The following is a 72,089-nucleotide window of genomic DNA, read 5'->3' as shown; positions in this document are numbered from 1 at the left end:
GCATCAAAAAATGAAGAGGTGTCAGGAGAACAGCTCAGCAATGAAGACAAACACAACAGCATGGTCAGATAATAATCCAGGCACAACTGGAGATGTTTTCCATTTGTGAGAGATGGGATGGGGTACTAGGAATCTGGTTCCCAACACTGTCCAAGTATTTCCAGAGAGACAAAACTCAAAAATTGAATGGAAACATCAAGCAAACCAGGGACCACTCTGTATAGATCCAAAACCTTTCCAGGCATCTCTTACAGGAGTAATTAGCACCCTACACTTTCTGTCACTTAAACATACATTGCTTTGAAATCAAGGAAAAAGCTTTCTAAGATGTTTTATTGCTCACCCAGAAGCTCTGAGCTCACGGCCAAGCATGGCTTCATAGCACAAGGTATAAGGAAAGTTAGAACAGGTATCTGAAAAGTCATTCCTTTACTACCTTAAAAAAAAATAACAAACAATTTTCTCACCCCACTAATGACACCAGAGTTTCCCAATTGATGTTTTCTGTAAAAAAATATTTTCCTTTTCTTTTCCTCATGCTTAGGCGTGTTGGAGGCTGCCATTTCTACAATTCACCCATTCTCAGCTCATCTCACCTCCAGATCCAGTGCTCTTTTTCCTAAGGTTGGGAGCGGAGAGGGATCTGTGCATAACTATCAGCAAAGTCAACAGCTTAGCTCAAAGAGCTATGAAACCCAAAATGTCCTCTTCCTCTCCATCAGAAGGGGAAAAAGAGAATAAACATCTATTTATGGTCTTCAATTCAAAGGTCAGTGAAAATAATCTCATTTGCTTCCATTTGTTTTGAAGGAGATCCACAGATCTTTATTTTTAGGTATGAAAGGATCTATTGCTGGCTGCTTAAAATACACCATGACTGACTTCTCATCCACACGACAACACTCCTCCCTCCTCTCTGTTGCTCTTTGACCATCAAAGGGCCTTTCTAAGTTTTGTTCAGCTCACTCTCATTTTCCCCAGCACACACTAAATGCTTTGTTTAGAATCGTTTTCTGGAACATTTCTTTCCCTTCTCTGATGGAAAAGGCTCCAGCCTCCCTTGTCAGAGCCCTCCCCTGTACCCCTGGCCATATTTCTGGGTGCCTCTTGGTAAGCAGACCATCACAAAGTCATGGAATCATTAAGGCTGGAAAAGTCCTCCAATGTCATCAAGTCCAACCTCAACCTTAGCCATGCCCTGCAGTTGTAACACACTTGCCAAACCACAATGTCCAAAACGTTTGCTGTCTTGCTCAAATTGCTGTCACTGACAGGAATCTCCCTGGATTTCTGCTGCACTGGGTTGGATGAAAAGCACCAGGTCAATAGAAGTCCTAACAAACTGGGGCCTGTTTTCTCTTTATTAACTGTTTAAGGAATTTGTTGTGTACTACAGACAACAAACTCTATAAAAATTATATATATTTATATATATAAATTTATATAAAAAACAACCTACTTGTCCATTCAAGCAAATATGTGTAAATAAGGTGCTGCTGTGGGAATTCACCTAAGCCTTTAAATCTAATCCATATTCTGCCTACTCTGGTTATCTTGCCAAATGGAAATTAGATACCCTGGGACATGAGCCCCCAGAGCATCTAAGTAACAACTGAAAGGATTTAAAGACTTGTCACAATTACAGTGGACAATAAATATCCGAGCAGAGTGGCAGATTTCTGTGGGATAGGGAGCAAACACATTGGTACCTACCCATGATTATATACCATATTCTTCTCCTTTTTGGACCGAGATCCTATGTGCACCAAGAATTTCTATGAATTAGACACAATGTTTCAATTAAAACAGCACCAAAAGTGGAAAAAGTTTATCCTAAAGGTCTTTATTCCAACCTGGTGAAAACAGATAAAGCAAATATTTAAAAAAAAATAATACTTAATATAAAATTTATCACTCAGTGCACCAAGGTCTTATGACTGGAATAAAAATATCTCCAGTCATCCATCCAACTGAATTGTGCTGTTTATGCTGTTAGGAGAGACAAGGATTTAGCTTCCATGTTCCTCAGAGCCTGTGGATCAGCCTCATTTTCAACAGTGGCTATCATTCTTAAGGAAAACTTCTTTTCTTGCACTGTCAAGCTAAAGTCAACCCAGCCTTCCAGCACTCCAGTATGTAAAGATGTGTATTTTCTCTCTCATATGCATTCTGTCAGACCACATTCCTACAGCCTGAGAAAACACCACACAAGCTAAATCAAAGATAACCCAAAAATACTTTCATAATGAACTCTTTTAAAAACATTTTACATCCCAGGGATAGCACTTAAATATTTCCTTGGAAATAGAGTGTCAGTTCCTTTTCTTATTAAAGAAGTTCTGAGCACTAACCAGTATTTCCTGGAGTTTTGAATCGTATTTTACTCCTGATGAGAGGATCAGAGATGCAGTTATTAGTGAGCAATTCTTGACAAGTTTCAGGGATCTCAGCACCAAGAAAATGGAGATTAATGGGTCTGCTCTGAAAAGTTCTAGGACAGTTGGATATTACATATCAAAAAAAGGGATCTGTTCTGATTAAATGAGGGCATCTGGTCAGCCTTCCTGTGGGAAATTATTGTTCTAATTTTAATAACAATAAAAGTAATCCAATATATGGAAGGCAGATACTCTAAAGAGCCAGACAGTGAGTGTTGAAGACTGGTAGTCATCTCAAAAGTTCATCACCAGCAAAAGTCACCATTAATGTCGGGGAGCAAGATAAGATCACAGCAACCTCCTGCCTGCAAAAGCCAGTGCAGGTACAGAAAGGGAAGCTCCTTTGCATGAAAACTACTGCCTTGCCTCTTCCCCTTCTTCCTCTTCCTCCCTTCTTTCCCTTGGCAAGGCATTTGTAACCCATCTGGCCAACCCTGTCATGTTTCCCTCAGGGCCCTGAGTCCCTGAGGCCTGTGGGGAAAAAGCTTTCAATCCCTACAAACTTCGAACTTTTCATTATGTCCAGATCCATCTATTTTTAGGTGTATTGCACCCAAAACACAGGGAGCCTGACAAGGTCCCACTGCTGGTGGATATTGGAGCACAGAGGGAGGTGATTGCAATGAGATGTTCAGCCTTCTTCGGTGGTTCTCCAGTGGTGTCAGGCCCTGGATATATGGCAAAAAGACTAAAAATATATTGATTACCATTCACTTCCACAAAACCAGCAGCAGCAGCAAACAGCAGCTCCACAGGGACTGATACTGCAACCATAAGGTCAGTTCTATAGGATGGTGTTACTCCTTTATAACATGGATGGCACTGACTTCCTGCACTTCCTGATCTTGCTGGGAAGTCCTCACCAGGACTAGGAATTTTGTCCATGAATAGATTACACTGTAATTATGTTATTTATATTTATGTCAGAACCCCTTAGAACCAAGGGAGTGTAAGAGAGGATTGACTGTAATTTCCATTTGCATCGTAAATTATTACTGAGTGGCTGGAGTCCAGAAAAAGAGAAGTCATTTGAAAACACGAAAAAGTATAAACAGGAAGGCTAGTCAAGGGGAAGAGATATTCTTTCTAACACACAGACACGACAACAAGGGACAATATGAACCAGAGCCATCTCAGACTGCCTGTGGGTGCCCTGCCAGTACTAAGAGCAAAAATAGGACTCATAACACCAACATCTGACTCTGAAGTCTCAAGGCTGCACAGGCTTCTGCTGGCAGCTGCAAAAAAGAATCATAAATAAGGATAAATATTAGCTAAAGCAGAGGCAAAAACAAAGGGGAATCTCAAGGACACTGAAATATTCCTATGTCTGAGAGAGGCACTACTTATTTTTGAATAAGGACTTTCTGGATTATTGCAGAACTGCAGAATTATCACCACTTACCAGCACCCATTGTGCTCAGAGGTACCTAGACAGAAGAGAGAGGTGATCTCTGGTTCAAAAATAAAAGCATGGGCACAAGCAGATGAACAGATGAGAAAGCATTGTAAGGATCTGCTTCATCTGCAGTCTGTGCCTGCTGCCAGGATCAGCTAAATACCTTTTGAAAAGAAACCACAAGTCCCTTTTTTGAGCTATGCTTTTAATTCAGGTTGTAGGGGAAAAAAATGCATGGGCACTGGGTCTTCCCCACTAAGAAACATGAAAATTCTCAGAAGGCACTTATTGGAAAATCAAAAAAAGGGGAATGGAAACAGGAAAATCTCCACTTAGCCCCATGCATGAATAAGCATAGCAAAGCAGCACAGCAGAACTCTTTAGTTTCATGCTCCAGGGATCCCTTGTCCATTCATCCTACTCCAAATCCCAGTGTCCTGCTCAGGAACCCAGTTAGGTCAGGTCTTTATCACTGCTGGGCCAGTCAAAGTCACCTGCAGAGGACAGGACCTCCAGGTAACAAGAAGAGAGTCTTTGAACATCTGTGGGGTACAAAAATAAGGAAACAAAAGCAATGTCATCTCATCTGTCTGATACAAGTCTAAGAGTTCATAGTGGTGTCTGTGAAGAGGGGAATACTATTTCACAGTACTCAAGTCAACATTACTTGTGGGAAGTTCAATAGCAGGAAGGCCAGATCAAGAAAATGGCAGAAGACAAACAGCTCTGTAACAGGCAATCCTTGCCCTTAGACAATGGTGTAATACCATATCTCCTTATCTTACCAAATATGTCACAAATAAACTTTTTATTTGAAGAAACACAATCCAGTTCAGTGTTCCTTAGTGCTCTGACTGGTTTTTGCATTTGCACAGACCTTTCAGTTAAAAGAATGTTTAATTTCCAGTAAGTTTTCTCAAGTTAATCTTTCCTCAAGGAATCTTTTAAATTTACATTTCCCCAGAGTGCTTTGAAGGCAGATCATCTTAAGCCACATCCTCTGGCAATCTACCAGGATTTTAGTTAAACTAAATGCCCAATACAAATTTATACCCGGTGATGGGAAGGATGAGAGCTTGCACTCAGAACTGCCTAGCTGAGCTGGAGTTGGAATCTTTGTTCTTCTTCAGATAGTGACATTCATCTGCATCTGATATTGTGCACTGGCATTAGAGGACTATCATGATGATCTGAAGACAGAGCTGGGTAATTTTATATTTCGTGTCCTTCCCAGGAGCCTTTAGAGACTCACCAATATAGTAGATACTTTGTGACTAACAAAGACAAAAATCACCGTGCCCCAGGAGCACCCTGAATATGTGATATGAGGTGATAAATGGAGAAGAAACATGGGGAACACACAGGGACTTTGAAGAGAGGAGCTACAAAAGAAACGCGTCTGTAATAAAAAGGGTATCAAACTCAAAGTGATTGTCAGAGGCAGGAAAGACTGAAAAACTTGCTGAATCTCATTTGTAATGTGATCTGAAGGGTGAGATGCCAAGTCCTGTAGGTGCACTTAGGAAATATGGTCCTGCTTTTTATTCACATTCCTTCTCTCTTTTCCCAGATGAAAAGAGACTCCGAAGGTATGACACCAACACCCAAGAAACACAAACAGGCTGAATGAGCTGCACCCCCTTTCCAACCCTAATCTGAAAGAACAGTGAAGAATATGGGCATTAGTGTAACCCATGTCCTTAGAATGTGTAACCATGAATGAACTTGAAACTTTTGTTGTGAAAATAAAGCAAATATACTGCAACGGATCCTCCTCCACTGCCTACACAGGACAAGATGCTTCCTGATCTTCACCTCCTGCTCCTTTCATGAGACACGTCAGTAAAAATTAACTTATGTAATTTCCTCATGTCTTACAGACCTGTGCAAGTCTGTCAGATGGTGTTTCAGTTCAGGTGACTCAGGTTGAACATGGAACAAGAAAAAACCTGCTCAAGACTTCAGACAGCATCGCTTTTGGGAGGACAATATCCTGGGACAAGACAAACCCAAACCATATTTCCCCTCTAAATATGGCAAAATCATGACTTGATCCAGGGTTGTCAGTACAAGAACTTTCATCTATAAGGCAAAATCTGGGCCAATAGACCCAGGTGCCCATGGCTCCAGGTGGGAAATGGTTTGCTGTTGTACTAAAAATTTGGATATGCTGATTTTTACTGTTTTCTTTCCTGAATTGGGATAAAACTCCAAAGATCTCAAGAAGAGTGATCTTTTTGCAGGGGGGAAAACAAGAATTTTCAGGAAATGAAGTATTCCATTTCAACCTAAAGATTTTTTTTTTTTAATTACAGTTTAAACTTGAAAAGAATGTTGTGCAAAGTGGTTTTAAGGTTTAAAGTGGGGGGAAAAAACACTAAAAAATCCTAAAAATTGTTAATTCATAGTAAAGAGCATCTTGAAACTTTTATCTTGAAATTTAGTTGAGTCTGAGTTTTTTCTCAGAAGCTAAACTTTTCTGCAAACATTTGAAGTTTTTTAATCAGCATTTTTCAGAAATAAAGACAGAGATCAGCAAATGTTCTCTAAAGTGTAAAGCTGCCAGACCAAACGTGGAAGAAATATCAAGTGCTTAAATTTATGAATTCCCATGACAGGTGCAGGTGAAATGTTTCAGTACACAGTGAGAATCAGAAAGAAGTGAATAATTACAAAGTTATTTGTCAAAACATAGGAAAACTTTGTTATCCATATTGCATCCTATTCAACTGAGGTGTTTGGGGTTTTTTTCCTGCTTGGAATTTTACTTTGAAAGCTGCTTTTTAAAGGTTCCACCAAGTAGCAGGTCTCCAATGATGATTTTTCTGTATTGCATTTAGTTTCACCACACTGGTCTGTCTCCTGCCCTGGTGTCCTGGGACCCATTTCCCTTTTGGGGAGGAGTGGAAGGGGGAGGAAGAAAAATCACTCCACACTGAAGATGTCAAGTTCCACATGAAGAACTTGCAGAATTTAGGAGCTCTAATTACATCTGTGTGACGTGATCTACTTAAAAGTATGGTCACTCAAGAATTTCACCTTTCTTTTTTTTTTTTAATTAAAGTCTTATTAAATGAAAAGACAAGCTTGACAAGGGCACTGGAAAGTTCTGCTTTGCTTAACAGGCTATGGCAGGCATTCAAATCCAGTGAGAACTGCAGCAATCCCATACAAAACAGCTCTCCTCTGACAGAGTACACTGCAAATTTTGTGAGAGGAAACTGAAGGCAATTCTTGGAACATCCATTAGAGTTCCTCTCAGTCTGCCTGTGGGAGATCTAGAAGAGTGTGAGTTTTCCCAGTCAATTCTCCATATTGGTACCTCATAGTTTACTGCTATTTCCATGTTTAGAAAAAGACCTTTATTCTGCAGAAATCATACCTGCCACATTTAAACCATTAACCATTGTAAAGTTTTGCTGTTTCAGCATTTAGCAGAGAGAATCTCCAAAAATACTTCTGATACTGTAATGAGAATAAGCTCCCTTGATCCTACATCCAACATCATGCAGTAAAATGTTGGTGCAGAACTCTACCTCCCTCGGTAAAGTATGCAGAGGAAAAGTGACCATCACAATCTTCTGCATCTATAAATCTCCCAAAATCAGAGTGTCTGCAAACCTAAGACAGGGATGGAGATGAAAGTTGTGGTACAGGTGGTATGATGATCAGGAAGTTGGGGTGACCCAAGGACAGGAGTGAAAAGGTTTGTAGGAAAAGGGGCTCTCCTGTAGTAAAGCAGCTGATGGTGTTTAACTTCAGCTTGGTTGGGTATAAATAAAAGATATAATGGCCCTACACTTTAGGCCTCCTGGAACCTCCCAGTTTAGGAAGCCCTAGTATAATGTGCATCTGGAGTGCTGTGTCCAGTCCTGGGCTCCTCAGGACAGGAGGGACATGGAGATCCTGGAGTGGGTCCAGCAGAGACTGCAGAGATGATTCAGGGACTGGAGCATCTCCCTGAGGAGGAAAGGCTGAGGGAGCTGGGGCTGTTCAGCCTCCAGAGGAGACACTGAGAGGGGACCTCATCCATGTGTGTCAGTGTCTGCAGGGAGGGGGCAGAGGATGGACCAGGCTGTGCTCGGGGGTGCCCAGCAATGGCACAAGAGGCCACGGGCAGGAACTGACGCCCAGGAAGTTCCAGCTGGACATGAGGAAGAACTTCTTTGCTGTGCAGTGACCGAGCACTGAACAGATTGCCCAGAGAGGGTGTGGGGTCTCCCTCACTGGGGATATTCCAGAGCTGTCTGGACACAATCCTGTGCCATGTGCTCTGGGATGACCTTGCTGGAGCAGAAAGGTGGCACCAGATGCCCCACTGTGGTTACAGGTTCTGAGATTCTGTGAAGCTGCCCAAACCGAGTATCTACGCAGACATACAACTTATTTTGCAAGGAAAGCCAGAAGCTTTTTTTTTGAGTCTTCACCCTCCATCAAAGGAAAAACCAAACAAACAGAACCAAAACCAAACAAACCCTTTCACCCTATCCCTTTATTCCAAACCCATCAACGTGTCCTTATACCAGGAAATTGGGGACTAACTTACACCCAGTTCCATGCCGAGTGTGTAATTTACTAATGGAACTTTGTAAGCTTTTGGGGACCGTCTGACTTCCGTCACTCCTTTTGACCAAGAGCATCCCCGAACCCTGCGTGCTCCCTTTCCCTGCAGGGTGGGCTGTCACCCCTCGGTGACGCTCAGTGAGGCCCTGATGGGCTGTGGGCACCCTCCTCGCAGGGTGACAAAGGGCAGGGGGAGCCGCCCCAGGGAGCGAGTGGGGCCACTCTCATTCTGCCTCCCTTCCCTTCGCCTTCCCCTTCGCCTTCCTTCCCCTTCGCCTTCCCCTTCTTCGCCTTCCCCTTCCCTCCCTTCCTCCCTCTCTTCCTCCATCCCTCTCTCCCTTCCTTCCCTCCTTGCCTCCTTCTCCTCCCTTTCCTCCTCCTTCCCTCTCACCCCTCCCACCTTTCCTCCCTCCCTCCCTCTCTCCCGACACCGGGAGATGGCGCCGGTTCCCCGCAGTTGTGGCGGCCCCGCTCCGGTCTCTGCCGAGGGGTCTCCGTCCCTCGGGAGCCCCGATCCCAGCGCCGGGCTGGGAGCACCAGTGCCAGAAGCACCAGTGCCAGAAGCACCAGTGCCGGGATCTCGCAGGCGTGGGACAGACACGGACACAGCCACAGCCACCCCCGGCTGCGGGATCCCGGGAATACCCGCGAAGGGAAGGCACCAGGAGCACCGGGACCTGCAATCCCACGTGTGCACAGGCAAAAACGCCTCGCGTTTCTGCAGAAATCCTTACGTGCCTTCGGATTTGTTTCCTCACATCCCACCTCGAGCCTGCCGCGTTTGCCCGATCCAGAATCCCCCCACGCTGCTGTAACACTGGCTCTTTCTCCCGCAGCCAAAGCCCTAAATCGGGGATATGCGCCTTCCACCTTCTTAAAACCCATCTGCTGCCTTTCTCCCTTGCACCTTACGGGGTCTGAACCCGCTCCTCCCTCCCCGCGCCGCCTCCCTGCGCCCCCAGCCCTCCCCGACCCCCGAGCCTGCGGTATAAGCTGTGGTATTTACGCCTGGCCAGCCACGCTTCGAGCCCTCAGGCCACCTTGTGCATCTGTCACCCGCTCCTAATCCTGCCCAAGCCGCACAGCCCGCGCTCCAGGCGGCCACAGCTCCGGCATCTGCCTCTCAGCCGAGGGATGCCCCACACCCCGCAGCGGAGAGCAGCTCCGAGCTCAGGACCAGCAGAGACGGGGCCAAAAACACCCGCTGCCTCTCAGCCCGTTTAGGGGAAGACACGCTGCACCATCAGCCTGATCCTCTGGACGTGGTGATGTGTGGATCGAGGTAGATAGGGGGCCCTAAACCAAGGACAACATGGGTGGGTGGACCTGCGGGTCTCCAGCTCCAAAGGACAGGTACCAGGCTTCAGCCTGAAGTAACTCTCCACCTTCCTCTCATAATTTGATCCCCGTTTTTAGCCTTGTCTTTCTGCCTGTATCATGTAAAAGACAAGGAGGGGGGCTGAAAATCCCAAAAGCCAGAAGGCATATTTCAAACAGTGAGGAAAATTAAGGGCTTGGACTTCACTGCTGCTGTAGCCACGGAGGTACTTTCAGCCATAGAATAATCATGGAATCACAGATTGGTTTGGGTTGGAAAGGACCTTAAAGATCATCTTGTTTCAAACCCCTACCATGGGCGGGGACACCTTCTCCTACATAAGGTTGTCAGAGCCCCATCCAACCTGGCCTTCAACACTTCCAGGGATGGGAAAGCCCCAGCCACCGTCACAGCAAAGAATTTCGTCCTAAAATCTACTCTCTGTCGATTTGAAGCCATTACCCCTTGTCCTGTCATTCCAGGAAAAAGTCTCTCCCCATCTACCTTGTGGGCTCCCTTCAGGTCCTGGAAGGCCACAATTAGGTCTCCCCAAAGCTTCTCTTCTCCAGGCTGAACAATCCCAACTCTCTCAGCCTTTCCTCACAGCAGAGCTGCTCCATCCCTCTGATCACCTTGGTGTCCCTCCTCTGGACTCGCTCCAACAGCTCCATGTCCTTGCTGTGCTGGGCCCCCAGAGCTGGAGGCAGCACTGCAGGGGGGGTCCCCCCAGAGTGGAGGAGAGGGGCAGAATATATTTTGGTATATAATAAGATTCAGTAATATCTTAATGACAGTCTTAATACACCCTTCATTTTTTATATGTTTACATAAAATATGAATCTACCCGATTGCCAATTTTTTTCCGAATCATTGCACAGTACACTGGTGCTCTTTAACGCTAACATTTAATGAATTTTATTTGTTGTGGCAATCAGAATGTGCCCAGCTGAGAAGAGATGATGCAGCCAGGAGGTGTGGTACAGTGCCTGAGGAAATCCAAGGTCACAGTGTGGTTGACAGTTAGACTTGATGATTTTAAGGTCTCTTCCAACCTTGATGATTCTATTATTCCAAGTCTGGAGCAGGCTAGCTGGCTAGGGCTTCTGAAAACACAGGCTTTGTGCATCTGGGAGCAAACTGAGCCATCAGCTTGGAAAGATCTCATATGCCTGGATCCCCCTGGGCAGAGCTGAACTGAGCAAGGCACGGCACAAAAACTAAACCCAAAAATAAGCACACACCTCAGGATGGTGTAAAAACCACAACAGCATAACAGGGTCGCTCCAGCCATAGGGGTTGAGGGCTGATTATTTAAAGAAATCAATAAATTTTAAATGCTTCTTCATTCTAATGTGGAGATCTAGGATTTCATGGCAAGATAGGCATTGTGTTCCCTATGGGTTCTGTTCCTTCATACAAGAATTTTCAATCAGTATTGTCTGAGAGTAATAAATAAAATAATCCTAGATTAGTTTCCTATTTGTGCATCAGCGCAACAAACCATACACTTGTAGTAAAAGAGATTGTTTCCATAGGTTCAGGAAGAATATTAAAAAAAGAAGAGTTTAAAGACATCGGGTCGAGGCAAATCTGTTCTCAGCATTCTCATTCCCAACTTGCAGATGTTATATTTGGGTTCTCCTTATTCCTTTCTCTGCTTTTTAATTTAATTCAAGCAGCATTAATCACCCTGTTTCAAAAACATCCCATTAAAAAAAAAAACAAGTGATATTTGTATCATATTTAACCCACTTTTCAAATATTTTGTCAGTGACTCTGGGCTTAATGTAGACTGCAGCAGAACGTTTTCTTGTTAGCACAGAAAGAAATCTGCTTATGATAGGTTAAAACAAAGGAGATAGCTCAGACTAGGCTGACCAACTGCCCTTTTAATCAAATATAAGCTCAGTTTTGGGGATTTTTTTTTTTAATGAATTTGGAGTCAACGAGAAGTATCTCACTGAGAGACTGTCAAGGCTTTGTTTGAGCAGAACTGAATCACAGCACGGAGCAACACCAGCATGATCCAGCACCTGCACAGGCAGAGAGCAGGGATGTTTAGTCTCCTGCTCCCCTCCCCAAAGGCTTTTCCACCAAGAGAATTCCTGTCAAGAGCCAGCCATGCAGCCCATGGTATGGATGCACCACAGGCTCCCAAGAAAACCAACCAAACCAATAGTGTGGGCCAGAGATTCTTAAATATGTGACTTGGAGGAATGTGGTGGGTCAGAGTGATACAGATCCTGCTCCAGTCATCCCATCACCTTTTTTTTTTCCAGAAACTGTGTAGAGAGAAACATGAGTCATAGACTTTTTCAACACTTGGGGAAAACTAGAAGCTGGAGGAGACAGGAGCAGGAGAGTGGCTGTCAAGGATGGGAAGCAGTGGGGAGAGAGTACAAACATATGGGAAACTAGTAAGAAGCTGGAGATTGTTGTGGATCAAATGATGGAATAACGGGAAGGAATTTGGTTGAAATGCAAATGCTCAGTGAAAGGTTGGACTCGATGATCTTGGAGGTCTTTTGTAACCTATGAAAGACAGAGAAGTGAGATCAAAAGGCAAAGAACAATACGGAGGAAGAGAAGGACAGGCATTTTTTAGTCTTTAGCAGAACCATAGAGGCTAAAATTTATTCATAATTGGTACTCAAGCTCTTCCTCCAAAGCTTTTCCATCTACTGGTGTAGCCAAGCTACAAATGAGGGCAGCCGAAAAAAGATGGTGATTATTTCTGGAAGAGAAAGAGAGCTGTTGCTCTTGGATTTAGTACCTCTTCAGTGAGGTTTGAACAGCATTCAGTCCCTCAGTTAAAATAGGTACATCTCACCAAATCTGAAGAAGCTGTTTAATTTTGAGTATTAGGAATGAAAAAAGAAAAAAGGTCTGTGTGAGCACTCATCTCTATTCCAGTACAGTCTGGGTTTGTGTGCTAATGCTGGATGCTGCTAAATTTAACTGGAGGTGGAGTGCTCAGGTACAGCTTGAATCCATGGGACCAGTCAGAGCTCCAAGCACTCAGGAACTCAGCACTCCAAGCCTTCCTTGTCTAGATAGCTTATGAATGGAAGTTGGAATTGTATATTAGATACTCAGAAAACCTTCACTGCAGAAGCTGTTACAGAAAATGCTGACAGAAAAACAACAACAACCTCCAGAAATGTGTGTCTTCCCCCTAAACCTACCACCTCCTTCAAGGAAAAACAAAGCTTGAGGGAAGCATATACTTCCCATAATGTTTATCACACCACTTAATGAAGATGCAGGCCCCTCCCTCACACTGACAGTGGCTTTCTCATTGTCCTCTTACAAGCATTTTATGTTTATCAATGCACACATTCTAATTTACTGCCAAAAATAATAGCAATAAAGTAAATAAATAGATTTATCTGTAATATTGGTTTCATTCTGACATCATGATCAAACTGAAAGAGAGTAGGCTTAGATTGGATATTAGTAAAAAATTCTTCCCTGTGAGGGAGGTGAGGCTCTGGAACAAGTTGCCCAGAGTTGTGGATATCCCATCCCTGGAAGTGTTGAAGGCCAGGTTGGATGGGGCTCTGAGCAACCTGGGCTAGTGGAAGGTGTCCCTGCCCATGGCAGGGGGTTGGATTGAGATGACCTTGAAGGTCCCTTCCAACCCAAACCATTCTATGATTCTGTGATAAAGTGTTTCATTGTATCTCTTTTGTTTGATTTTCTTCCTCAAAATGACACAATACCTGATCATCTCCATACACATTTACAGGAGCAGGACAAAGAGAGGCAAAGCCTTCACCTGAAGACACAGGACTGAGCAAATCTGACTGCATTGCTCTGAAAACTGCACATGCTGGAGTGATCTCAAGATATGCGCGTGTTATTTATCTTGATTGAGATTCAACTGCTGCCCAGAATAAAAACACTAAAAAAATTGGCCAAACATGGATGTAAGCATATCAGCTTTGATACCAGGCACTGGAGTTTCCTAGAAATTAATCCTCCATTAAAGCAACAGATGGCCCTGTGTGTTCCGGGGGCTCAAAGCGCACATGAGGGGCTGGGTGACTGATGGACTTATGAATGACTGGGTCTGCATAAACCTTAAGTTGGATTAGTATAAGCTCCTGTATGTCAGAAATGGTTTGCTGCGAAGCCAGACTTGTTTCAGCCCCACACAAGACCATGTCACGTGTAGGGGACAGTGTAGGGATATGTAGGAATAAACACATTCTGGCAGCTTTACTGACTGCTTGGATGCTCTCAGCCAGCAGCAAATGAAGTCCCTGCTGATTCATCCTTTAAATCAATGACAGCTACTTAATTAACAGGACCACAGCCAAGCTGCTTAGGACTAGCACTGACCCTTCTTAAGGAAAGGAAAGTTGTACAACACATTTTGAAGGGCACCTCCCAGCAAACCCATGGTTTGCATTTTTGGCGAGCCAGGTGAGGTAGCAGAGATAAGCACAAGTCATGCCTGCACTTACAGAGATAAGCAGGATGATTTGAACATAGGTGGCTCATGGCCCTTTCCTACCTGATTCCATTAGGCACACAGATATTCCTTCTCCTACGATCCTCTGTGGTCTTTCACAACCAAATGGATGCCTGGTACCCAAACACTTTCACAGTCCATAGAGCTACAAGCTCTTCAGAGACTATGACAGCCTCTGCTGTAGACCATTAAAACCCATTTGCCCACCTTTGACCCAAACAGTTGTTAAATGACGTGCAAAACCAGTCAGTTGCATTAAATGCACGATTAAGGTACAAGTTGCCCAGTCTCCAAAGATACCTTGCTGAGGGGCTGCAAAGTCATCCACCTCTGGGGTCCCCAGCACAAGAAGAACATGAATCTATTGGAGACAGTCCAGAGGAGGGACACCAAGATGATCAGAGGGATGGAGCAGCTCTGCTGTGAGGAAAGGCTGAGAGAGTTGGGATTGTTCAGCCTGGAGAAGAGAAGCTTTGGGGTGACCTAATTGTGGCCTTCCTGGACCTGAAGAGAACCCAAAAGAAAGTTGGAGAAAGACTGCTTCCAAGGGCCTGGAGTGACAGGACAAGGGGCAATGGCTTCAAACTGACAGAGAGGAAGTTCAGATTGGATATTAGGAAGAAATTCTTCCCTGGGATGGTGGGGAGGCCCTGGCACAGGTTTCACAGAGAAGCTGTGGCTGCCCATCCCTGGAAGTGTTGAAGACCAGGTTGGATGGGGCTCTGAGCAGCCTGGGATAGTGAAAGGTGTCCCTGCCCATGACAGGGGGTTGGAACTGGATGATCTTTTAGGTCCCTTCCAACTCAGGCCATTCTATATTTCTGTGATTATATGTCATCTCAGCTTACAAGTTCCAGAAGAAGATGCTCTGAGCCTCAAGAATGTTTGAAGTCAGGACATAAAAGGGCCCTGTGCTCATGTGAAAGATGTATTCAGGCCAACAGAGTGCATAAAAATTCCCCACCATTTGCACAGTTCCTCCCAGTCCATTTCAGAAGCAGCTGTTACAGGATGGATGGGGTCAGTAAACATGGAGAAGAGTCCAGGGCTGTGACATGATGATGTTTGTTAGCAATGGGATTCTACATTCAGATGAGCACTAGTCAAGGTCAGTAAAGGGGGCAAAATTAGGCCTTGTCTTGTTAATTTTACAACCCCGGGTAGCATGAAAAAAAATTGTTTTCAGGGCTTTCTCTTCATTCTTTTTAAAAAGTCTAATATATGAATACTTGCACTTAGTATGGCTTTGAGAGAAGTTCTGATAATGATGATTAATAATAATAAAAAAGGGAACTATCATAATTTTTAATGCAATCATGTTTGGCTGTTCCTGTACTTCATCAAGAAAAGCACAGTTAACCCAAGCTTTTACTTGCACAAGCACAAAAATCCCCACTCTCACTCCCTATCTTCTTTCTCTCCATGTGCTTATAGATGAAACAGGGGGAGGTGAGGGAGAATAGCACTTTTTTCCACTAAATTCTTTGTCATGAAACACAGAATCCCCTTTTCTTCCACAGATGATAAAGCAAAAAACTTCCCTGCAACCCATACAAGCCCACATCATATCTTCTCTCAAGAATAGAAGCCAGATATGTTCCTTTTCCTCACAACAGTGCAAAACCCCATAAAATACTGGCCACAGGTGCCAGCAGAGCATTCCAGTCAAACCACTTCCCCAGCAAGAGGAAAAGAACCTGAAAGAAAGACAGAAGCTGAAACTGGGATATGAAGGAAGCAAAACAAACCAGAAATGAAAGCGAGCCTACACTTTTCAAACCATGCACCTGCCCCAGGGACATTCCTGTGATACTGGGAGTGCTTTTACAGCAACCTTCCGAGGGGTCTGTTCCAAGAGGGGACCCGGCTGCAGGGACCTGTTTGATGAGGAGCATTTGGGGTTCCACCCAAGGACAGGGAGCGAGTTGAGCCGCCGCTGCGCCGCAGGAACGAGCTGAAAGCTCCCCTTTGGGAGCTGTGTTTGTTAGCAACAGTGCAGGAAACATGATGCAGGGGAATAGGATTGGGAGCTGCAGTGCAGCTGTGTGGCTCCTGCCCTGCCAGCCCTGCTCTGAGCTTGTTGGCAGCTACTCCTCAGCTACTCTTTAACCTTCCTGAAGTCTGGAGGGAAAGAACACAGGGAACTGTCCTTTCACCATGAAAAAGGGGGGAAGCGTGAGCCACCAATTTATTTGAGAAAAAGGAAATAAGCAAACAAATTCACCCCATCCAAACTGCCACAAATACTGTAGGACACACAAGCACCATATGAAGGTTAAAGCCAGTCAGAGGCCTGAAAAAGCTTGGAAATAGAGGCAAAAGCTAATCTATTTGATGAACTGGCAGCAGAGTTTATTTTCATTGCAAAGAAACTTGCTAGTGGCAGAACACAGACTGTCCTGCTGGCTAAAGCCCACATGTTTTGGCATGAAAATAAGTTACTGTTACCAAAGCAATGAAGGATCTCATGACCTGAACTCTGGCATCACACCAGTCACATTGCTGCAGGAACAGGGGGCTGGTGGACCTGACCATGATATGTGACAGCTGACCCCTGGCTTGTACAGGCCAAGACTCTGATTCCCTTCATGCTGGATATCATCCTAGATTAACTTTGCTGCTGTTAACAGCTGAATGTTTTGGGATTGAATGTTGAGTGTTTCTTGCACAGTTATGCATGTACAGTTACTACAAGTCCTGCTAGTTGGATAGCAAAACATATATATATTTTTAAGTAAATGAAATAAGAGGTTGAAAAGGATTTTAATCGGCCTGCAGTGATTAAAACAATACAAGTATTATTTTTTTAATTGGTTATACAGACACTTTGGTCTTTACTAATGGAAATCTCATGCACTTCAGAATGTTTAATGCAATAAAAGACATTCTGGAATGTTCAGCAGTGACTATCTGCTGTTCTATTTAACCTCCTTCACTTGTGTAATTAAGACAAAAAAGGGCATGCAATTTAAGAGGAAGAGGAAAGCAAAGAAACTTAACAGTTCACAAATAAACCAGAAGCCGTAAAATTATCTTGCTGAAGTGTTTGGTGGATGTGTGTGTTACATTTGAAGAAAGTGACACCCAGAATTATTTACCATGGTCAAAAAAGAAGAAATTCGCATAACAAATCTTCAATTATGGGTTTCACAACCGATATCAATTCCTTGACTTTATTGAATGTCTTTTAGATTTTCTTCACGCTCACACTTTCATTTTTTTATCCCAGCTTGCATGTGTGGGAAAAGCTTCCAGTCATAATGTGCAACGTGTTATCTTTCTTGATATATCTCTTTAAGACTTAGCCCCTGCTCTACCCTTTGTAGACAAAGGACAGACAGCTGGTGTGCCATGGCTGCTGCTCATTAGACTAATCTTAATCAGTTCACAGCTTCCGTGCAGTCCTCCTGTCAGTTCATCTCTCCCTGTACATGAACACAGCAAGAGCTCTGGGGCAAAGAATATTTATTATCATATATAAGCACTGGAGCTCTAATATCTGACGTGTCTGGATGCCATCAGATAAACAAGGAAATCACTTGACACAGCTTTTGTCACTACCATTAAATCATCTGAAGGAGTTTTGATTTCTAAGAGCTCAGCAGCATAATTCTACTGCTGTCATCTTCTATTTTTGTTTGCACAAAGTGCTCTGCATCAGTACATCAGAGGCACAGATGTTGCTCCACTGTTTTTGGTGGAGTCAACCCTCACATATCCAAGAGCAGGTATCAGCAAATTTGAGTTTTATTAATTATTTTTTTTAGGCTGGGATCTCAAATGGGGACTTAAAAATACACGCACGCAGCAAAAGAAACTTTTTAAATAGAAGAGGCAGCAAATGTTACAAGGGCCAGACTTTGAGCTAGGACAAGGAATTCAAACACTGGTGGAAAGTAAATTGTTTTTAAGTCTCGGTTTCAAAGGTTTTCCTTGAAACCACCTTTGCAGCATCCTGGTTTTGTGGCACGCAGCTTCAGCCTGACCTTTTCCCTCGGTTGGCTCAGAGTCACGTTTGCAAAGGGAGCATTTGCCCTGTAGATACTCATGTTAGTTATAAACCACTCAGCAGCTCCTGGGCAGTGGCTGTAATCAGCTCTGATTGTCTGGCTAATGGACAGCTTGCTCAGAGAGGGGACCATCCACTGGCCTTAAAATTTCTCAGGAGCTCTGTCCAAGTTTCCCACAGAGTGTTGTTTCAGAGGAGACTGACACTCCCAGCCACTCATCAGACAGTCTTTTTGCCTGCTGGTATTAGTGGCCAAGGCACTGCTGAGCAAAAGAGCAGCTTAACCAGCTGTTCCTCATGTGGGGCTGCTCTGAGGAAGGGGAGCAGCAGATGCTCCCACTCACCTTGGTGGGAACTGAAGGCACCATCGGCCAGTAAAGCTTTACAGATGTGACTCAGCCTCTCCCTGGAGCACCACTGTCAGCTCTCCAGGAAAAGCCAAAGCTATCTGATCATGGATAGAGGAGCAGTGGATTTACAGCACAGTTCAGAGCACGGTGCAGTCAGACCACAATTTTCACAATGGCCCAGGATTAGTCTGCAGGCAAAATTCAACCTGGGAATGCAGGACCCCCAAGTCTGCATCAGCAAATTATCCCCTTTCTACTTTTTTGGCTAAAGAAGGGGTTAGAGGTAAATGACTGCCAGTATCCAATCCATAACACTGATATCATACTTGGAACACCTTGTAATGAGCACAGTGCCTTCAAAATAGCTCTCATTTAGAAACGTACAGTCATCATTCAGGTCAGTGTTGAAAAAAAAACCCAGAACCTTTACGCATAAGGTCCCTGTTGAGAAATGTGAAGTTTTGGTTCTGTTTGCATTTTACTCATAAGAAGAACCACTCTGCAGAGTAATGAAATCCCCTCCATGTGCTATAGCCAAGGCTTTTAAAAGCACTGGCAGGGCTACTTATTTTTTCTGTTAAACAGCATGTGTAACCTTGCTGTGGTCAAACTGAGCCAAACGAGTTTCTGGGGTCAGTCAGTCTGTGAGAGAAACACTTCATCATGTGGGAAAAGGGGAAGACACTCTGTAGGGCTGGGCTATTCCTCTCCTGTGGGTAAAAATTCTCTTAATTCAAACTACACTTTCCCCATCACCTTCCATGTGCCAGTGGATGAGAACATATTCACACTCTGGATTCTTTTCTCCCTGCACTGACTCTACTGAAGGGGTTGACTTTCATGTCCCAGTAAAAATCCAAACAAGCACAGAGGACAGGAATATCTTTTTTCACAACTAGGGATTCAGAACACAGGATTGATGTAACAGAAGTAGATGCAGAAGAAGCCACAGTATTTCTGGATGGGAGTTCCCACCAGGATTATATTTTATTCAAGATCCAGAAATAAACTAGGAAGGCTTCCTGAGAGCAAAGAGGACACAAGCAGTAACTCCTCTGGCCTGAGGGTAAAATATGTGCCATTTGGCTTGAGATGAAATTTGCAGAAAGAGGATTCAGGCTCAGGGACACTGTGCACATACACAGTGTTAGAAAAAAAACATGGAAAAGTTTCTCATTTATCATGTCTATGGTTGGACCTTCTCAATCCTGTTCTGGTTGGCAATATCCAGCTCTTGTAATGGATTCTCTCAGTAAAATTTTCACCTCCATTCAACACCTTCACTTTCTAGATTATTCTATCATTTTGCTCTCCTCATCTCTTTCTCTTTGCTTTTCTTTTCACCCTCTCAAAAGCAGCACATTTATCATAACATTCCAATGAATTATCCTGTCAGTGGACTCTATTCACTCTGTTGATGCTATTCATAGTACCATACCAGTTTGGGAACCTAGTCTTCCCAGGTGTCCCTTGCAGGGACAGAAAGAATAAAGACACCATTCAAACCCACCTGAAAACAGAACTGCCCCTGCATGTGCCTGTCTCTCCCAACATTCAGAGTTGACATTTTGCATCATTTTCCCTTTTCTGTTCACTGTAGCAGTTGCAGGACACCATCATTAGAACCTGCAGAACGAGGTAAAACACTTTCTGTGACAAAACCTGCAAATCCCCACCGGTATTATGGTGGGAACTGAAGCTTTTTGTCCTGCTGCTCAGCACAGGACAGAGTAGAGGGTTTCCTGGGCAGTTGTTCCACCTTAATGCCTCTGCTTAACTCTGAGAATGAGACCCATTGGGAAGCTCTGAGTTCCTGAGTAGGAATGACAGCTGGCATTCACAGGGAATGCCTCCGTCTCCAGACACTGCACCTCTCTGATCCACAAACACCTCGACCTTAACAGCCCTGTACATGTAAACTGGAGTCACCCTGATCTACAGCAGCTAAGCAGCACTTCTTTTTAGTCCTCTCAGTTGTTATTTACCAAATTGCAACAAAATCCCTTCCTTCACATTTTACATTTATCCCGAGGAAAGAAATTACGGCTGAGTAAAAAGAAAAAAACCATGGAAATACACCAGGATTACCTTCATCAGCAAGACTTGACAATAAGCACGTTTAAAACACTTGTACTGTTGCTGGAAAGGAAAGAGTGGTTTACTCACTATTAAAAAAAAAAATAAAAATGTTTCAAATCTGAACAGAATAAAGAGGGTTTGTAGCCATGGTAACTTCCACAATCATTTATTAAAAAACTATAATATCCCTGAAGATTTGTGACATGATGCAGCAAGCATGTCACATTGTGTAGGCTGATGTTATGTCTTGAAAGCCTGAATGACTTGATGTGACCTGGCATGAGGCTATGGATATTTAGAAATTTTCAAGGGAAATTCCGGGTCTAGTGGTAAGTAGAAGGAAATGAGTTTTCACACAGGGTTAGAAAAGAACACAAACAAACTGCTATCTGAAATAATTCCTTAAAAGTTAGGCATTTGAGTAATTTCAAAGAGTAATTTCACAGCATGGAAGGTAAAAGATTACAGAACCTTGTGGCTGCACAGAAAAAAATTCTTTATCCAAGATGTGGCATCTCCACTGGGACTACACAGCCATTGTAGCAAACAGCCAATGTCTTTTTTTTTTCATTAAAGACACCATTATTTTAAAAGGCCAGGTTGAATGGGGCTCTGAGCAACCTGGGATATTGGAGGTGTCCCTGCCCATGGCAGAGGGGGTTGGAATGAGGTGATCTCTTCCAATCCAAACCATTCCAGGATTTTATGATTCTATGACTCAGGGGAAAGACAAAAGGAAATCTGACACATTTTTATTTTTTAACTCTACCATCATGCTTTGTATTCAAACACCAAGGAACATCCCAGAAAAGGAACAGATTGTTTACCAATGTATTCCACAGGCCAAGTCTGCATGGTAGGTGCAATTTATATCCTTTTTCTCAAGGGTTGATCCTGCAGTCTAATATGGGTTGTTAGACTCATGCATTGCAATGAGACATCTCTGACAGAGATGTGGTATCCCCAAAATAGCATTTGTCATCACATTAGAGTAGGCACTGGCTTTGTTGTAGAGCATTTTCTGTTGTCAGTATTTTGTAAGTTGTATGCGAAATATCAGGGATCATTTGTAACTAGTGTGTATATTAATGAAAATAGTATTTCACCGTACCAAGTAAAAACTCTCCTGCAGCACTCCTATAAACAACTGCAACAGCTTTCTCCCCCAAAACACAGGTACATCAATTTTAAGAGAACTGTTTTATAAGGGAGCTACTAGGCAATGAGTTCCTCCACTTGGAAACAGTCTTCCTAAGAGCAACTGTAGAAATTTCTTTCCTAGCCATTTTGGCAAAATTTTGACAACAATTTTTGGAGAAGCATTCTGCATGGAAGAGTCTTACACTAGCTCTGAAAGGATAACGATTATTTGTTTTATTCCATGGAAGGGTATAAACTAAGATATAATGGTTAGGAAAGATCATCCACTGCACCTCATAGTTCTGTTGGACTTGGTCCCAAAAGACTTGTCCAGGGACATTATTCTCTCTGTGCCAGAGATGAGCTCCTTACTTGTGCTATGTGTTCTCTGTATTAGAAACAACAGGCTGCAGCAGTAGAAGCAGCAGGAAGTCACAATAAACTTTATTTTGCTTATTTGGATAGGTCGTGTTGCCCCAGGTAGAGTGTTCAGTGCAGCTCAGCCCGTGTTTGTGCTCTGCTACATCACTGGCTCGTGCACTGCTGGTTGGAGAAGGTTGAATGAACTGAAAAGTTTTGGGGTTTTGTTTTTTGTTTTTGTCCACAAACCTCAGTCATATTGATTTCTCTCAAGATATGCCAGAAAATGTTTAGATCACCCACGGGCAATAAGTTCTGCCTTAACTGTCCAAGTGCATGACCACTTGATCAACTACAGGCAGATTTCCACTCAATAGACTTTAATAGCCAATATTTGCTTGGAGACCTTTTGTCTGCCCTCCACACGCAGGACCTGCTTCCTTTTTGAGATAAATCATGAAGAGATGAGCCGTAACTGAGACAGAATCTGTCCATTCAAATTTCTTCTCTTCATCTTGTGGAACTGTCTAAAATATACCACATGCTCATGGACACTGACAAACAGAGATTTGAAAACAAGAAAGATGGAGAGAGACTACTGGCCTGGGTTGGAAGGGACCTGAAAGATCACCTCATTCCAACCCCCTAGAACCCCTTCCACTAGCCCAGGTTGCTCAGAACCCCATCCAACCTGGTCTTGAACACTTCCAGGGATGGGCAGCCACAGGTTCTCTGGGAAACCTGTACCAGGGCCTCCCCACCCTCACAGGGAAGAATTTCTTCCTAATATCCAATCTAACCCTCCTCTATCAGTTTGAAGCCATTCCCCCTTGTCCTGTCACTCCAGGTCCTTGGAAATAGTCTCTCTCCATCGTCCTTGTGGGCTCCCTTCAGGTCCTGGAAGGTCACAATTGGGTCACCCCAAAGCTTCTCTTCTCCAGGCTGAACAATCCCAACTCTCTCAGCCTTTCCTCACAGCAGAGCTGCTCCATCCCTCTGATCATCTTGGTGCCTCCTCTGGACTTGCTCTCACAGCTCCATGTCCTTGCTGTGCTGGGCCCCCAGAGCTGGAGGCAGCACTGCAGGGGGGTGAAGTAAAGAAGCCCCTCCCTCAATCTGCTAAATCCTGACCTACTGTGAGTTGAATCATCTCACTTGTCTGACTGCAGCATTGTTACAGTATTTTAAAACCAATAAAAGTTTATTCTACTGTAACTTTGATTTGGTTTGCAACAAATAAACCACTAAGTTTTATGATATGCCCTTTGAGATGTTAGTTTTCTTTGGAATCTAAATTTAAACTAAATCAGTCTCTGGTCCCACCAAGGACAAATATTTTAAAACTGCTGCCAACCATGACTTTTAGCCTGCTGTCTCCCCTTTATAATTATTGATGTTGGCATTATACCAAGAACCATATTCTTGGTGTATCAATAGAGTCATGTTTAATTTGACATTTTATTTCCGAATAAAAAACTGGTCTCAGTCACGGCATCAGTTTCACTGGACACTTTCAAGCAACACAATCCATTATTTCTGTGTTTTAACAGCATTTTACTTCCTTGATCTCATTTAGGAAACCATTCAATAATTCTCCCCTAAATGAGATCCAGAAAGCAGGAGGTTATTTACAACAGACCACATCATGCTGGAAAGCTGAACAGGCCTGAAAATGGTCACTGAGCCCCACAGATTTCAAAGTGAGGTCAAACCTGAATCAGAACCAAATCCTTGTGTCCCCCTGCTTGATGCATACTCTGAAAAGAAAGTCTGTGATCTCAGCTTAGTTTCTAGGAAAAGTATTTGTCATCATGTCCCACAAGCAGAAGGAAAAGAATCCTTTTCTTTCCACAGGTCTGTTCTGATCATATCATCAGAATATAGTCATCAGATTATATTGGGTCTACAGGGAAAGCCTTACAAGGAGGGCCTGAGGTCACTTGGCTTGTTCAGCCTGGAGGAGACTGAGGAGAGACCTCACAGCATCTGCAGCTTCCTCAGGAGGAGAAGTGGAGGGGCAGGCACAGATCTGTGCTCTCTGTGACCACTGACAGAACCCGAGGGAACAGCTGGAGCTGTGTCAGGGGAGGGTTAGGTCAGATACCAGGAAAAAATTCTTCCCCCAGAGGGTGGTTGGGCACTGAACAGGCTCTCCAGAACCATGGTCATGGCATCAAGGCTGACAGAGCTCAAGAAGCATTTGGAGAACACCCCCAGGCACAGGGTGGGATTCTTGGGCTGTTCTGTGCAGGGTCAGGAGTTGGACTCAATGATCCTTGTGGGTCCCTTCACCCTGAGGATATGCTATGACTCTGATTATGATTAGTTCACTCTGCTATATTAACCTGCAAGAACTTGGGGAAACAGCTGCATAAAGTATGTATTAAAATTATACACAACATTACATCAAATTAAACATGCAATTCCCATGTTTGCATTGTATCTGTTCTCACCTCTCTGTTATGCAGGATGTGATAATGTCACATGCATGAAGCAAATCTTCTGGCACATGAGAAAATCCCTGTACAGTGGAGTGCTGTCCATGTAGGAAACCATACCCCCCTGAATTTCAAACAGTGGCATTTTTGCCTCCTACCCCTGCTGTCTTCCCTTGGATGTGCTCTGCACCTGTAAGTGGAAGGCTGTATCAAGACACTAGCTTACTGAACCCTTAAGAAAATTAGATTTTGAGTCCTGTTTTTATCTGAGTACAAACTTCAAGGTGTGAATGGGATGAAGTAAATGTCTGCTTTTGTCTCATGCCTGCTTATACAATCTTTCTGCCATAGCCATCTCCAGGACATGAATTATTCACCAGAAATAATAAGACTGGCACTCAATACAAACCTGTCAGGTTTCCAGGTCCCATTCAGATGCTAACAATAGCTTTCATCTTTCAGGTAATACATATTCAAATTCATTTGCTAACCTATTATTTGACAAAGGAACTACAGGTCACATTAAAGTTAATTTATGAAATCACTTAACTGAAACCCCATGCCAGCCTTTACCTTTCACCTCTCCAGAACGTTAGCAGGCTATATCACATATCATTGCAAATGTTTTTCATTAGAATCAGCAATGAAAGCGAGTACAGTGCAGCACAACCACTGGATTTAAGAAAAGAAGTCTTGGTCAACTTAATTGCAAAGGTCCTTCAGACTAATATTTGCCATCACAACAGTAATTCAAGAGTCATGATCTGTGCATCTGCATGTTATAACCTTGCTTTGAAGGCATTGCAATGCCTCGCCATATAAATTAGTGAAGAAACATGATCAGCATCACAACACTGCTGATCTAACCAATTCCTCCTGTCACTTGTCTGTATTAAAATAGGGAGGATGGAAATGTGGAAAGTGTTTCTCTCAAATCACAATGATAACTTTCATGAAGTTCACATGTTCATGTTCAGTCAACATGAAAGGAAACACAAACAAATTCCTGTGACCACAGAAACCTGTTCACTCCCATTATTCCTGCAGACATAGTGAAAAGTCAGAAATGTGCTCAGAAAAAAATATAGATACCAAAATATAGCAGAAAATTTGCTCTGATTTTTCTGTTCAGCTGGAGAAGAGAAGACTGAGGGGAGATCTCATTGCAGTTAGGACTTCCTCATGAGGAACAGAGCAGGGGCAGGCCCTGATCTCAGCTCTGCGGGGATCAGAGACAGGACCCGAGGGAATGGCCTGAGGTTGTGTCAGGGCAGGTTTAGGTTGGATGATAGAAAAAGAAGAATTCTGAGGACAAAGACTGAGAAAGACCCATTTGTCTTCTCAGATCCACTGCCATAAGGTTCAGTGTTTCCTACCCACACAGCTAACACAGAATAAAAAAACCTGGGAGGTAGAGTTCCTCTTTTGGTGCTTCCTTAGCAAGCATAGGCTCCTTGCTGTTCACAAGGCAAACACAACCTTAAGGTTCCCTAACTTCTGGCCCAGTTTTGTATTTTTTAATGCAAACTTGAGTATACTTTGAGTGGATTTTAAAGGGTTGTGATCTCTACTTGCATATGATTAGATCAAACTAATCATATGATAATAAATGTATTAGACACAAGTTAGTCCATAATTGTTTGATTTCTTCAGACACACATTTTCTCAATTTAATTCCAGATGCCTTTCATCTAAAGTGCACAAAAGAAGCAGAATAAGAATAAATTCCCAGATGAAAATCTGCCTTCCTCATCCTAAAGTGAAGAACACTTTGGTACTGAACCACAGCAGAACTCACATCAGAGAAAACATTGCTTTGTCACAATATAGTCCATTTGAAATTGGGAACATTTCAAGAGGAGATGGACACAAAAAGGTGACACAATAAAGAATTGTTAAAACAAGCTGTTAATTTTCTGGAAAAGTAATATGTGATCTGCCTGCAAGCTAGTGATCCATAAAAAGACAAACCATTTTGAGTGAATCTACTTGAAGTGATTTTTGTTGAATCTTCTCTCCCAGGAGAAGAATTCACTCCCTCCCCCTCCCAATTCCACTCTCCAAACCTTAATTTTCTGAAACATACAGGAAGATTAGTGCATAAAGGAGAGACCATCTGTTTCTTTTCATCACTAAAGATGGTTTCCTCCGTACAGAAGATCACAGCCCTTAAGATCTGGAGACTGTATTTCTTATTGAAATACAAGCAGGCAGGAATCTAGCAGGTCATTATTTCCGTCAAAAAATGAACAAGAGGCATTGCATCATCAGTCAGTCATCTTGCTTTATTCCTCTGGCACAGGGGACAGCATAGAGGGGCAGGGGAGCATTCAGGTAATCTTCATGTTGTTTCAGTCTCCTCTCTTTTCTGGCTTTAACAGACAACCTCACACACATGGTCAGAAATCCTACTGGAAGCAAATGCATGTCTGGTATATACTATTAACACTGTGTGTTAGCCTTATGTCGTTGTAGATGACAAGCTCCTTCCTTTCCCAAGGATTGGCACTGTTGGGATAATTACTTATGATACAAACTCAAGAGCAAGCCTGCTTCTTGAGTCTTTATTTTCCCAACTCTCACGGTACTGTTAACTCCTACTCTCCTACATTGTTACTCTTAAGTACTTTAGATTCCTAAGTAAATTACTCCTATAAGTGAGTTACTGTTGTGATACAGTAAATCATATATGAATCCTTTGCTAAATTGTTTAAGTTATCAGTTAGTCTATCCTGTTCTTGAAAACCTCTGGCAGCTGAAACACTGTTTCCACACAGTCTATTACAGGCTCTTCCTCCTCCTCCCATTAAAAAAGGACACCTGATTTCTAACCTGGATTTCTTTTCATAAAATCACAGAGATATTTATATGGGAAGGGACTTCTGGGAGATTATAGTCCAACCTTCTGCTCAAGACAGGGCTAACATGAAAATTAGATCAGGTTGCTCAGGGCTTTCTCCAGTTGAACTGTGAAAATTTCCATGATTTCCAGTGTTTCATTATGGGTCTTCTTTTCTCATATCTTGTTGACACTTTCTTTGCTATGATCTGTGTCTGTTGTCCCTCAGCCTATGACTGTGGATCTCTGAGAAAGAAGGCTGAGATCCTGTGTTCTCTGTAACCACCCAGCAGGTAACAGGAGATAAGCAACAATATCCCTCTGAGCCTTTTGTTCTCCCAGCTGAACAAACCTTCATCCTCTCCCCCTACATCATGAATCACCTTGGTGTCCCTTTGCTGGCCTTGCTTTCCATTCATTCCAGCATTCATCCCACTCCCCAAATGCCCTCAAACCATAGCATCCTCTTTGCCTGACACAAAAACTCTCCTCACACCTCTCCTCTCCAAACTAAGCAAACCCAGCTCTTTGATGCTCTCCTGGAAGACAGTGTTTTCCAAGCCTAATTCTTGCTGCTCCCTCCAAACTGCTGATTTTTCTTGATCTGGAGAAAGGGTGTGCCAGCCAAATTCATGGTTCTGATCAGTACAAAGGGAGAATTATTCCAAGGGTATTTCATTCAACATAATTATTTATACATTCCTCAGTAACTTCAGATTTTTCCATTCTATTATGATTTTGCAGATTCACGGTCAATTTGCACCCCAGTGTATCTCTTTGGCCCATTTTTAATGAAACATTGTTCCACCAGTCATTTTATCACTTGTTTTTACATTAAAATTAGCAACTACATGAGTTTAATGATGTCCAAGGACTCCCACTCAGCTCAGAGAGGAGATGGACAGACCTGAAGATCAGAATGGACATCTGTATGAAATCTACTCACATCCCCAAAGCCTACAGGTCCTTCTTAGAGTTTTCAGCAGAAATGAAAGAATCCCTTTGTTTTGTTTTCAGGGATAAACTATTGACAATACTTCCTTAATAAACCATTTTTTAAAACAAAATTATCCTTAATGCCAAGTTTTCTTGCATCCCAGAACTACCTAAACTGTTCTGCATGTTGAAACATCACACAGCTGAGAATATGGGCTTTGGGCTATACGTGAGAGATATATTGTTGGCATCTGCTTCAAAATCCATTCAAATCAGTGGACTTGGAGGAAGAAGGAACAATGTGAGTCTACAGGGGCCAAAAAGGTCCACTTACAGTGACCTGATTCCAGGCTAATGTCTCTGAGGAAAACAAGCAGAGCCATTTTCCATTCCAACTGCTACTACTCAGCTGAGTACCCATTTTACAAAATATATTTGACAGCTATTTAAAATAACAAAAAAACCCACCCCCAAAAAAGAATATCAGAGAGGTATCAGCCCAATTGCACGCTCAGTCTGATTGCAGGTTCCTTTCTCAGCTTGACACTGAGATCAATGACAAGAAACCTTTACAGTCACAAATCCTCCATATATCTTACACTTATTTCACTGGGGAGTGAAAATGCTACACAGCAGTCATTACAGATTTCCCATAATGATGTTATTTGACTATCAGGCCTCTTCCTAATTATTTTTTATATTCTGTACCCATGCAGATTTCCTCTGGGTGACATTCCTGACTACATGAACTCTTTCACAGAGCAGAAGACAGTGTCCCTCATACTCTTTTTGTCTGCCTTTCTCATCATACCCCCACAGTTTGCACCCCCACCTGTCTGTCTTGTGTGCCCATTAGTTTCTGTATTCCCTCTCATCACTTTAAGGTTATTAACATTTTGACTATTTGTCTTCCAGGACCATGTAGTATACTCCCTTTCCAGCCCCTGGCTATCCTGTGGTGGGAATTTCACCCTCACAGAGGAAACCAAATAAAAATGCAGGCATATTGGCTTTGCCAAGAGTCATTTCTGCAGAGAATCATTTGGAGGGGCCTGCTATCCCACAGAACTTAAATTGGGACCTTTCAGCAGCTCGTGATTTTACTTGAAAGAGAAGGAAAAAAAAAAAAAAGGCAGAGCTGTTGAGAGAAGTTTCCCAAGTGAAACTCAAGTCTCAGAAGGCAAGGAAATAAGGTTCTTTTTTAAAACATAAACTGCTACAAACTATAGCACTATAAACTGCTGCTCTGGAATTGAGATAAATTTAGTATGGATTCATCACTGAGAAGTAACTTCTCCTGGTATGTGAGCTATCTGTGAGCTTTTGAAGCTGCATTCACTGGACTCTATGAAGGAATAAACAGACTGGTCTGTATCTCACTGTATACGTGTTCTTGCATGGGAAAATCCAGTTTAATCCCTGGAATTTCAGCTCTCCATGTTCTGTTCTTAGCCAGGCAGCTGCTTTTAGGAAAACCTTTAATCTTCAAGCAAGACAAGGAGCAAACAGTATTGACTGCCTGTGATCAGGAGCGAAGTTTCTGCTGCAAACACTGACTGCTCTGAGCTGTTTTGAGTATCTGACTTCTGGTTCAGAGTGTTCTGTGAGCAAAGGAGAGTGGACAAAAAAGGAAAGAAATCACAGATTTCACGGAATGTCTTAAGTTGGAAGGGACCCACAAGGATCATCGAGTTCAACCCTTAAGTGAATGGCCCCTACAGGGATTGAACTCACAACACATCTCTTTTTTTTCACAGCATCTTCTTGGAGTAATTTCATAGTTTTTAAGACCACATATATAGAACAAAACTTTGCCAGATCAACCCAGTGAGTCAAGAACTTTACATCTGTAGTATTTGTTTTCCATCTTTCTGTGCTCTGCTGGCTGTCAAACCAATGCACATTTCATGGTGCATGAAACAAATCACTGGAGAGAAAGGGGAAAGAGCCACTGAGGTCACTGATCCTGCAGCTAATGTGGGGGCAGATTTTGGGTTTGTCAGGTCAAGTTTTCTTCATGTGGTGATCAGTTCAATCTCCTTGGCCTGGAATCTTCTCTCACTCACCTGATGTGAACCAAGCTTATCTAAAGACCAGGGCTTAAACTTCTCTAAGTGTGACAAATAAAGAGAAGGGAGAAGTTCTTCTGCTGGTCTTCACTTTGTGCATTTATTTGCACTTAGACTGAGTGCAACTCTCTGGTCTTTCACACCCATTTTATATTTACACACTGTCAGAAAAGTGTTAGGGTGGATTACAACCTAAATTTAATCATGTGTGAAAAAAAATAGTTGTTGTTGGGCCACTAGACATTAGTAGGAAACCACAATCATCCAATCTAAGTTTCACAGCCATGGATGGAAAGATTATTTTCTTAAACATCTAAGTATGAAATACAATGAGTAAATTAAGAATAATCCACAGGGACAGGGAAACTTCATGGGATACAATAATATGGCAACAACTCAAATGTTTTCCTTACATTTTAAGAAGGATAGGTAATTACAGTCAATAGAAAAATAAATAAATATTTTGAAGGATATTAAGAAGGGTTAGGGCACTAAAGCTCAAAGACAAGGTTTTGGGAAGAGCTGGAGCTTTTGCAGATGAGAGTGCCTGCATAAATAGTGTTCACTATTAGAGCACCGTCCTGGTCTCAGACTGTTTTAACCTTAAACTACATAAGGGAATGAGATGCAATCAGACAATTTTATCTTAATTTATGTACAGTGAAGGCATTTCTGTGTCTTATTTTGTGATCAAGGGAATTCCTCTGACTTGTTAGAGCTCAAAATAGTGTGAGGTCCCAGCTGGATCAATGCTACTGAAAGAAAATTTTATTATTTCCATGAGTAATGTTCTGTGGTCTCTGAGATATCACAATAAAATTTTAAGCACTGATAAAAACCTTAACCCCCATTAAGCTTTCTGGCAATAGAGAAACAAACCCAAGGGCTGTTACACCAGGGTGAAGCACAGCAGAGCTGTTACCTCAGTAGGGCTGGTATTTTTTTAATCCTGTTCATTATTCTTAACTCTGCCACAAGTCTCAGCTGTTTTTTACTTTTTTTTCCTTGTACTGTTGCATTGCTGAATACACTTTGAGACATGGGCTGTTTATTCACTCTAATTTAGGGTATATCTGGAAGGGAATGACGCTTTTCCCAGAACGGGAATCAGAAATATGAGACTACTCTCTTCACAGATTATTCTTCATATTTCCACATCACTCTTCCAGCACAGGGTTACATCAGCTTGTTTAGTGCAGGACCCTTTTTTCCACAGCTTCCAATGAATTGCTGGAGGTGCTTTGAGAGCCCAAGGACAGAGGAAAGCCTACAAAAGGCTGATGGGGATCCTGGATGTGAGCCATGGGAAAGCTGACCACACACATCAGACCAGATCATCTTCCACAATAGAATAAATCCAGACTTATTTACTCTCAGTTTCTATCTTGACATTGCAGTTTTCTCAGCCTTTAACACCCTTGCAAATGGGAGATATCTCATGCAATTCTGAGCAGAAATAGTGGAAGAAATTAGAAGAGCATTCTGCTGGATAAAATGGTTTAAGTGAATGAAAACATTTCAACCAAAGTTCTGTTTCACCTTCTTATCTGGTTTCTCTGACACTTAATGCAAACAATATGATTCAGGGATAACCATAATTTCATGTATTCATGTATATTTCATTATTCATGACACTCTGTCCCATTTCAGTTAGGAAAAAAATTACTGACTTATAAAACAATTCAGTTTGAGCTTTTGAAATTTTTAATTCCTTTCATGAAATATTTTTACTTCCATTCTAAATTTTGGACAAAACACAAAGGGGAAAAAATAAAAAAAAATATTTGAGAATCAGGAATTTCCAACGTGATGGAAAAAGTGACCATCCATAAACTACTATTATGGATCACACTACATCAGGAGAAAGTCAAGTCTTTATGTTTTAAATCACACACTGTGCCTCACAACCAGAAATTTTTGTTGGAATGGAGCTGAGGTCTTTACATTATTTCTAGACTCTTTTAAAAAGTGGTTACATTGGTAATGTGGCCTTTGAGAGAAGATGCTTTTTCCAATTTCTTTCAGGTAATGTCATGAAACCTGCTCTCAATGCCATGGCTACTCAAGACAACAGATTGATGGAAATTTCCTGTACATCCCAAGGCTTTTTCTCTTCAGATTTTACCAGCAAATTCCAGTTCAGAGATATTAATATCACTTTAGTCAGGCATTTTACTGAAAGGAAAAAGCTGATGAAATCAATTCACTCTGTGAAAGAAAGTTAACACCATGTCAGCATCAGCCCTTTAAAACTCCCTGGGATCAGTGGCTATGGAATCATTTGGCCATGGAATACCAGTTGGTGCAAATTTTCCCTCTTTCCCCTTCTCCTGCACACATTGTTCTGTGACTAACAGAGACACAAAGCAGAGTGACCATAATGCTTCAAAGAATCTCATGACAAAGGTAATTACTATGGCAGCATGGGGGGAAATTAGTTTGGAATAGAGCAACGTCACAGAAAACTGTGAACTCCCACAGGGCTTGAAATAGCAGCCTCAAGCCACAGGACTGAACAAAGCTTAAAGAAACAGAAATGTGGGGTGATTTTCTCTTCACCTCGTACTTACTTAGATCTTGGGAGGTTCAGGCTGGTCGTCAAGGAGCGTTTCCCCACCAGGAAGTGCAGCCCTGGAGCAAAACAGGTGGAACTCCACCTCTGGAGGTTTTGAAGGCTTGGGTGGAAGCAGCTGCAGCTGATCTCCTCTAGCATTGACAGGAGTCCTGCTTGGAAGCTGAAGCCCAGACCTCCAGAGAACCTTTCCAGCCAAGAGGTCTGTGATTCCACAACACTTACCCACACAATTAATAAGGGCTGTTTACACCTTTGGTATCAAACAGGAGAAGATAAGACTGGTTCAGCATCTGCTTGCTGGCTTTCAAGGCACCCACAAGCCAACACTATTTTTGTGCTAAAAAGCTGATAGAAAGGATCTTACTGGTGCTGTAACATCATCTGTGAGCTGCAGTACTAAATATGATTTCTGTATTTTTAGACTAAACAGGTTGGGCACTTGAGTACTCTCTATGGGAGACACACATGATACAGCCCAGTTTATTGCACTGAATTTTTGGAGTTCAGTTGCTTCTTTTTTTTTTTTTTAAAGTCATTCCCTGTTATTTTGTTCCCCCCTCTACAACATTCTATTAGCCTTCTTTCTCCAAGCCTTTCATACCTTCTTTATAAGGCTGCTTGAGAAATTTGGTGCATTTATTTGCTAAGATGGATCTTTTGCTCACTTCTATACTGAGAAAGTGGCATGCAGCCCGTAAACAGCTTCCATTTAATCAAAGCACCTTCTTCAGAATAGACCTGCCACGTCTCTGTGTCCAAGGGGAGAACAAGGGAGCATTCTTACCTCATTTTCACCCCATTCACCTGCTCATCAGTCATCACATCTTCTTGGCCTCCAGTTATGGCAAAAGATTTTATTGTTAACCCATATCCCATCTGTATTTTTTCACATGTTTCTGCTTTTACTTGGACTATAGCTCACCAGAGGATGAATTTCCCTTGTGCCTATCCTGAAACTATGAGAACCATAAGAAAAATTATCAATTTCTCTGCTAAACAACCACAGTGTAAAGACCCTTTTAGGCCTCAGCTTCATTTTTTTGGAGGCTGGGTCAGGAGATACTCAGCTAGATTTTATTCTTAGAATCTCCTTATATCAGGAATAAAGCAAGTTGTGAGGAGAAGTTTTCCTTCTTATTGGTACCAGCACAAATTCAGAGAATAGCAAAGCTCACCACGGAGTTCTTCAGGACACTATAATAGGGTAAGTGTTCAACTCAGTGGAAGGCAAGAGATTTTGGTTTACCAGCAATTCATATAGACAGAGTCAGGGAAGTCAGAGTTTTAGCTGTCACATTTACTTAGCTGCACTAACCTGGATTGCTGGTTTTAAAAACTAGCATTAACTGTTGCCTGTCCTCTTCTTTTTCCCATCAGCTCTTGCTCCTATTCCACACAGAAAACCTGCTAGATGATCAAAGGTAAGCGATAAAAGCTGCTTCTGTGTGTGTGTTGAGAACTGCATCCTGATATATTAAAACGCTTTAAGGAAACTTAAAAAAAAATTAAATTATTTTCTATTAGGGCTTTTTCTCTGAAGATGTCAGACCTTTCCTAACAAACCTCCAATTTAAGTGAAGGGAGGTTTGGACAGCTATGAACTTTTGGACTCGTTATTTGTACTTTGAAGGTTTTCAGTACGGGCTTTATTTGTGGCGATTTCCAAAGGAGGCTGACCTGGGAGTGCTGGTTTGGTAAAGCAGGCTGGCAAAAAACTACTGAGAAAAATATGTCCCTCAACTTTTAAGATCTTTACTCTTTCATCTATCTGTGCATAACAGATACAGGCAGGGAGGAGGCTGCTTTTTTTTCCTCACACTAATGAAGCACAAAGGGCATGATAAATTCAAGCAAAGCCAAAGCAACTCTGAGGCTCCCCTGGGTGTGGTGCTGAGCCTGGGAATTCTCCACCTGCATAGCCAGGCAGTGCCAGTGGTGCCCAGGTATGCACAACATAGGATGGAGAATGGCTTTGGGAAGGCTCTGAAGGGAGAGTTTTCTTTTCTAGTACATCATTCCCATAATGTGCCACTGAACAAAGGCAGTTCTTTCTAGAATCAAACAGGAGAGGGTTTTCTCTTCCATCCTATTTGCCTTTCAGCCTGAGCTGTGCAGAGTAAATGAGAGAAAGAGTTGAAAGAAACTTGCCCAGAGAAGCTGTGGCTGCCCCATCCCTGGGAGAGTCCCTGGCCAGGTTGGTTGGGGCTCGGAGCAACCTGGGCTAGTGGAAGGTGTCCCTGCCCATGGCAGGGGTGTTGGAACAAGATGATCTTGAAGGTCCCTTCCAAAACAAACCATTCTAGGATTCTAGGATTCTGTGAAACTCATGGAATACCAGGGTAAAGAATCCTAGCATATAGTGTAATCAGGTTGTTGTGTGAGAATTCTTCAATGACAGATGATTTTTTTCCCCTCAGTCTTGTTTGTGACTCTCCAATGAGGTGCTTATACACATACTTCAGCTCCAAACTCTTGCAGATGATTGTAAATCTTGAGGGAGCTTCTGTGTGGAACTCAATAGCCATGATATGCTCCCCTAAACCTAAGTCACATGGGTATTTTTTCTGTTACTCGTATCTAGTTGACTACTAAAACCTCAAAGCTCTTTCAAAATGGTTACAACAACCCTCCCACTGCACAGTGACCTGGCAATCCGTGTTAGTAAGTCATAATAAATAACCTCCAGCTCTACATAAAGCTGATTCACAGAATTATGTGAAGAAAACTTTGATGAGTCCACAGGAAAGTAAATAAGAGACACTTGGTAACTCTGTCAGCTTTCCATCTTTTTAACACCTTAGGAGCATGCTCTTCTCAAAATGGTACTTTGCATTTCCTCTTTGGGTGAGTTATCTTGTTTAAATTAATCCACATTATTGGTTACCCTTCACAGAGGGTAATGCAGTTGAGGAATGATAGCTGTGGTCCACCTATAAAATAGATCCCAGGTAACATAAATAGCACTGAAGCTGCTGCCACCCCTTTAGTTCCCAAAGGCTGCTCAGCTCATTCCTCACTACTGGACACTTATCCTTGTTGGAATCCCCGTTCAGACTGGAGAATGGCCTGTGGCACAGAAGCAAGCACTCTGCTGTGCTTCCTAAGCAGGAGGGGAAGCAATCACTCACACTTCATTAACTGCTGGAGCACACATCTGTTCCTAACTTCCCCGTCTCACCGAGTGAGGGCAGACCCCAGAGACAGCAAAAGAAAATTAATTCCTGCCTTCTACCCCATTTTCTTCCCAAAAGCTACTTTAAGCTTTGCTCTTTATGGATAGAAACTAAGGGACCTTGACTCAGCCAGGACTCAGCACAGTTCAGTAAGATCACAGAGTCACACAATGGTTTGGGTTGGAAGGGAACTTAAAGATCACCTCGTTCCAACCCACCCCATTGTAGGCAGGGATACACCTTCCACTAGACCAGGTTGCTCAAGGTACTTATTCCCTCCTTTCCCTGGTTGACAGAGGGGGGAATAAGGGATCACTGTCACTAGATGACCTTCCTGCAGCAGCACTGATCCTTCCACTCCCAAAGTAGACCAGAATTTGGCCAGTTCCATTCAAGAAAAGCTCCCACACAGAGCTCCCACATCCCCAGAACCCATTAACTTAACCTGACACAAAACACCAGGTTCAACTCGAGTCTGAAAGGCACTTTCAAACCCAGAAGCACACGAACACAGAGCTCCTCTGCCTTCACTCTATGGGTGAGACAGGTTCAAGGCCTGGGTGGAAGGACTTTACTCCACCCTGAAAATGAAGCAGGATGCTCACTGCAGAAACTGGACCTGTTTAACTCTGCAGCAGGAAAGATCACCCTGACCACAATCTAGCTTCAAATAAATGTCTTCTTGCTTTGCCTGCTGCAAAGTACAAGAGTGGGGAACCCCCTCAGAGCCAGAAAAGAGGGCTGTGGTGGCAGCTCCTGCTGCCTATGAAGGGAGGGAGAGGGAACAGTGAGTGGAAAGGGACTGACACAAGCAGAGCAGCTTTGCTGTAAGTAAAGGCTCTCCAGCTGGGGCTGCGTGGGAGGGAGCAGAGATTCTGCCAGCAAGCAGAAAGGTGCAGGATTTGTCGTGATGTGTTTATGTGGTTTTTTTTAAGCACGATGTAATTTCATTCTCCTGTGGCCCCTTCCTCGTGTAGAGCTCTTGATGGCCAGAGTTCACAGCTCTTCAAATCACACTAAAGACATACTGGGCAGACTTGGGCTGTATTAACAATCTCAAGCATTTTAGATCAACAGCAAAGAACCCACCCAAAAGTATCCCCTCCCTATCACCAATAAGATATGTTTGGTCATTATCAGATTTCTCATCCTAAGGCAACTCCTAATGTCCTATCCTTGTGGCCCATGGAGCTGGAAATTGTATGTGGGTACATGTATGAGAAACAGAGAAATGACAGCTGAGATCCTTTTAAAGTTGTGGAAATCCAACATGATTTCTAGAGGGGAAGGAATAATAAAAACACCCGAAACAAATCAAATTCTTTATGCTTCTTTCCCATCCTTAGTTTGCTTGCACTCAATAAACAGGGGTAAGAGCTGTCTCAGAGCACAGTATTAGTATTTTCTTGCCATCATCTGCTGTACCCAGGCAGAAATGCCTCAAGCCCTGCCCCAGCTGTACATCCCCCAGTGCAGTTAATGTGCTGAGAGGCACTGTTTTGGCCTGGTAATCTTGTTTACACATGTTTCCGCTGTATTTTATTTCCTGCATGCCTGTAATCTCATTTACCAGCCTCAAAGGTAAAACAAAAATAAAATGAGATCCCAAGAACAAAAAAGAAAAGGCAGGAGGCTCACAGGAATGCCCTTGCTCATCTCACACAGGCAGTTGTGTGCTTTTTCACCGCTGCCACGTGACTAACTGCACCTCTGGACTCAGTGTTCCCCTGTTTTTCTGACTGGGCAGGACAAAGCAAAGGGATTTGCAGGCGGTTAATTCAGATAATTGTGTTTTCCTGCTGCCTGTGTAACAGAAATGCCAGAGCTCTGAGGGCAGAGGATTCCACGTGCGCTGGCACGGCCTTATGTAGTGCACCGTGTGCCTGCAGCTGCCCTGCTCTAGTCCCATCTGTTGGAGATTGATGTTGATTTTGCTCATCTTGCCTCCTAAAAACCCAGCAATAATAATGAATGAACTCAGCGTTCAGGAGAGTGTTGGCAGCCCATTCAGCTGTGGGCATACTGCAGGCACATGCTCTGCAAGGTTTCTGTGCTGCAAACACACTCACAAGGGTATGGAACTGGATCCTGTGGTTAGGTGTCCTGTAGACAGGCCTTTGCACTTGGATTTCAGTCTCTCACCTTTCTTATTGTTAGATTTTTCTGTCGTGTTTTCTGCCTACCTTGGACTTTTTTTATCCTGTGATTACAGGCACAAAGCCCAAGCACAGGGCTAGGAGCTGGTTAGGGACAGAGTCAACTTCTAAGCAAACTCCCCTTTTCAAGTTGAAGATATTTTCGTCCAAATTTAATTTTTATCGTAAACTGCAAGATGATGCATAGAATCAATGTGATTTGATTAGCCCAGTCTGAATTCAAGCTTTTTAAACCATGAGCATATTTGCTGGTTTAGCTTTTCATCCCAGCCTGAAGCAGAAATCCTCCTCAGAAGCCCCCAATTCTCAAAGAATGAGCAATTCCAGTTGAGCCTATCTATGTGCTTTGATCCTGGCACACAGCTTTGCAGGCTTTCAAATCTACCCTGCTGTGGAAGGGTAGAACTCTTACTAGAGCAGCCCACATAGCTAAGATTATAATTCTTCAAATTGTTGTCATTTTTGTTGCTATCCTTTGCCTGAACCCCATTACCAGTTTTTTTAACTTGAACAAGAAATTCTGTACTGGAGCAACCCGAAATCTACTCATCCTGTGGCAGGAATGTATCTTGTTTGTGATTGAAGATGTCTATATGTGTGCACTATACCTCCAACATGGAAGAGGAGTCAGAAGCTGTCATTTTAGGGCACATGAGAAAATAACACTGCAATCAATAGTTGAGTGATGAAGGTAAGTCTTGGTACAGGTAAGTGAGACTGTCATCATGACCACTGGCTTCTCTCACAATCCTCAGACATCTCCTTGGAGGTCCCATTGCCCTTCCCCTGTGGTAAATATCCCACAGAGAAGCAGACTGAATTGGTTCAGGCTTCATTGTATTTAAACTTTGCAATTTATATGATTTAAAATCCTGAACAGAGGCCAGCATTAAATGGAGAGGGACAAGAAATGTCTTCCCCTCTTTGACTGCTTTGTAAATAACTGCACTTGATGGAGTCTTACTTGCAGCAAGGATATGTTCCTGACTGTGATAGAAAATTTCCCACTGACTTCACTAAACTTTTGAGACCCAAAGGAATATTACAGCAGTAAAAAGCTAGTATTGTACAATGGCCTCAAGTTTCTCCTGGCAGTGAACATCTCCTACCAAACATGCCAAAAAAAGCTGAGTCTCCCCAAAGCAGAAGAAACACTGAATGGTTTCATGTCTTTGCTCTGAGGGACTATAATGCCCATGAATGCTTGGAGCACTCAGAATTTTGATAAGTTCACTCTGAGATCAAAGCCTGTGTCCAGAGACTCAAAAATCTCCTCATTAAAGCCTCAGTCCTGCATCCATCTGTGCATCCGTTCGTGTCAGCTAGAACTGTACTTCAGCACAGAACTGAGCACCTCACTAAGTCTGCCCAGCAAAGGAGCACAGAAAATCAAGGGAGTTGTAAGGAACCACATGACAAGGATGAAGGTCCTCCAGTTAAGGGCCTAAGACTTGCATCAGCCCACAGATTCCCCAGGTTGTGTTACTCTTTTCCGTAGTAGAGAGGATTTAAAAAAAACAGACTGTGCTTCATATAAACAAGTTTCATTTAAATGCAGTGAAATTCTCAGGTTTTCAGTGGGTAAAAATCAGAAGAGCTGAACTAATGTCAAGGAAATAAGCTAGTTCATGCCAGCTGAGAATCTGCCTTAAAGTCTTTAGGAAGGCAGAGCCAGGTCAAAGAGCATTAAGTTCAAAGAGTAGCACGGGAGAGTCCTGTCCTCACACAAACTTCTCAGAGCCTTCTCTTTTGTTATAACCCCAAATGGTGGAGCAGAACAACCTCCATCTCTCAGACCTGCTGCTTTGGTGCTCACCAGGCTCATCCTGGAGTTTATTCCTTTTGAATTACGTGATGACTGAGAGCTCTGAAAGGTTACTCCAGCACTCCTTAGAAATTTGCATATTCTATGTCAAAGGACTTCTTGCAGTCATTTATTTATCCCTGAGCTGTAGTGACATAAAAGACACGTGCAGCCTGATGAAATGGGTTGACTCATTTCACTGAACCCTCCCTCGACTCATGTAGTACCAGCTCTAAACTTAGCCACGGTGAGAACTGAAATAAAGAACATAAACCTTTATGGAACAGGAAAATCTACTTTTCAAGTCCAAATAGCCTTAAGAAGAATTATTTCTGAGCTGACCTTACCGCTCCCTGGTAATTTTTTCCCCATCTCAAATCCCACATCAGAAGAATTTCAGGCTGTGACAGATAGATATAGATTATATATAGATATAAATATATAGATTAACACATTTACAATTATCAGTCATTATTATTCAAACACTGTTGTCACTGTTACGCACATGTAATATGGTTCTGCAGAATGGGGACATTATTTTATTGAGTTATAGATGGGGAAAAGGCATAAAGAATACAGGTAATGCACATATTTGAAATAGCAATATAAACAGAAACAGAAAAATGTTCAAGTCAAAGTCACATGAAAAATTAGACTAATCTTCAGATGCATTCTAGACTTGTATGTACAGCATTTTTACGCTAAAAGTAGAAATACAAACTCCAGAGATGAAGCACATCTCAAGAATACAAAATAAATAAACAAAGATGAATGGCAAGAAAAGAAAGAGAACAAACACTCGAACGTTCTTCCAGAACGATGAGAAATTTCGATATGTAAGAACCATGGTAGAAGATGCCCAATTTATGACAAGAACTCATTTATTTCCAAACAGAATCTCAAATAATAAAGTCTTGTGCCTGGGAGTGAATGCAAAGCATTTTAACTTTTATCACTCCTTTTGTGGAGCTGAATAATTCCTCTACAAGAGAGACCTCCAAGCAGGACAGTGTTCCAACAATCCCAGTGAAGAAATCCAGCTCACTGAGAACGTGTGCTTGGTGGGGACATCACAGTTATTTATCCAGAAGGAAATTTTTCGGCAGCTTCTAACCCAAGGTTTCTTGAGAATAAGGAATAGATAGATGGGTTGGGTTTCAGACTCTGCAGCAGTGTCTTCCTAATGGTCAGGATCTGCAGGAGGAAAGCAATCAAACTGTCATGCAAAAAGCTGGAGTAAATATCAAGAGAAAAGCATTAAGCTCCACACTGGATACAAAATTATGGATTACAACTAAGTAGTGGAATATATCCCTGTCCATGGCAGGGGGATTGGAACTACATAATCTTTAGGATCCCTTCTAACCTAGGGCATTCTATAGTTCTATGATTCTATGAAAGATGCACCATTATTTCACTTTCTTTTCAAGAGCATTACTATTAATTGAATGACACCGAGGACCATCAGTGTTTGTTTTTTTCCTGCTGGAAATTTCTCCTTCATCAATTTGTTTGCATAACCAAATATCCTAGAGAAAAACAAGCATTGTTTCCACTCCTACAGTCCTTGCAAATTAGATTTTTACGGCAGGTTTTTTTTTTTCTCTCCAGAAAAATAGGTCAGTTCCCCTGCAGTAACACACACAATCCGAGGCCCACGTTTCTGCTGGGAATGAGCTCATGGAATGCAACTGCCCCTTTGAGTTGGGCATCTGCACATGGCACCGACCACTTCAGCTGCTCAAATGACTATTTGCAAGGCACAGATTTCCCCCGACTTCAGAGCTGAAGTGAAGCCTAAATACTTAAGCCTTTTTCTACTTCCAATCTCTCTCTCTGAAAATATGGACCATAAATATCCTCTCCCAGGAGATTAGTCCTGGAACCTTATTGGGCTTAAAGTTACGTTCAAACAATGTCCTAATAAAAACAGTGGCTATTGAATAGTAAATAAAGTGTGTTCCAAGGACATCAAATCATGATTACAATGACTTCCATTTTTGTAGAACTTCAAAACTAAGTGTTTCTTTCTCTACGTATTGGAAAATAAAAAGACTTGGTATACAAGAGTAAGTTAAATAGCTGGAAATATAAATGTAAAAAATAACAGAAGATTGCTTAAGAACAGCAGTTAAAAACAGAAAAGTTATTCCCAGGCAGCCTCTGTAAGACAAAATAGAAAAGAAAGAAGAAGGAAAAAGGGATTTTTCAAAGTAGCTTCAACTTAGTGGGATCAAAGAAATTGGTTTAAACAGGGTCTGAAAGGGAACAAGGGATATTCTGAGCACAACTGCACACCTAACCCACACTACTTCACACAAACACCTGCCTTAAATCAAGTCACCTTAAATCAATCACAATTGAACAGCGTCTTTTTTCAGAACAAAATGTGAAACTGCTTCACTTCCTAAGGCAGCTCTGAAAGGGAGACAGAGCCCTGCAAATATTGGTCATCCACATTCTGAGTCCTGCAGAGTGGGAACCACACAGCCACCTCACTCCTTGTCTCAGGTTGCCCTGTCATTTTTTTGCACATGCCCCGACTTTCAAAGTTTTCCACAGTTTTGACAAAGCCTGGAGGTGACTTACATGAAAAAAAAAAAAAATTAAGAAAAAAAGATTTTGAACTGAATCTGCACGAAATAAAATAAACATTTCTCCCCACTCTGAAATAAAAAAGGCACAGTCTCCATCCAAAGAGCTCTCTATGTGTTAATCTGCAGTGAAGCCTCAGTGCCAGAGCTGGCACCCTTTGAAGTTAAAGGAAAAGCTCCTGCTGTCTTTATGATGCCAGATTCCTGACTGAATTGAAAAATAACAAAGTAATAGGCTTTCTAAGCTCCCAGTAGCTCTCGGAAGATCACTGTCTTGCTCCAGTGATCATAGGAGATGCCAAGGGGACTGGGTTATGTGCCTCACACTGGCTGAGCTGACAACCAGAGCTGCCTAGAAGGGCTCCTGATTTTATTGTGAGTAATCTCAGAATGAACCTCAGCCAGGACAGAATGGCAGATTTGAGTGGAAGAATAGAGATCCACATCTCAAAATAAAATACTTGTCTTTTCTTTTGATGTCACCTATTCCACTTTTCCTATTTTTTTTTTCCTACTGATTCATGTTAGCTAGAATCAAAATTGAATTTTACAGAAGTTTTTCATGGTATTTTCATACTTTTCTTCTTTCTTTTCTCCTCCTGAAGGTAGAGGGAGAGAAAAAAATGGAAATTTGGAAAAAGAAAGGGAGACTTTAATAGAGATATAAATTAAAGTTTGAATCAATTTTTTTTTCAGTTGATGTTAAATTAACAGAATTTGATGTTTTCATATAAAACATAAAAAATATGAATGCAGCATGTTGATACTCTTTGATTATATATTTTCTACTGCAGGAACTTCTTGATTAAGAATTTTCAGCCAACTTAAAGGCACAAGTATTAGAAGCCCCTGCAATCTGGCATCCTGAGCCATAATCTTTTGGAGTAGCAGAGAGAGATCTGTTTTGAGCAGCAGAGCATCCACGGTATAACATAGTAGTGTATGTAATACAAGCTAGGATAACACAGGGTAAGAGATTAATATTCTGCATCATACTGTGCTCTTGTTATTTTTATCCTGCTGTTTCTTTCACTCACCATCTCATGACTCACACCCTCCCCACACTGGAATTTCCATCTCAGTCTCGTGGCTCACTGGTGTGTTGCGGAAGACGACGCCGTGGAAAAGCCATCTGGAGAACACCGCTACTGCCAGGGCTCCAGGTCGCTCTTAAAAACAGACAGACACAACAACATTTACTGATTTATCACACAGCTCCTCTGAGTATTGCAATCTCTTCAGCAAACTGCCTTCACTGGCTGGGAGGGTTGAAGTTCTCCGTGTTTTTACAGCTTTAGTGGTGGCGCTGGATGTTCGTCCAAGTCACCGTCCCACAGAAAGCTGACACTTGCACAGGCCTTTAGAAAAATTACAGGACTCATCCTGTGAGGTGATAAAAGGGCTCTCGTGAGGCAGGTGAATGTAATCCAATATCTGTAAAGGAGCTGTTCCGTACACATTCCTCAGTTAACTTTATCACCTCAGGGACATGGTCCTCGATGGCCCACTAGACAGACCTTCAGTGCTTCCTGAGGCCAAGCCACAGTTACTTGATGTGGGCTGGGAAGGCCAGGTCAGAAGAGGAGTTAGATGTTTAAATCCTTACTAATTGCACATATAGCTACTGTGATCCAAAATGTAGAACATCTAAATCCCAATTCAGTTTGCTGCTGTAGAATCCTGCAGTCGTGGTTTCTAAGAGACTCTGTTTCCCAAGTGCCAAGACTCTGGCCTCTGTTTAAATCCAGAGATAATATCACTAGTTATGAACCTAAATTCTACCACATCCCAGAAATCAGGGTGATCACAAGAAGCGTAATTGTTTTTTCTTACCTCCTAGATGAGTGTTAAGAGCCCCTGCTCAAGAATTGCAACTCCCTCTTTTATCTGTATCTGAACTTTCATCTCTACCTTCCTGAGGGCTATTTCTAACTAGTCACAAGCCAAGATCACAGAAAGTTCACTCTTTATATAAACAAGTAAACATTCCCTAGGCTAGAGGGAGAGTACTTCAATCAGCATTTGGACATCCTATCATCCTTCAAAAAAATATTCCTACCAGAAAATAGCTAGTCAATCTCAGGCTAGAAAGTCATGTTTTCTCCTCTTTTGCCCTGACACTTTGAAAAATGAACTCCACTGGAAGGAGTCAAAGAAGTCTTGTCCACAGAATATTACCAAAAAAGGCATTTGTGTGGGGAAAGGGGAATAAAATCCGAATTCAGGTACAGTAGCAAGATTCCTCTCATGTAGGTACTGAAGCAATGAGCTCTCCAAGGACCTTAGTGTGTATCCAGCCAAAGCAACCTTCCATTTTGCTGAGATAGATGGGAGTCAGCTTGGTTTTGGAGCAAGTTTAGCACAAGGATCAGTCGTGCTCCACTGTGTTATTCCAGCTTTCACAAGAAAACATACCAAAGGATGTCAAACAGCCCTTTATCACAAGCTTTTAGATCCACTGGCCTCCTGCTTTCCTGCTCTGTCAAATCTGGCTCTACAGGTGACACTGGAAAACATAAAGCCTGTTTTATTTCCATGAATGTTTTGTTCTCCAGATTTGCCTTGGGGCAGACTTCCTACCCTGTCACCTCAACTCAAGTCCTTCACATGGATTTCTGATGGTGACTCAGGACAGTCCAGGAGTCTTTTGTTGGTGAAAAAGCCTAATCCAGCAGAGACACTTTGTCTCTCTGACACCAGCTCAAGTCACCCGTCACATCCTCTGCCCTCTCTTCTTGTCCATTCCCAACATAACTGGCTGCCTGGAGGGGTGCAGATGTGCATGATGGAGAAGGAAGGCTGAAGGCTTGCACAGCCATGCCACATTCAAATGTCAGGCCTTCCCTGAATCCAAAGGGCAGAAGTTTCCCTCAGTCCACCCTCAATCCAGAAACGTGACATCAACTCAACAGTCATGTCCTTCCTCTCAGACAATTCCCCCAGCTGGAGGATGATCAATGCAAGGACCCGAGGACAGCCTGAGGAGGATGTGATTAGTGACCTGAAATGAAGCCTGTGCAAACTGCAGTAGAAGCTTCCACTAAAATCTCTTCCACTGGAGTCAGCACCTCAGGACAACAAATGCTGCTGCAGTTTGAAAGACGATTACCGAGAAAAAAAAATTAGAAAAAAAAAAAGCTATAGGGAATTGGAGCAGCCAGAGAAAATCTTGTTAGTGCAGCAGTGTCCTGCTGTGAGCTTTCTGTTCAGTAGGCAGGCTCCTTGGTACTACTGAGTGAAACAAGTTTTTGCTGCCTAACTATGAGCAGTCCTTTAGAGTGATGTTTGTCCTGAGCTGCAGTTTCTTGTCCTGAGCCTTTCTTGGTCTGCTGCTGTTCTAAGTGGACTGTGTGAATTAGGTGGAACTCTTAAAATATTTTACTTTGTAGCTCTGTCTTATCACCCGAGAGGCACAAAAAGCCAGGAAAAGACACGCAGTATCTCTGAGGAAGGTGCCAAGAGGATGGTACTCTCTTTTCAGTGATGCCCTGGGACCAGATGAGGGGCAATGGCCATGAACTAATACACAAGAAGTTCCACCTCAGCATGAGGAAGAACTTCTTTGCACTGAGGCTGGCAGAGCATTTGGAACAGCTGCCCAGGGAGGGCATGTTGTCTCCCTCTCTGGAGACATCCCAAACCCACCTGGGCACGTTCCTGTGTCACCTGCTCCAGGTGACACTGCCTTGGCAGGGGGGTTGGACTAGATCATCTCCAGAGGTCCTTTCCAACCCTAAAAATTTAGTGATTCTGTGAAAGCAATTGCTCAGAACAGTCAGGAAACCACATGTAAAGAGCAGCTTTCCATTCACAGGAGGTTGGTCTCTGCAATTCCTTCCACTCCTCCCCTTGAAACACGGGGAAAGGAAGATGCAGGGGCACTTTTGTACTTTACTGGAATACAGGATAGAGAAAGCAAGGGACTTTCTCCATGAAGTGTTTCCTTTGGAGGATGCTAGGTCCTCTGAAGATACATTTTTCATGGAAATATTCCTGATTCAATTGAGAGTTCTCTGGGAAGTCTTTCCTCAGTCAGATGGGAGAGAGGATCTTTACTACCTCTAGCTGACAGTAACCTGCAGTTCCTACAAGCTGGAGCAGGCTTGGAACACCTCTCTGGGACAGCTGTGTGTGGCTGTTGGGTCACAAGTGCACTGTGGGCTAAAAGCCCACATCCTGGGTGGTGGTTGTACAATCTTCTTCTTGACCAGCCTAAGCATGTTGCTAACTAAATGCAAAGAATGGTCTCACTCAATGTAACTTCACAAGGTAACAGTGAACACCTTCAAATGTGCAGTGGAAGATCACAACACAGAAATGAAAAGACAGGATTTCTGTGTCTCGCCACATTTCCAGATGCAGGAACCAGGAGACTGAATGAAGCTTGGCCTACACTATTTTTTGATTCACATTAGGCACTGGATGGGAGTGCTTGGGGGGGGAAGAGTGTAACAATAGAGATCCAACCTTTAGCAGAAAATCCCTTGGAATTATAAAGGGCCAAGTTGGCAACGTTCAGAGGAGGAACTCAAGCCTGAGTGTCTAATGTTGATTCACACTGATGAGGTGTCCTGTCCTCCTCTCATTTCACATGAAAAATCATATGGTTAGAGGTTATGGAGAAAGGAAAACAGATTACTGCGTGAGAATACAGTCTGCAGTCAACTTCAGTGTGGGTTGTAAAGGACTTTGGTCAACTGGCTGTCAAATAGAGCAGCCCACAGGTTTTTTCTCACTACACTGAGCCTTCAGGAGGTTTCATCCACCACTGGTACCCTGGGACATCAAGACCAACCCACTTCCTCACCCTGATCCTTCAGGGAAGCTCTGCTTCTACAGCTGTTGCTGTGTGTCCATCCCATCTTCTAGTTTGTACATTTACATCCTTTTGTCACTGTTAAACTACAAAGCCATGTGTGTACTGTTCTCTTCTGAACTCATCCCATCTTAATCCTATGCCTGGGAAGTTTCATCCTTATCTGCTGGAGGATTTCCCATACTCACTTTAAACAAGATTTTTAATATGGATTCTAAAAAATAAAATAAAATTAGTATAATTTTCTATTAGTGAACCTCAGAAGAAGAGGTTGGGACCTAGAAGGTAAACTGAATACTATAATATATATAATCACTACAATTTCCAGGGAGCAATGATCAAACCATGTAACATCTCTACACTGCATTCCTTGTAACTGCATCTTCATGGCAAATGAGTGTCTATCATTGGATATAAAAATCAGCTGGCACTGAAAACAACAGAGAAGGACGTTAGTTCCTCACTCAGTGCATCACTGGAAAGCACTTAAAATTACTGATGCAAGATAAAAGCCTTAAAAATAAAACTGCATCATTAAAGAACAAGAATTTTGCCTTGAACATGAAGTGTCACCAGCTTTAAGACTAGTACTATTTTTGGAACAAGAATTAATAGGAAAGGAATCTGCAAAACCCAAACAATCACTACTTAAAATTTCTGTGTGTCAGATATTTCTCCATCTTACTTATAATTTCTGTCCTTAGATGAAAGGTTCACAGTTTGCTTTTTCAAGACACAACAATTTTTGTACTTTCTAGTATTAACTGATTTATGCAACTTTTATAGTTCTTCTGTCCATGAATTAATTAGTTGCCAATCTCGCTGTGTTTTAAGTAAGATCAGCACCAGATGGAGACCAGATTTGCTTATTAAAGGGTTTTATCAAAAAAGTAATTCAGCAAATATACGTCTGAAATCCAGTACTGATACTGAAAAGTCTGACAACCTTTCCTAAGAAACTGCCTAATGCTGTGGTACCTGGGTTCAGTTTTATTGACAGAGAACAGTATCCTCCCCTTGAACTGTGCTGTGTAAAATGTCTAAACTGAGCACTGAGCTCAGTTCTGACCCCCCTGAAGTCAGTGACACAAGTGTCACTGTGACTGCCAAGTGTCTTCCACTGCCTCGGGACTGGGACTATTGTTTTTAAGACAAGCACTTGGCAATTACCTAACCTGCACCCTTTGACTGCCATGGTAAGGGCTCAATTAGCTCTTTCCTCTCCATACCTGCAGGTTAATTACATCAGATACTTTCATCACTATGAGAGCAATCACGAGGCATTTTTTTCCTTCGTTCTTGCTCTACACAGGCTCTGTAAGTGCAGACTTTTTCTCTGTGAACTGGGAGTGTAGACCAGGAACACCTTCACATCAGAAAAATACAGGATTTACTGAAACAATACCAACTCCCTTAATATAAAGTAGCATCAGGTCAGGTTTGCCTGTCAGCAAAGGCAAATTGAGTCTGGCAAGGCAGTGTTGAGTCTGACTGTGTAACTTCCCCAGGTGCTGTTGAAGCTTGTAGGAGGTGTTGCTTTGACTCATGGAGGCTGTCAGAACTAACAGGACAGCTTGATAGGACAGCCTTGCTAAAAACTCTGGAGATTGTACAGAGAACCAGGCCATTCACAAACTGAAAAGGAGAAAAAGATGTTTCAGTAGAGTCCCACAGTTTTACTTTCACTGCAACAGCTGAACATCTCAGAAATAAGATCACTACACTCAGATTGAGTAATGGACACAGTCAGTGCCCAGTGGAGTCCTAAATCATTCACTGTGTTAAAGCACTCACAGCCTAGCTTGGCCTGCTACGAGCCACAGAAACAACTAGATCAATGCAACCAGATCCCAGCAGGCCATAACCTCCTTGTTCATGTTCAAAGGACAGTGAATGCATCAGTCATTTCACAGAATCATTGAATGGGTCCCAAAATGGGTTGGAAGGAAACTTAAAAATCATCTCATTCCAACCCCCTGCCATGGGCAGGGACACCTTCCACTGTCCCAGGTTGCTCAGAGCTCCATCCAACCTGGCCTTGGACACTTCCAGGGATGGGGCAGACACAGCTTCTCTGGGTAACCTGTGCCAGGGCCTCACCAACCTCACAGGGAAGAATTTCTTCCTGATATCCAATCTAAACCTATTCTCTGTCAGATTGAAGCCATTGCCCCTTGTCCTGTTACTCCAGGCCCTTGTGAAAAGTCCCTCTTCATCTTCCTCGTGGGCTCCCTTCAGAAACTGGAAGGGATTTGTTCCTGCAAAATCTGTACCTGCTTAAAGGCTGAATGTTCACTGTCAGGGAGTGACACACTTGGTGAAATCATGGGAGAAGACCAGGCCAGGGTCCCTGGTAATCTTGTTTCAATGAATATTTACATTTTTTGGAAAGGTAGAAATGAGAAAGAGCAGCCTGCAAATGCTCAATTTTTTTACAGTAGTTGGGACAAAAGGAATTTTGACATCCTTTGAAGAAAGAGGAAAAAGCCAGAACAACACAGAGCAAACTGGTCAGTAAAACTTTCAGCTGCTTAATTTGTAAGAAAAAATCCTCACATGTATTACAGCGACCTAAATGTCTGTATATGTTTTGAAAAAGGGCTTGAGCACCTACAGGTATTTATAGATATGCTGTTTAGAAAGAAGCTAGCCCAAATTTAAATCTGAATCAGCCTGACACTTAGCACGGTGAATATTCAAGAGATCTGGCTGCCACCACTTCGGGTCAGTGCTCTAATTCTAACTGTGAAAAATCACCAATGTAGTCTCATTACCTGCAAAGTGAAGGCTTGTGTCCACTGTGCAAGGTGCAGCCAAAGCTACAAAGGTAACAGGGTGAATGTGGAGAAGAGAGTGAAGCTGAAAACATCATGTCATCTTTAATCAGTGCATCAGCCCATTCTGGGATCCAGCTTTAGGTCCTCAAGCTCAAAACAGAGAAGGCTTACAGGAGATGTGGGAATGATCCAGGGACTTGATAAACTGAAAGTTGTTGGAAAGACTGAACTATTTTCCTTACAAACAATACAAATAAGAAGAATCTAGTCAAAATATATGCTATATAGAGCGTGGTAAATCAGATAAACTGGGACTTTTTGTTCTCTGAAAAAAAAGCAATAAAAAGGCCAGGGACAGTGATACAAAAGGCAGAAAAATTATAAACAGGAAAAGAAATTACTTTTTTACACAAAACAGAATTAAGTTATGGAACTTAGTGAAACAGGTAATCATATAAGACCTAACTGGATTCCAAAGGGACAGGATACTTAAGGGAATATCCAGGTTATAAACTACAGACAAAAAACCCCATGGAACAGATTGTTATTCCAGCTATCTTTTCAAATACTTAATACTAATCTGTCATGCTGTGATGCTATACAAGGTCTTTACACATCAGTCCATCACTTGTAACTCCTCAGGTAAGTTTTCTTAAGCTAAATCCAAAAGTCTCATTTGCCTTAAATTCCTCCCATCTTCTGCAGCTCTATTTTCCCCAGATGAGGCATTATCTACTGACAGTGACACCCTGACTTATATAATGCCCTGTGGTGCCTTTCTAAAGAGCACAGAAACAGACTGAACCATAATTTAGGCTCCAAGCTGGTAGTGAATAATAATTGCCTCATTCCCATCCTTTTTCAGAATGATTTTTGTCACTAATTCAGAACATGGCTCAGATCAACCACTGCCCAATCCAGCCAGCAGTGGGAAAGTTTACTGAAAATGGCAGCAGTGCTGTTTGATCCTCTGTCTGCTGAAGCCAGATACAAAATTTCCATTTAATTCTAGAGTAGAACAGGTCTTCAGAGTCCAAACACATTTTGAATTGAGAAAGGGTGGAGGGTGAATCTCTCTGGCCCAGGTTCCATTCATAGAATCACAGAATGGTTTGGGCTGGAAGGGAACTTAAAAATCATCTCATTCCAACCCCCTGCCATGGGCAGGGACACCTTCCACTATCCCAGGTTGCTCAGAGCCCCATCCAACCTGGCCTTGGACACTTCCAGGGATGGGGCAGCCACAGCTTCTCTGGGCAACCTGTGCCAGGGCCTCACCACCCTCACAGGGAAGAATTTCTTCTCAATATCCAATCTAAACCTCCTCTCTGTCAGTTTGAAGCCATTGCCCCTTGTCCTGTCACTCCAGGCCCTTGGAAATAGTCTCTCTCCATCATCCTTGTGAGCTCCCTTCAGAAACTGGAAGGCTCCAGTTAGGTCACCCCAAAGCTTCTCTTCTCCAGGCTGAACAATCCCAACTCTCTCAGCCTTTCCTCACAGCAGAGCTGCTCCATCCCTCTGATGGTTCCTCCTCTGACCTTGCTCCAACAGCTCCATGTCCTTGCTGTGATGGACCCCCAGAGCTGGAGGCAGCACTGCAAGGGGGTCTCACCAGGCTGGAGCTCACAGCTTCAGAAAAACTCTCTCTGCAATGTCTGGTCTTTCCCTCAATTATTTGGGGATTTGCCTTTCCTTTTTTTCTCTTTTCTGTTTTCTTTTTCCTTTTTTTTTTTTTCTGGAAAATATGCTTTTGTAAAATATTCCTTGCTTTTAGCCTGTGTGCTTATAGCATTATCTTAAAAAGCCACTAGGCAGATGGTTCCCAAATGTGAGTTAATAACTTGTAGGTAGCTTTTGGGGAAGCTTTTTGAAATCCCTTCATGCAAAATGATTTCACAAACTGCCTGCATGCCATTCTTTGGCTATTTGGGCAGACTATTTCAAAATGGCCAGGAGAAAAATGGCAGATTATTTTTTATTTGTTTTGCAGCAGACTGTTATGTTTATTTTGCAGTGGTAAAAGAATATAAAGGGAAAACAAACACAAAGCTTCCACTGAAGATTCTTCTAGACCCTGGAAGTCCTGACTGACTTCAAGGTGAGCATGTTTGGGCCTCTGCCCCTCTTTTGCAGCCCTTCTACAGCATTTCTTTCAAAATAAGGTTGATTTTTACAGAGTAGCACAGGCTGAGTATTCAACAATCATGAGTGAGACTTCACAGCGTCACACAATTAATTTAAAAATCAGATTTCAAATATGGGGCTCTTGCTGTTCACCACTGGTCTGCTAAAAATACTGTATGTTTTGCATGGTTTAAAGTCAAAAGTATTGATAGTGTCTGGTCAGGCAAGCATCACCATTTTTTAAACAGATTTCATCACCCTCTTTTAACAGATTTCACCACCATTTTTGAACAGATTTCACAAAAAATCCATCACCACACCGATGACAAAATTTTGCTGTCTCTCTTAACAACGGCAGCAGATCAAATGTCTTCTAACCCTGTGAATCAATGGGAACCAATCAAGTACAACTGCCCTCTCTCCTGGGTGATTCATAGCTCTAGAAAATGGAATAGAAAAATAGAAAATAGAATATTTTCAATTGGAAAGGACCTACAATGATCATCCAGGCCAACTGCCTGAGCACTTCAGGGCTCACTGCTAAAGCATGTGATTAAAGGCATAGTCCAAATACCTCTTAAACTCTGACAGGTTTAAGACTCTCTGGAAGCTTGTGCCAGTGTCTGACCAGCCTCTTGGTAAAGAAATGTGTCCTAATGTCCTAAACCTCTCCTGGTGCAGCTTTGAACCATTCCCATGTGTCCTATCCCTGGATACAAGGGAGAAGAGATCAGCACCTCAGCCTCCTTTTCTCCAAACTAGACAAAGCAGGAGACCTCAGTCACTCCTCACAGCACATTCCTTCCAGCCCTTCCACCAGCTTTGTTGTCCTGCTCTGGATGCCTTCAAGGACCTTCACACCCTTCTGAAATTGTGGGGCCCAGAGCTGCCCCCAGCACTCCAGGGGATCCCAACGCTGGGCACAGCAGGAGGATCCCCTCTCCTCGGGGCTGTGTTTGATGCCCCCCAGGATGGGCTTTGCCCTCGGGGCTGCCAGGGCACACACTGCTGCCTCACAATGCCCCTGCACCCCCAGATCCCTCTCTGCAGGGCTGCTCTCCAGCCACTCCTCTCCCAGTTTGTACCTGTGCCTGGCATTACTCGGTCCCAGGTACAGAATCCAGCACTTGTTATATTTCACCCCAGCAAGCACAGCCCAATGCTCCAGTCTCTTGTCCTTGAAGGGAGCCAACAGCTCCCACTTAGTTTGGTGTCATCAGCAAACTTGCTAATGGTGCTTTCCACTCCTTCATCCAAGTTGTTGATAAATATATCAACCAGAGAACTGAGCCCTGAAGAAACAGAACTTTGGCCCAAGGTACTAAAAACATCAGCTCAGAGCTCCAAGTTAATTTTAAAGCAAGATTTTTCTTTTTTTCCTGAAGTTCAACAAAACCTCCTACCAAAAGGGACCTGGAAATAACACTTCCTTTGGGACGGAGACAAAGTCTGCAGGACAAGGGAAACTCCAAGATGTACTTTTTTCTCAGAAATCACATAGTGTTAATCTATAAGTACTTATATTTTCTTTTTAACCCCCCCAGTTGCTTCACTGCCAAGAGAGAACCAATATATGAGGGCTATTAGCCACATTTTATATGGCATTTATACATCATTGGAAGGGTCTCATCCAGACAATCTGTGATGAACACAGTATAAAAATATAAATAAACAAGATTGCATTGGCTAGACCAGAAGGGTAAAGTCTAGTGATTAGAGTGATAAACATATTTGCAGATAACACAGAAAAGTGCATTTATCCCACTAGAGAGTTGTAAATTGACAGTTATTTTGGCTGGGTGTACCTTAGAGTTTCATTTTAGTTCATGTCTATAAAATATGTAGGTAAAAAATGTGACCACGTGGTCCTTAAAATTAAAGTATTAGTTTCCCCACCAGGAAACGGGCCCTACTCTTCTGCACCCCAGCATTCTGTGATCTTGGAAAGTTGTTTAGAGCTCAGTTGTGCTCTCAGTTCCAGTCTTAACAAGGCTCAACATAGTGACAATGCTTTGTTTTTCTTCCTGTCCATACTCAAATCAGGCCAGAGAGTCCTACAACAAATGCCAGCAGTGCCATAATAGGTATGGACAGTTGGTTAGTGGGTAGGTAAGAATCAACCAACTCTTTGCAGAGTTCTTTATGCTTAGAAAAGCAAATAGAATGAGCTATTACTCAGCTTCAGGAGGTAAAGAAGCTGCTGCTGTGCAGGTCTCCTAAGCAGAGATTTAAACCAACCTATTTAAAGTCCAATAGTAAAGATGCATCCTTCTTGTAAACTCTACTGTCTACTTGTAAACTCTACTGCCTACTCCTGTCCCTCCAAGCTCACCATTGCAGAAAAGTATGCAAGCTTTAAATCCATGGGTTTTTTCCCTCAACTTGTCAAACACCAGGATGGCATGTGTTGGACCACGACAAACCTGACCCCAAACTCACTGAAATCATGACAGTTCTCTCTCCCTCTGCTCCTGTACCTACCCAGTTACAACACACTTTAGAACAAGTTCTATGTCTGAAAAATGTACTGAAAGGGAGGGAGGGAAGGAGGGAAGGAAGGAAGGAGGGAGGAAAGAAGGGAAGGAGGGAGGGAGGAAGGAAGGAAGGAACTCTGCCGCTGTTTGCCTTATTTTTAAGCACAACTCTGCTTCTTGCTGTTATTCTATAAATCCCATCTATCAGTATTTACAGCACTTCAGAAGAGTCTGTATTCACCATGTCTGTCCTTTTTCGATAGAGCAACAGTTTAGGAGAGCTAATGTCAAAGAGAAGTAGTTTTGATTCTGGTCTTTCTTTCCCCCAGGCAGTCAGCTACCTTTCCAAAAGCTGTAAAAAGAAATCATCTTCTTCAAGGCCAGTGTCCTTTTGCCAAATTTGGCTCAGAGAGCCATCCCACCTAGAGGCACCACTAAGCCTCAGTGTCCCTGTGTGGGGGAGTCATCCACAGCATAAGCCAACCCTTGGAGTGCTGCCAGGGCCAGAATATGTGCTCCACAGCACATGGGCTGGTGTATGGAGCACAGGGCACAGCCACATCCCCTCAGCCTTGTCAACACCTGAGTGTAAGGCAAACAGAAGGGAGATGATGATGATGATGAGAGAGAGCTACAGCCTCTATGAAGCAGAGAGACGGATGGGAGAAGGATGCTGAAAAGCAGAAAAGCACCCTGCCATGCATCAGGCAGCTTGTGATGCATCCACCAAAGCACAAGGAGAGCCCCCAGTGACCATGGGGCAGCTCAGCAGATTCTGCTTCTCACCGAGGCAGGAGGCTGCCAGTCAGCAGAGCCGGCTCAGCGCTGAGCCCCGCCGGAGCTGCGAGGCCCTGCCACTCACTGAGAACTGTTTTGCCTCAGTGAAAAGCACCAGCTCCTGGCTCCAGGCTCCTACTGAGATCCAAACTCAACAGAGCCAGCAAAGCAGCGGGAGCTGGCTGCAAACCTGGATATAGACACAGTGGATCTGTTCTCTGATATTGCACCCTCAGAGCAGTCCTGCTCTGCTTTAACCCCTGTGCCACCCCTGTGAGCCCACGAGCTGCTAAGGAGACATTTGCTGTGATGAGGCAGATAATGTGAGCACTATGCAAAACCTATAAAAATGACTGACATTCATAGCATCATTAATCAGCAGCACTCATCCTCCAAGCTCCACCATCCCTCCGGGAAATGGAAAACTGCAGGTTTGATTCACTGCACATCAGCTCAGCTCTGCGCTGGTTTTGTCCCGGTCATGTCAGCACCAAACTGGAAGGAACAGCCACAGATCGGGCAGATTTGTCTGAACCACTTTGTTACTCTCACAGTTAAACCTTGGAAAACCCTTTTCCCTGTTGCTGCTCCTGGGAAAGATCTTTCCCTTTGGGAAAGATGCTAATTGGCTGTTTGTCATCTGGTCAGAAAGGGGAACGAGTCACAGCCTGCTGAAATTTGTTCCTGCCCTTTCCTTAAAAAAAGAATGCATTCAGGGCACACACCTGGGTAAGACACTCTATGAGCAAGGCTTCTTTTCAGTGCAGGTACCTGGCTCATGATTCCTATTCAGCAGAGACTAAAACTTTACAAAATCAGCCACTGGCAGCACTCCCAGGATATTTTTCCATTCGCACATATTTCTAAAAATGTCAACACCAGTCTAACCATTCTCATCTGGGAAGCCTGACATCAGATGTACATTAGCCCAGGGAAAAAAAAAAACATCCAAAACACAAGCCCCTTCTAAAAAGGAAAACAAATTCGAAGTATGTTACACTGGGTTCTGTCTCTGGGCTCTATGCAAACAAGAGGAGGAAATTTTACAGAGTGATTTTACACCCCTGACAATGCCATTGGAAAGTCAGACAAGGGTTTCACAGGGATGAGAAGTGGATAGTATGTGAGATTCTTATTCCTGTATGTTTGGGTTTGTTACCCAACAGCAAACAAAAAAAAAGTCCCAGGCAGGACCTTAAGAGCCATGTGCAGTCCTGGAATTTAATCCAGACAGCTAAACAGCACTGCGTCTGACTGTGGGAGAGCTTCCCCAGGGAGAAAGCATTTTGGCTTGAGCATTTTGTTCCAGTCATCAGTCTCATATAATCTTCTCTTCCAAATTCAGACCCTTCACACACCTCCCTGGCATCACCTGCTTTGTCTGAGAGACTTGTGTAGACAGGACATGCCCTGATGCCATTTTGCAAGCTGAGTTCAGGCAATGAGCAATATTGTTTCCACACTGTCCTCACACCACATGCCATCAGCATTTTATCGCTGTTAGGAGAGATCTCCATTTAATTTGGTCTGTCAGGAATCAAGGAAAACAAAGGATGTGACTGCAGGCCTCGAGTCTATCTGAACAGGATTCCTGGAATGGACTAATCTGTAACTACAGAGTGAAAAGAGAGCAAGATGTTCCTCTGAAATATTTAAAATTTGTATTTCACTGCCCATGAATGCTGCAAAAATGACTTTACAATTTCTCTCCCTCTGGGAAATTAATAGAAAGCCCTCCCCCCCCCCACTCGCTTTCATGATGATTGAATTTTCCTCCCTCCAAGAAGGAGTAATGCTCTTGTATTACACTTTACTTCCTTGCAAATCTTACATGTTTTCTACACGTGCATTTTAACTCTGTGTCCTCTCTCGAAGTATTAACTCACAGATATGACAAACAGAGTTTTTAACCTTACTCATTGTTGAAACAGACCTCAAAGACTGATACTCTGACATAAAAACTTTCCCCAGACTTTCCAGAGGGGGGACCTTGGCATTCCAGACTCCACATTCTGGTGGCCTTTTCTACACGACACCCACACTAAACCATCTGCCCACTCATCTGCTGAAGGAAACCACCTCCACATCAGGAATTCCTCTGAAATTCTATTGTCCAGAACATCTGCCATCACTAAAGAGCCCTTCAGTACTCTGGGGTCTTGTCCTGCCACTCCTACTGAAGAATGACAACCTGTGTCAGAGACAACGGAGAAAACTGAGTCACCAGGAGAAGGACTATGTTCAGTGGAATATCATATGGGATGCTCCTGGGGAAAAAAAACCCAACCCTAAAAAAGGGAAGCCCATTGATAGGTTCACCTGTCTTTAGTGGTTCCTTCAGAGGGACTTACTTCTCACCCACTTGCTGGTGTGGTTGACAGCATTAACATCTTAAATTATTGTAGTTAGAGATGTCAAGATCCATGGATTACAGTGTCAGAAAAGATTTTAAGTGGAAGTTTACTTCTAGACTTGTGCTCTTTCTTCTCAGTCTGACTGAATTTAACTCATGATCCAGTCCCTGGGGACCACAGCAGAGCAGCTGCTGGGATCCAGAATCACTTTGAAGTCACAGAAGAATTCTAGTGGTGGTCCTGCCCATACTGGGTGGTCCATGGTTTCTATAGCCCTAAAACACACCTACACATGTCTGTAATGTTTTGCTTCCAGTGTTACATCCAAAATCCCAGTATTTTGTAAGGGAAGCTTAGTGATGCTTTCGTACCAGTCCTTGCATACCCATTTTTCTGAGGCTCCCTCAAAGCATTTGGAGAAGTCAAAGCCATGTGGAATCTAGTGATGCTCAAAAGTACATATTTATCTTTTCCTTTTGTTGTTTCCCTTTCAGCTTGTAATTAGTTTAGGACCAAATTATCCTTTCAGCACAAATGCAAAGGTAAGTAAACTTAGTCCACAGTGAAAACAATCTGGACCAGCACAGAAGGGCCTTGTCCATGTCAGAGAGGCCAGGTAAACATCTGCAGGAGATTGTTTAGGTGAGGCTGACCATGAACTTTACTGCATGCAGTGTGTGTCCAACCCTTCCTTCTTTTTTTTTTTTTTTTTTTGATTGGTTGGTTTTGGTGGTTTGGGTTTTTTTTCTTTCTTTACATTTTTTTTAATTTCCGGTTATTTTATGGTGCAGCCTGATGGATAAGCAAGACCAGGGAATGTGCTTGGCCAGCAGGGCCTCAATTGTGATTCCAAGCAGAATTAGAAGATGCAGTGAGTGAAACACAAGGCACACCCCACACTAGGGCTGTGCAAACAGGAAAATCAGTCAAAAACCACAGCAACAGTATCCCCCTCTCACTTGTGCTCCCCTATGTGCAGTTAGAAAAGTTGGGGGTTTGTGTGGTGACTTTTGGTAGAGTTGAATATAGATGAGCACAGGTGGAAGCAGAGTTAGATGAGAACAGATTTCAGCAGAAATAACTGTGCTCAGTGAATAGAGACTGGATATTGTTTAAGGTAAGAAGGTACCAACAGGGCCAACCTGTAGAGCTTTCCAGATACTCCCAAGAAATTGCCTGAGGGCAAGATGCTGCATCCAAGCAGGGCTATATTTGCACTTGCCACCTAAACAGTTTGAGGGAATGTTCCCAAGCAATTAATCACAGTCAACTACCCTGTTAAAGGCTCCTGGTCAGGGTGGTAAGTCTGTACCCAAGAACTGTCTCCCAAAATACTTCCTAGGCACGATGTGGGAATCAGCAGAGGCCAGGAACAGAGCCCACTAGGCTGGGTGCCGAACACCTTGTTTCAGGGGGAGCCTCCAACAGCATGAACACAGGCTGCTGCTGCCAGCTGGCCTCAGTGCCAGGGAATGGTCCTGGGCACATTTCATTTTCTAATATAGATGCAGTCAGGATGTCTATGAGAATTCGTATCTCCTCCTTAGTGGAATATCCAGCTTCCTTATTAAGAACAGAACCTACCCCGTTTTTCCACTAGCAAGAGGCAGTGCAAATTCCATTTTGAAATACACACTGTTTCCAAGCCTCCCAGAGAGATTTCTCTCTCATGCTCCAAAGCCCTGAACTTCTCAGCCTCTGCTCTGTTGTCAGGATCAGTTGTCAGCATCACTCGGGTGGAGATCAAGTGGGCAATGGGAATCTGACAGAAATTTTGTCATTTGCTGAGACTTACCCCCCCAAGTCTGCAGGAAGATGCCAGTGTCTGCTTTGGATCCACACTTTAGCACACTCTCCTGAAGATGGGTACCTGTATCCTTCCTTTCAAAGCACTGAGCAAGCTTTTGACACACGATCCTGAGAGATATTGTGCAGGTATTGTGCCCAGTGGCTGAAATCCAGGAACAACTCTGTGAGCCACCATTCCTCACTTAGGCAAATGCCCTGATATCTCAGCTATAGACTCCTGCTCTTGCCTTTGCTTCTTATTTGGCTTCAGGAAGATTGTCTCCTTCAAAGCACAGTGGCTAAGCTTTAGCTAGAGGGTGTTCCTTCCCAGAATGATCTTTGTCACCTTGCAGACTGTTTCTTTGCATCATTCTCTTGCATAATAAAACAACATGTATTTTCACATTAACCTTCCTTTAAATAAACCTCTTATGCAGCACTGCCTTGAAAATTATAGTGTTTTCTGAAATAAAAAACCCATAATAATTTGCTCTGCAAATTCGTGGTAAAGCCTTCCCTCAATTACACTTCTGCGGATTTTCAAATCAATTTTAAACAAGACAGAAAAAAATTATAAGGCTGCACTGCTTACATAATTCAAATAATTTTTCACCTCCCCAGTCTACTTACAAACAGGCAGGAAGGAGAGGAACTGGAAGAAGAAGAAGAGGTTTTCCATGTGTTGAACTTGCCTGAGCAAATGAAGTATAGTATCATATAACTAATCCCTACTAATTCTGAAGGGAACAAGGAAAATCCTGGTATATAGTTGTGAGATTTTTTTGGGGGAAAAGGTGCTGGGACTTCACCATTGGAGTGCAACCACATAAAGGAAGGAATTTTACCACAAGATTGTAAATTACAGTCTCCATGGCACACCACAGTTGAAACACAGAAATAAGGTATATCTTCCTTTACTGTCTCCAGCCTGTCAATCAAGTATTAAAACCTGTGCTGATTTATTTGGAAACATCCCCTTGATGAAAGTGAATTACTAATACAGGAGAGAATTTTGCAGATTACTGTTGGTAAATTCTACATACTATCTGGAAAATTATTAATTCTGCAATAATCATATAGATTATGTGTTCTGGGAAACCCCCACTCTAATGAAAACATTTTGTTGCCAGCTAGGAAGGTTATTAATTTTACTATTAGATCAGGTCATTTCTGGAGATCAGGTGAATTTCCTAAAAAATTCAAAGCAACATTGTTCCATTGGAAAGGGTAACCTCATTTTCATGTCACACCAAGTCAAACTAAGGAGAAATTCACTGAAAACAAACGATGCTGCAGTCCAAATAAGGACACTACATTACTACATTACACAAGTAAGAAAGCATTGCAATATATAAACTAATTGTGTCTGAATGCTGTTCTTTGTCTTAAAACAAGTTGATATTTCTCTTTGCAGCTCCTAATTCCAATTAATTTTTTACTCGGGTCATTATGAGCTTTACTATTTTCCTATTCCAATTAACATAAAGCTTTTTATTTCATATGACTTTAATGACACAAGGCCCACATCTTTCACAATGTTTCATCATACAGAAATGGGGTATGTTCTGGCCAATGGACCCACAGGTAGCTACTGGAGAATTTCTGTGTTTATTCCTCCTATAAACTGACACAGTGATGTCAGAGAGCATGATACTCACTGAAGAGTATCAGCACCCTGAGGTCCCAAATTTAGGCATGAGTAACAGAACTTTAACAAGCAGATAAGGAAGCCTGGGGAGCAGTTAATGCATACAACAAGAAAGTGAAAAGAAAAACCCCAAAACCAACCAACCACAAAGCAAACACTACAAAAGCTACAAATACACTAAATGACACATTCTTAAAAAAATATTTAGTGGTGCTGAAGGCATAAGCCTTGTCAGAATGATTTTGGAACAACAACTTTGGTTGTTCACAGACTCTATTATTATAAAGACCTTTTCTATTTAATTTTTTAGACATTTGTAGCTATGTTAGCCTACGGAATGAGGCTGGAGGTCACACAATGACAGGCTAAAGCTGCACCAAAGGCAGGCAGATGCTCTTAAAACTCTGTCTCACAGTTTCCTTGCTGCCCCTCTGTCCTGAACAGGATCAACCTTGTTATTTTGAGGTGTCTCCAACACACCGACTGCTTGACAACACACCGATCCCACCACCGGCCAAAGTCTTGATTAGGTGCTTAAAGCCCTCCTTTCATTATTCCCCAAGTCTGGCAGCAGTCAGCCTGGAGGCTCTTGTCAAATTTCATGACTTGTCATGACATCTTGCTAGCTGACTGGAACAGATGTCAGGAAGGGAGCTTGTCCCTCACCACGGCCCAGTGGCACCATCACGTGCCCATAAACGCTCTCCCCGTTTGACCTCAGCACGAGCTGCACTGATACTACGTCAGGAAGGAGAATTTCTTCACAGAAAGGATGGTTAAGCATTGGAAGGGGCTGCCCAGGGAGGTGGTGGAGTCTCCAGCCCTGGAGGTGTCCAAGGAATGACTGGACGTGGCACTCAGTGCTCTGGGCTGGAGGACAAGGTGGGGATGGGCACAGGTTGGATTGGATGATCTTGGAGTGCTTTTCCAATTTAAATGATTCTGTGATATATTTCAGAAGAGTAAGCCTTTTTGTGTGCACATGTATCATCCACGAGACTGGAAGTGCACTGATATTTGCTTTGTTACCTAATGAGAAGTGAATGTCAGCACATGGAGAAGACAGGCTGCTCCAGAGCAGTGTGGATCAAGAACCCCATCGCCACCACCTCCACCAGAACAGGGGTGTTTGCATCATGAGAGCCCAGGGAACAGCCAGCAGAAGTGCCATGTTCTCCTTACGGGGTCCAAATGAAAAAAGCACACAAAAGAGGGATTTGTTTGTGCCGTTCAGAGCAGCATTAGGTCCCCTCTGTGTTCAGTGACCCCACCAGATGGGTCACAGTGCACAGCTGCTGGCACACAGCCTTTGCCTGCAGAGCCACTAAGAGCCAAGCAAGAGACCACAGGGTGAATCTCTCTCTTCTCTGAGATCTACATTTTATATGTCCCAGTCCAGCCAAGCCCATTCCTATTTGTACCTCTCTCCCCCTTTGAAATGCTCTGTCTTCCCTTCCACAGCCTTTCCTTCACCCTGTTTGTATACAGATCATTGTCCTATTGTTCATAAAGCACTCAGAGGTGAATGGTATTATATAACTGCTAGTTACTGCTTTATCATTTTTTTAGAATGATGGAAAAATGGAAGGGAAATGCAGACTCCCCTTGGGGCCAGGTTAAGCAAACTAAACTTACATTACTGGTGACCCAAATGAACATTCACCTCAGTATCCCCAACATGGAAGAATTCATTTTAGTACCTACTGTCCCACACAAAATGACAAGCCATTAATAACTATGGCATGTAAGCATGTGTGGGGTGAGAAATCTTCCATGTTGTAGCTCCAAGTCAAAAGACTTCACAAAAAAGTGTGGGTTTGTTTTTCAGTTGGGTTTGTTTGGGGGGTTTTTTATCTGTTTACAATTATTTGCTATTCATTAAGCTTATCTTGGTGCTTTTGATATGGCAAAGAGGTTTTATTCAGCTTGCTATTCATTCCAGGCCAGCTAAGATAAAATCGGTAACAGATTTCCTTCTTGTAATGGGCTTAGAATTGGCACATGCAGCCAAAACTCTCTTCCCATTTCATATTTCCCCAGTTCTCTCTTACTCACATACTCTTTTCTGGCAGAAGTTTGCATCATTTAGTGTCTTCTGCACTTTTCTGTATCCCAAGCACAGACACCAGCTGCCTGCTGAGCCCAACTCAGGTTTCTTGATCCTGAAATCTCTTACAGCAAAAGCAGGTTCTCGCTGCTGGAAAGTGGAATTACACCCTCACCCAGGCCAAAGCTGCAGTTCTTCATGCAGATAATCCTGGTGCTTGGTTTGCAACTGATCCTGACAGGATCCTGACAGGATCAGTGGATCATGTCAAGAGGACTGCTCTGATGAGTGAGTGGCTGCAGAAACAGGCCCTCTTTGTAGTAACAATCTGGTGTTCCCAACACAGTGTCCTACAGAACCACTTCTTTTCCAACTCACAAACTGTACCACAAACTTACATATGTGCCCCAAAGTCCAAGGAGAAGGCCAAGGTTTCAGCACAGTATGTAGCTCATCTTCAAATAACCACAGAATACCCTGGGTTGGAAGGGACCCACAAAGGATCATTAAAGTCCAACTCCTGATCTCAAAACTCACAGTCTCAAAGATCAGTCCATCAAAAACACCTGTTGACCACTATGTTACTTTAAGCATGTGCTTAAAGCTGAGCCCACTCTCAGTGCCTTGCTGCATGTTTCTGGTCATGTCACTCAGTGTTTGGCAGCAGTCTCTCTCACTAGAAAGCAAATTCTCTACTGCCTTAAAAGCCAATAGAAATTATGCATTATTTGTAAAGAAGGTGTCAAAGCCGAGTTTGCCTGAACTGTGCTTGATAACTCTTTAGAAAAAACAAGCAAAAAAAATATTTTCAGCCATGTTTTGAGAATAATTGGTTTTCTTTTTATTGGAAAGTTCTGTTGCATTATTATGGCAAAACACAGTATATTCAAACTGAAGGTTGAGGAATGATTTGACAAGTTTGTACAGAACTCTTTGCAGCAGTCAGGGTATTTTGCTTTCACTAGGCTTGGTTTTTGTTGGGACAAACTCTACTCTCAGTTGTGGCAGGGCACATATTAGAGATTAGAAAAATATTCTTCCCTCTGAGGGTGGTGAGGCAGTGGAAGAGGTTGCCCAGAGAAACTGTGGATCCCTGGAAGTGTTGAAGGCCAGGTTGGATGGGGCTCTGAGCAACCTGGTCTAGTGGAAGCTGTCCCTGTCTTGGGGACAAGGTTGACTGGGGGGTGGGAACAAGATGATCTTTAAGGTCCCTTCCAACCCAAGCCATTCTATGATTCTATATGCTAGAATCTGAAGATGAATTTAGCAGCTTGGCTCTCATGGGAAGTTAAAGGCCCTCAGCACCTTGCAAAGACTTAGTCCCATGGTGTCTCTGCAAACATGAAGTAGGGTTTAACAAGCAGCCCTGATAATGTCACAGTTCACTGCCACAGAAGGGTGAGGATTTCACTCCCCCTTGCTTCCCACTTCCCTGCACCACTGACCTCTCCCACCTCTTCCTCTCACTGGCTCTGGCACTCACTTGCTTTCCAACTCACTAATTCGACAGAAAAAGATCTACTTTGTTGTTGCTGCACTGGATTTTCTGTCAGGTGAGTGAGCTCAAGCAGCTCCTGGAAGAGAAGGCAGCGCTTGCACTTCCACAAGGACAGAACCAGTTCAGCGTGAGCAACAAAAGGGCACACAGTGGGAAGGGGAAAACTGAAAAGGAGGGAGGAAGACAAAGTCTTCCCTTTAGATCAACAATGGGCTTTAAGATCGGCTCATCCCACCCCCCATAGCCCTGATCTCTTTTTAACCCACATCAGCTTAGTGTTACTCCACTAAATGCAATAACTACAGTGATGTAATTCAGATCACTAATATCCATATGCAGGGTTCTACTGTTAAACACATTGTCCCTGCTCGGAGGAGCTGACAGTCCAATTCAACACAACATGTAATTGGAAGACCAAATTCTGGATGGCAAAAATGATCAGGAAGCTGGGGGGAGTACTTACAGAAAGACAAAGCCAACATTTTATCCTAAAAGACTCACTGAATTGCTTGGTACTTCTTCAGGTGAGTCAGATGGATTTGATCGGTGAAAGCAAATCAAACTACTCACCTGAGCAAAAAGCTTTAAGTTCTTCAGTGATCTAGATCTCAGCATGTGCAACAGGGAATTATAGCACTTCTTTGTTTCATCTTAGATTTAGCCTCCCCAGAGAGCTGATTCTGCACTTCCCTTTGATGCAAAAACTCCCATCAAAGCAAACAGGAGATCTGCCTGAGACTGGAGTGCAGCTGCACGGGACACTTTGCCTGTCAGTCTTGTTGCAGCTTCTCAGCGTATTATGGCATCACTTCCCACCTAAATAAACAAATAAACAAGAAACCTACACCTAAAAGTAACGTGAAAGATGCTGTTCTCTATTATCAGATTCAACATCCTTCCTCTCACCCCAGGGGTTTGGGCTGAGCTCTGTATTCATGAAAAATACGACTTGCTTGGCACTTATTTTACTGAATAGGAAGGAAAAAAATACATGATGCATTTGGGCATTACCTTTAGAGGCTACACTAAGGGGCAGGGAAGCAGCATTTGTGTCTGGCTAAAGAGAATGTCAGAGCGCTGCTCTGCAAAGCTGATTTAAATTTATGGCAGTACATACATCTGAGGTACTTGCATAAATTATAATCCCAACTGAGATTTACTTAGTTATATTAGAAAATTTGTCAGAAACAAACCTGGAGCGTTGACAACCAAGCCTTCTTTTTCTGCTAGTCTTGCTGTGCCACTGTGTGTGTGGGAAAGGCATGGAACATCCATCAGCAATAAAACAGGAGTCTGAGGGGGAAACAGAGGTGTCCTTTGCAAGAAAAAAGGTAACACAGCTCTTTGAGTTAAAGGAGTAACTTGGTGTCAGTCTTCACTAGCAAACTGTGCCACGCTGATGAAGACAATGAATGTGTCACTCGTCCTTCAACGTCATCTTAACTGTAAAATCCACAGCACTGAGAAGGTTTTGTTTGGAAATAAAAAGCAAACGAGGATGTGTTGTGATGAAAGATGGTGCTCTCCATCCCAGTCTGAGATATAAGCCACGCAATGGTTATTGAAGTATCACGGCGTGCCACGTTAGACTCCTCAGGTGCCATCCATTCCCAGTCTGTTATCACTAAAACCAGTGAACTGTGTACACAAGTGGTGTGTGCATACATAAAGGTGACTGATACACGTGCCAAAGTAATCTGGAGCATACAACGAAAACAGTTTTGCAGATATTGCACTGATATTCTACTTTCTTGTTATGTCTGTCCACTCCCTCGTGCTTTTGATCTGTTGTGCACTTGGATAGAAACCAGTAACAGCAGACAAAAAAGATACTTTCAGTCTCAAAAATATAACAAAGGTATAAAACTCTAAAACTACCAAAAAAAAAAAAGCTGCACATACTTTCAGGGTGGGGACAGTAAGCACATGACTGAATTATTTAGAAATTCTGAAACAGGAAGGTAATAAAATTATTTATAAAGAAGTATATCTACAATATTTAATAATTTAAGGCTCACAAGAAACTAACATATCAAGACAACAGAAGTTTTCTGCTATAGGGTTCAAAGCACCAAATTCACTTCACATACAGGATAACCAGATCTGTATTGATCACAAGTGGAAAACTCTGAAAGTGCTGATCTGCTAATGTTCCTAGTGCTTTAATGATGTCATATTTCACAGGAATAAGAAATCCCCTCTCAACCATAAATACACTCATACAGATATAAAATATATTGGAATTATTTCAATTTGAAACTACAGTACAAAAGCCCTCAACCTCCCTCCCCCCCCAGTCCATTCATTCTCCACACACACATCCCCCCAACTTTTTAATACTAAACTTGGAGCAACTGAATTGGTTACAAATTACCCATTTAAAACCAACCACCATTTGCTACAGTAAGTTTCTACAACTTAGATTTTTTTACTGTCATAATTTACCAGCTCCTGCATCATGGAGCGTAGCTTATTCTTAGTCTACTTTAAAAATAGGTGACCCTTTGTGTCATGGAAAAAGAACATAAAAACATGTATTCCTGGAGGACTGCTCAGGACAGTGATCAGTTTAGAAAATACAGCCTGACTTAAAAAACTAATTGGTACTAAAAGAATAATTATAGTAGCAAGTTTCTGACACCAGTAAATCTTTCTACATCTCTGAACTCTAACTCTCTCCTCTCCTTACAGGTCTGTTTCCCTATTGGTGTCCAGACAGAGAGCATAGAGGGATTTTCTGAGATCTACATTGCTCTTCGCCTTGATAGTGGCTTTTTCTATGGAGCTGGTGCCATTGTTGAACTCCTCACTGTTTTCCAAGTGCACAACAGATTTGTTCAGAGAGTTTGTACTGGGTCTTCTCTTTGCATCTGCCCCCGCTGTGCTGCCCTGAGCACTACTGTGTTCGTCTTTGAGGATAGATTGCTCTTCGTGATCAGTCTCTCGGTGGTAGAAGTAGTTGAAGTTGGACACAATGACAGGGACGGGGAGGGCGATGGTGAGCACACCTGCAATGGCACACAAGGAGCCCACAATCTTGCCCCCCACAGTGACAGGTCTCATGTCCCCGTAGCCCACAGTAGTCATGGTTACCACTGCCCACCAGAAAGCATCAGGGATGCTGGAGAAATGAGACTCGGGGTCATCGGCCTCAGCAAAGTAGACAGCGCTGGAGAAGAGGATCACCCCGATGAAGAGGAAGAAGATGAGGAGGCCCAGCTCCCTCATGCTGGCTTTCAAAGTCTGTCCCAAGATCTGAAGCCCCTTGGAGTGCCTGGAGAGCTTGAAGATCCTGAAGACTCTGACCAGACGGATGACTCTGAGGATGGCCAGGGACATGGCTTGCTGCTGGCCCCCTCCCCCATTGCTGCTGCCAGCCCCAGGCTGCTGCTGCTCGTGGGCCAGCTCGGTGCCCAGGGTGATGAAGTAGGGGATGATGGCCACGATGTCGATGATGTTCATGATGTTGCGGGAGAACTCGGGCTTGCTGGGGCAGGCGAAGAAGCGCACGAGGAGCTCGAAGGTGAACCAGATCACGCAAGTGGTCTCGATGATGAAGAAGGGGTCAGCCAGGCTGCTGGGGGGCTGCATGGGTGGGGAGTCCCCGGTGGTGCCATTCAAACCTCCACCTTGTGGGGGCAGGGGCACAGGCAACTCCCTCTCGTCCCTGAACTCGGGCAGGGTCTCCAGGCAGAAGGTGATGATGGAGATGAGGATGACCAGCACGGAGACGATGGCGATGGCCCGGGCTGAGCTGGAGCTTTCGGGGTACTCAAAGATGAGCCAGACCTGGCGCTGGAACTCATTGCGGGGCAGGGGCTTCTCCTCCTCTTTGATGAAGCCCTCGTCCTCCCGGAAGCGCTCCATGGCCTCCTCACCCAGCTGGTAGAAGCGGATCTCGTCGGCGAAGACATCGATGGAGACATTGACGGGCCGTCGGAGCTTTCCCCCGGACTGGTAGAAGTATAGGATGCCGTCAAAGCTGGGCCGGTTGCGGTCGAAGAAGTACTCGTTGCGGAGCGGGTCGAAGTAGCGGATGCGCTTGTCCGGGTCCCCCAGCAGCGTGTCGGGGAACTGGTTGAGGGTGCCCAGCTGGGTCTCGAAGCGCAGCCCGGAGATGTTGATCAGCACCCGCTGGTGGTGCATGGCGCCCGGGTTCACCGCCGCCGCCGCCGCCGCCTCCTCCTCGTCGTCTCCCGCCGCTGCCATGGCCATGCCCCGGCGGTGTCCCCCTTCCTCCGGGGGTCCCACGTCCGCGCCGGGGCGCGGGGCGCGGGGCGGCGGCCGGGGCGGCGCGGGGGGTGCGCGTCCCTCCGCCGGCCGCTCCTCGGGGCCGCTCCCGCGGGGACCCGGCGGGGGCCGCTCCGGCTCCTCGTCCCTCGGCGGGGGCCGCTCGGGCTCCTCGTCCCCCGGCGGCGGTGGCATCGGCGGCGGCGCGGGCGGCGGGGCTCCCTCCTTGCCGTCGCTCAGCTGCGGCGAGCCCGCGATGTGTAGCAAGTTGCCCCGCCAGCGTGCCCGGCCGCCGGCGGCCGCGGCATCCTCGCCACCCGCGATGGCCGTGGTGCCGCCGTTCTCCAGAGTCACCAGCGCGATCTCCATGGGCAGCAGCGGCAGCAGCAGCAGCGGCGGCGGGAGGCAGGCGCGTCTGAGGCGGCGGGCATGCTGCGCTCGCCGGCCCCGCTGCCGCCGCCGCCGGGCACCTCCGGACGGCCGCCCTGCCCTGCCCTGCCCTGCCCTGCCTTGCCTTGCCCTGCCCTGCCCTGCCCGACCCGCCTCCCCTCACTGCGCGGCCGAGCGCGGCCGAGCGCGGCCCGGGGGAGCCGCCCGGGGACCCGGATATGAACGAGCGATCATTATATTATGGGCGCTTGACGTCAAAGAGGATCCCTCCTGCTCCGCGCCCCCGTGCAGGCAGCGCCAGCATCCCCCGGGGACAATCGGGATGCCGCGCATCCTATCCCACCGCGCCCCGCCCCGCCCCGCCAAAAGGGATCCGCGTCGAGTCGCGGATGAGCTCTGGGAGCGGGTCCCGGCCGTGGGATTCCCACACGTGCCCTGGGGATGCCCACAGGTTCCGCGGCGCGGGGAGCGCTCCGGGGATGCGGGAGGGCGGGCGCCGCGGGTACCTGTGCCCGGGGAGGGGGGGCTGAGCTCGCCCTCCGCCCCCCGGGGCTCCCGCACGCTCCCCCAGCCCTCGCCCCCGCCGCGCCCGGGGATTACGGAGCGGCCCCCCACGCGTGGATTTGCTCGCTAAAGGGATTGCGCGCAGCTGCAAACCCCCACTCACCTCTAATGAAAATCAGAACCGACAGCCCCGGGGATTCCTGGCGCCTCTTGGCGTGTATCTGCCCCCGCGCTTTTCCCAGTGGAATGAGAACAAAGGAAGGGATTGGGTATTTTTATTTAGATTTGCGGTTGCTCTCCCCCTCTCCTCCTCCCCTCGGTTTCTCATGGAATTAGTGCAGCTCCAAAAGGTGCTTCCCACGCCAGCAGACAACATTTCTACCTTCATGTGAGCGTTTGCAAACGGGGCTATTCTTTCCCTCTGATGCATTCTTAAACCCATATCCAAGTCTGAAACATTTCAGTAGATGCACATTTTATTAGAGAAAAGGAATCGAAGCAGCTTTGCACAATGACTTCAGTTACAGTTCAGTAATACAGTCCATGCTAAGATCTCACTTTCTGTATTCAAACCATGAATTCATTCATTCTATTCAAGGTCTACCAGTGAATATACTAAATATGTGTATAAATACTGTAGGTTGAGAACCTATCTGTATATACACCACTCCACTCTTGTGGGGTTTCTGGGTTTCTAACAAAATCGAGTGTAAATACGAAATTGAGTGAAAAACCGTTTTGCTTTCCAGTTGGCATCACTGCAGAGACATTTTTCCTGAATCCTTATGGTAATATTCATAGCTCCATCAAGCAGTTTACATAGATTCACTGTGTGTAGTGGTTTTCCCTTAATTTAAAACATTACCTCTGTGTATTAAATATGCCCAAAGATATTAAAGGCAGTGCCAAAATAGAAAACCATAATTGCATTAAATAGTTTCTTTAAGTGGTGATTTGCCCATGTTCTGTAATTTACCTCTGAGAACTGAGTACAGAATCACTGACCTGTTTTGCCACCGTGCCAGTGAAGTAAAGGACCTCTTTACTCACACAAGTAATTCCTAGAAGCAAAATTACAGATAAGTTTCTAGAGCAGCCTCTTTGAAAAGAACAGCCCTCTGATTTAAAGCTATTTAATGGAATAATGTATCAAATTTGGAAAATGTAGTATAACAGCCCTTGGGACTAGCAAAGTCCACAATAAATACAGACACACCATAAACACACCTGTGCACTCCAACAAGTAGTAGCTGATCTGTTGCCAAGGCATGTCAGGGATTATAACCAGAGAAGGGCTTCCACACTGGAAAATTAATCTGGTTTTCCAGCTCTGTCAGCTGCTTTAATGCAAGGCATTCTCCCTCCAAACATTGCCTCAGGAATAATACTATTTCAAGAGGAAACATCCCCAGACATTTGTGATGATGGGCACCACAGAGAGCACAATAAAGTGCACAGAGGGCTAGTAAACTTGTTGCCTCTCAAATGGTTGTATCCATTCTGTCATTCCTTCATCAATAATAGGGAATGCCTGGGAGACATTACACTGAATTTAAATTCTCCCTTCAAACCAGGTTTCTAGCCTTCCTAAATACTGCATTGTGGTGTTCACATCCTGAATTTGCAGGCAGATGGGATTATGCTAAAGTGCAGAGAAAGACTTGCCCAAATTCATCAGGATGAAAGCCTCACAGAAAACCCTATGAAGAAAATGTATGTTATTAATTGATATCTCAGGAAAATACAGCTTCTTGTATAACGTTTGAGTAACTTGTGACTATTTTGCAGCTTTACCAGTTCTGAGACTCCAGTATGGTATCTGCAGATGTGGGTACAAAGGAAGTAGGGAGAAAAGGCTGAAGAAAAAGGGGGAGGATGATGTTAAAGGGGAAGAAACATCTGCTCCAAGCAGGGAGTTTTAAAGGGTAATTTTTGTTTAATAGAC

The 72,089-nt window shown here is 43.6% G+C and overlaps 1 protein-coding gene across 5 annotated transcripts; it reads right to left on the bottom strand.

Annotated features, from left to right (window-relative positions):
• Positions 1-43,774: 43,774 nt before the first annotated feature.
• Positions 43,775-69,619, bottom strand: LOC127462257 (potassium voltage-gated channel subfamily A member 5-like). Of its 5 annotated transcripts, none has more exons than XM_051770722.1 (4): positions 66,214-69,619; positions 65,591-65,861; positions 47,525-47,747; positions 43,794-43,886 (listed from the first exon to the last, which is right to left on the bottom strand). In XM_051770722.1, exon 1 carries the CDS (start codon positions 69,617-69,619, stop codon positions 67,706-67,708), a length of 1,914 nt encoding a protein of 637 aa, XP_051626682.1. In that variant the 3' UTR covers positions 43,794-43,886; positions 47,525-47,747; positions 65,591-65,861; positions 66,214-67,705. The 5 variants fall into 5 exon arrangements, with proteins under 5 accessions (XP_051626681.1, XP_051626683.1, XP_051626682.1 ...); XM_051770724.1 differs by having other exon boundaries at positions 65,591-65,836; XM_051770723.1 differs by lacking the exon at positions 47,525-47,747 and having other exon boundaries at positions 43,792-43,886.
• Between the last annotated feature and the right edge of the window lie 2,470 nt (positions 69,620-72,089).

Source organism: Manacus candei, unplaced genomic scaffold (genome assembly GCF_025592945.1).
Source record: "Manacus candei isolate 608988 ecotype Guabito, Panama unplaced genomic scaffold, ASM2559294v1 h1tg000124l, whole genome shotgun sequence".
NCBI lineage: Eukaryota > Metazoa > Chordata > Aves > Passeriformes > Pipridae > Manacus > Manacus candei.
The sequence above is the reverse complement of the archived record's forward strand: the minus strand, read 5'-3'. Positions and strand labels throughout refer to the sequence as shown.

Coding starts and splice junctions, on each gene's coding strand:
- LOC127462257 (XM_051770721.1), bottom strand. CDS start 69,619: ATGGAGATCGCGCTGGTGACTCTGGAGAACGGCGGCACCACGGCCATC.